Here is a 71,532-nt window from a genome sequence, read left to right as displayed (position 1 = left end):
CTTTAACGAGCACCCAAATCTGAGCACACGGGCCTACAACATTTCCGCCTCCATCGGAAATGCAGCCGCCGCAGCCGGGAAACGAACCCGTGACCTGCGGGTCAGCAGCCGAGTACCTTAGCCACTAGACCACCGCGGAGGGGCCGCAAAAGTTCAAAGAGCTCTGGAGGCGCCACGGTTCGAATCAGGGACTTCTCACATGCGAAGCAAGCGCTCTACCTCTGAGCTGCACCCCTGTTATGTCAGGAGCATTTATTTATGCGTTTGATGGTGCTCAACAGATTATTTTAACAACAAAATAAATTATTACTCGAAATAAACAAAATCATCTCATCATTGCAACGCGATGAATTTTTTGACAACAAAGTTAGAAACACATTTCTATCATAAAGGAAAGGGCACCGATGTTTTAGTAGATTATCTTGTCGCATTTCATGGTGCCGTAGTAGTACAACACAAAAAAGATAGCGCAAAAGTTCAAATTGATTGAGTTGTAGGCTTTCACGTGCCAAAACCACCATATGACTATGAGAGACGCTGTGGTGGAGGGCTCCGGAAATTTCGACCACCTGGGGTTCTTTAACGAGCACCCAAATCTGAACACACGGGCCTACAACATTTCCGCCTCCATCAGAAATGCAGCCGCCGCAGCCGGGAAACGAACCCGCGACCTGCGGGTCAGCAGCCGACTACCTTAGCCACTAGACCACCGTGGAGGGGCCGCAAAAGTTCAGAGAGCTCTGGAGGCGCCACGGTTCGAACCAGGCACTTCTCACATGCGAAGCAAGCGCTCTGCCTCTGAGCTGCACCCCTGTTATGTCAGGAGCACCTATTTATGCGTTTGATGGTGCTCAACAGATCAGTTCAACAACAAAATAAATTATTGCTCGAAATAAACAAAATCATCTCGTCATTGCAACGTGATAAAATTTTTTTTTCAAGAAAGAAACATATTTCTATCATAAAAGAAAAGGGCAGCAAAGTTTTAGTAGAATCACTCGTCGCATTTCATGGTGCCGTAGTATTACAACACATAAAAAAGATAGCGCTAAAGTCGAGAGCACTTTGGAGGTGCCGGGGTTCGAACCCGGGACTTCTCACATGCGAAGCAAGCGCTCTACCTCTGAGCTACACCCCCGTTATGTCAGGAGCACTTATGTATGCTATTGATGGTGCTCAAGAAATTATTTTAACAAAAAATAATTATTACTCGAAATAAACAAAATCATCTCGTCATTGCAACGCTATAAATTTTTGTCAACAAAGATAGAAACACATTTCTATCATAAAGGAAAGGGCACCGATGTTTTAGTAGATTATCTCGTCGCATTTTATGGTGCCGTAGTAGTACAACACAAAAAAGATAGCGCAAGAGTTCAAATTGATTGATTTGTGGTGTTTCACGTCCCAAAACCACCATATGATTATGAGAGACGCCGTATTGAAGGGCTCCGGAAATTTCGACCACCTGGGGTTCTTTAACGTGCACCCAAATCTGAGCACACGGGCCTACAACATTTCCGCCTCTAACGGAAAAGCAGCCGCCGCAGCCGGGAAACGAACCCGCGACCTGCGGGTCAGCAGCCGAGTACCTTAGCCACTAGACCACCACGGAGGGGCCGCAAAAGTTCAGAGAGCTCTGGAGGCGCCACGGTTCGAACCAGGGACTTCTCACATGCGAAGCAAGCGCTCTACCGCTCAGCTGCACCCCTGTTATGTCAGGAGCAATTTTTTATGCGTTTGATGGTGCTCAACAGATTATTTTAACAAAACGAATTATTACTCGTAATAAACAAAATCATCTCGTCATTGCAACGTGATACAATTTTTTGTTAACAAAGATAAAGCACATTTCTATCATAAAGCAAAGGGCACCGAAGTTTTAGTTGATTATCTCGTCGCATTTCATGGTGCCGTAGTAGTAAAACACAAAAAAGATAGCGCAAAAGTTCAAATTGATTGATTTGTAGGCTTTCACGTCCCAAAACCACCATATGACTATGAGAGACGCTGTAGTGGAGGGCTCCGGAAATTTCGACCACCTGGGGTTCTTTAACGTGCACCCACATCTGAGCACACGGGCCTACAACATTTCCGCCTCCATCGGAAATGCAGCCGCCGCAGCCGGGAAACGAACCCGCGACCTGCGGGTCAGCAGCCGAGTACCTTAGCCACTAGACCACCGCGGAGGGGCCGCAAAAGTTCAGAGAGCTCTGGAGGCGCCACGGTTCGAACCAGGGACTTCTCACATGCGAAGCAAGCGCTCTACCTATGAGTTGCACCTCTGTTAAGTCAGGAGCACTTATTTATGCGTTTGATGGTGCTCAACAGATTATTTTAACAACAAAATAAACTATTACTCGAAATAAACAAAATCATCTGGTCATTGCAACGTGATACAATTTTTTCGGCAACAAAGAAAGAAACATATTTCTATCATAAAAGAAAAGGGCAGCAAAGTTTTAGCAGAATCACTCGTCGCATTTCTTGGTGCCGTAGTATTACAACACATAAAAGAGATAGCGATAAAGTCGAGAGCACTTTGGAGGTGCCGGGGTTCGAACCCTAAACTTCTCACATGCGATGCAAGCGCTCTATATCTGAGCTACACCCCCTTTTTTTTCTTTATTTCCTGTTTTCGGCTCACGTAAACAATACACATATTAACTGATAATTACACAACACAATCCAAAATATTGTAAAAACCGTGGCTCAAACGATGTGGCCTCGCATCTGTTAAAATGTTTTTATCGTCGATAGTAATTCGACGCGCGGCAACCATTCTGGGGGGAATTCCCGCAACTTTTGTTCATCCACAAAATTTCTTATATACTCTTTGAAGTACTGGGTGGGTGCTCGTGCATCTACATCAAAGTGCATGGCTGCCATCCTGGATTTCCAAATGCTATGAAGAGCCATAAGCATTATCATATCATATGGGGTACCATCGTCACTTTGTATTTGCAAATAGCGGATGCCATATGCATCAATGGGGAAGTCTTTTTTGATCGTGCGCTGGAGCACGTCCCAAAGAAAGATGGCATCCCAGCAGTCAATGAATACATGCTCAATTGTCTCCTCCTTTCTGCATATTATGCAATGCGTGCCCCAAGGAACGTAGAGCACTTTTGCAGCCATCTAGGTTTTGACGGTCAGCGTACCGGTATGTAATTTAAAAAAGAAATTCTTAGCACCTGGCGATATTTTCATCGCCTTGACGCGCTTTAGTACAGTGTGGCCATGGCATACATTGTAAAGAGACCGATACGAAGGCACTGGTAAAAACACATCACATAGGTCCTTGTACAACTTTCTTCGTCGTACTTGACTCAAGTATTCAAGTGAAAACCGCACTTACAGAAACCTACAAGAAAGTACAACTTCGCGGAGAAAGCCATAAACACCACCAGGTACGCTGCAGGTTGATACAACCATGTTAGGCAAGTGTTGCCCCAGGCGAAGTTGACAGACAGTGCAAAGGAATGGGTTGTCGACGTCTCTAAAGAAACAAAATCGATTGACTACCTGTCTTAAAAACAAATGCGACAAGCCGAGTCCTCCATTTCGCACTCGAAGAAATAAATTTTTCGTAGAGGCCGTGGTCTTCGCTTCATCCACCGGTCACGGGCAGGCGGAATGCAGCGCTCTCCCGGACATCAACGAGGATTGGCACCGTGGCAGCTGGAACATGGATTCTTCAAAATGCTGCTTCAGCGACGAACTCCCGGGCATGCGCTCTTGGCCACCCCAACCAGCTGCGCAGCTCAGCACGACGTCGATTACGTCAGCGATGGAAGAGAGTATAAATCGCTTGGACCGGGCCATCTTCACCAGTGGGCACAGCGGAAGCTCTGCGAATATGTTGCTCAGAAATCCGCTCCTGTTTTTCGTACAGGTGAGAGACGATCGCAATCTTTCATGTTATCGAGACGACAATGTTTGCCTTGTGCTTCTGCCGTGCCCACGGTCTTTGCTTCTTGCGTACTGTGCCGTTTATGAATGCCTGGTTGACCTATTGTCGTCGTGTGGTGATGTTGAGCCTAATCCGGGCCCCACAACAGAAGCAATGCTGAAAACGATTATCAATGATATTCGCGAGCTGAAAGACAGTTCGAGCGCGGTCAACCAACAATTAACTAAAACGGTTGATAGGCTGACCAGTATCGAAAAAAAACTGGATGACCTTTCTCGAACTGTCGCTTCTAACACAACCAAGGTAGCTGACCTACAAAAACAAGTAGACGGGCTGACGAAAAAAATTGACGACCTTGAAAACCGCAGTCGACGAAATAACTTGCTTATTTTTGGCGTGACAGAAAAGAATGATGCTGATCAGCCTCTTGGTGAACAAGTGGCAAAGGGCATCTTGGAAGACATAATTCAGGTGCCAAATGTCGCAATCGAGCGCATTCACAGGATTGGCAAGCCAGTGGCAAACAAGTGCCGGCCAGTCATTCTGAAGCTAGTTGACGGAAGAGACAAAACTAGGATTCTAAAGAACTGCGGTAATCTAAAAGGCACAGGGTACAGCATTTCGGAGGATTTTTCGCCACGAGTTCAACAAATACGAAAAAAGCTATGGGCGAGCGCACGAGAAGAACGGAGTAGTGGAGCAAAAGTTGCTTTGATCTTTGACAAGATCAAAGTCAACGGTAAGCTTTATCGGTGGGATGACTCACTGAACTCAAGGGTTCCGGTAGCTGTGCAGTGACAGCAACACAGCAGCAATCTGGAGCATCAACGAGCGCTACCGGCTCCACTTTCTCACGCGGTCCCGTCAACATTTTCTGTAATAAACATAAACGCTCGAAGTGTCGTCAACAAATCGGTCGATCTAGAAAGCGTCCTCATTGCTTATGATCCCGACGTCACAATCCTTACTGAAACATGGCTTCCAAATGACATTACCGACTCGGCAGTAATTCCTAGCTCTCATGAAATCGTTCGTCACGACCGAGGTTCAAAGGGGGGCGGTGTAGCGATAGTGCTGAAAAAGGGCATGGATTTTAAGGTTTTGTCGCACGGGACGTGCGTCGAAATGACTTGGATAGTTCTTCGGCATAAAAACTTGAGCATGCTCATTGGCGCTGTCTACAGGCCGCCCAAATCCGATATAGCGGTACTCGAAGCTTTGCAAGATTATTTGCTCGAACAAAGCAAACGTTATACCCACATTCTTGTAGGAGGTGATTTAAATCTGCCAAAAATAAACTGGGATAACTTTTGCGTTACAACACCCTGCCAGCACTCCGAATTGCTACTTGATATAGCGTTTTCCTGTAGCATGACGCAACTTGTAAAGACTCCTACGCGTGTCACTGCAGGCACAAGTTCGATTCTGGACCTTATTTTTGTTTCCGAGTCTATTTGCAAGTTTAACAACACAATTGAAGTTGTACCAGGTATATCGGACCACGAACTAGTATTATTTAAAACCAACATGTTGTGTACTCCCTCGGCCACCCAAGTATGTAGATTCCTCAATTTTAATACTGCCTCGGACGAAAGTATTTTGGACCTCCTAGAGGAGGAGTACGACAAAATTACTAACAAACATTTTCATAATCGCTGTGACGTTAACCAGCTATGGTCGCAATTTAAGACAACCATTCACAAATGTATAAGTTCGTTCGTTCCGGAGAAAGTGAAAAAAATACACGGCCGTAGTCCTTGGATTACGCGCGACATACTCCATCTAAAACGCAAGATAAAACGCCTGTCATGCTCAAAAACACAACCACGTAGTGCTGCTCTGACGAGCCTCCGCGACGAACTGCGCAACAAGATTAAAAGCTCCAAATTTCATTTCTTCAACGTAAAAATGCACAACTTTCTCACAACCAATCCAAGAAAATTTTGGATGCACCTCTCCGACAAAAAAGTGAACGTGACGAAAATTAAAATCAAGGACGCGGACGTGACTGATGCCAGCTGCATAGCAACAGCATTTAACGACTACTTCTCTTCTGTTTTTTTGCGAACGGGTGACACCCCGCCTGATTTCCACGCAAACAATCTCGAACTGCCAGACTTGATTATAACAGATGAAGGCATCTTGTCAGCTCTACTTCATCTAGACACAAAAAAATCGGCTGGACACAAAAAAACTTCATCTAGACACAAAAAAACAAGCATGATAACACCATAGTGGTGCCACTTACAAAAACAAATTCTCGGCGATATTCCTTCTTTCCACGAACAATTTCCGACTGGAATGAACTACCTCATGATGTCACCAGCATCGCAGCGCCCGACGCATTCTTATCAGCTGCCACTGCCTGTCTGTAGTAAAAGCTGTCTGGTCGTATGTGCAGATTTCAATTCTTTTTATGATGTTTTTTCACTTCGTGTTAGGAACAAAAATTTGGATTGTATTTTTGATACCGCTCTGGTGTTGCTCCTGTAACCCGAGTATTCATGTTCCATGCAAACCTGTTATGTGGTGATTTTATTTTTGCGCCGTGAAGTATAGTGTTATAGGTGGCTGCAAGTATGAAAGTTTGTATCACTCCTGCCTTGGCCACCAAGAGGTGGCTGACAGTATGCAATAAATAAATAAAAAAAATTGGTCCGACTCGATCTTTCCCAAGACGATTCCCACACAAAGACAGCGAACACACGGTGAAATTTTTGGATGTTTACCCTTGAACAATGTAAGACTTGTAAGATATACCAAATTTTACTCACTAAGAATATGTTGCAAATTGTGGCTTTACAAAACATAGACCAATTCCAGCCATTCCACTTGTTCACTCTTTCCCGCAGGTTATCCACTTGGCTCCTCCAGTACGAGTCGCTGTCTTTGTAGCATTCGAGGGGGGCACCCAAGTATTTCACCGGTGTCGTAACAAACCTTATGCTGGCGAAACTGTCTGGGGTTTCTGCCCAGTCACCGTGCCAAAAGCCAAGGCATTTTCCCCAGTTTACAGCGCTGTCACTTGCAGCACAGAAGTTAGTAACGCATTTGAAAGCATTTGCTATGCTGTCAGAGTCCGCGCAGAAAATGGCAATATCGTCCGCATAAGCCAACAGTCGGACTTCAACCTCGTGCAGCTTAAACCCACGGACACAGTCATTCTCTATGACACTCAAACAAAAGGACTCTATGTACAAACAAAACAATAGTGGTGAGAGAGGACAACCCTGACGGACCGAACGCTTAACTGGGATGCGCTTCCCCACCACCTTGTTAACGATTAGCCGCGTTGAGCAGTCTCGGTACGCCATGACAACCCCCTCTTTGATTATTTTCCCTAAATTCACATAATCAAGGATGCACAGCAGAAATTCATGAGGCACCCAGTCAAAAGCCTTCTCGAGGTCGATTTGCAGCATTGCGACTCGCGCACCAATAGCGTCGCAACATTCGAGGATGCTCCGGGCTGCGTGTATATTCGTAAGGATAGTTCGACCTTTAATGCCGCACGTCTGATGCAGCCCCACGAGCTCCGTAATGACTGTTTGCAACCTTTTAGCTAGAATTTTCATGAATATCTTGTAATCTCCATTAGTGAGGCAGATTGGGCGGTAAGAATTTACTTTGCGCAGTGCAACGGGGTCTTCCGATTTTGGTATAGGAACAGTGTGAGATGATGAAAAGGACGGGGGTAATATTTTCAGCTCGAATGCCTCATTATAAACGTCGGCTAAGACTGGTGTTATTTCGAATTTGAAACACTTATAAAAGGCGGAAGTCAGACCATCAGGGCCAGGCGATTTCCCGGGATGCATACTTTCAATAGCACTGTTAACTTCCTCTTCCGAAATGGGTTCCTCCAATAATTCTTTTGCATTATTGTCAAGCTTTGGCATCAGTGGTAAAAAATCTTTTTTAAAACGATCGACATCAACTGAGCTGGCGGCGAATAAACCATTGAAGTGCTCAAATAAAGCACGCTCGATAACATCTGCGACATCGCTGACTTCACACTCGTGTTCCATTTCTGTTATCTGATTACGACGCGCATGCCACTTTTCTGAGCCCAACGCCCTTTTTGACGGTGCTTCTGCCGTTATCAGTCGCTCGGCTCTTGCCCGAACCATAGCACCGCGGTATCTTTCGACATCGAACCGCTCAATTTTACTTTTCAACGCGCCAATATCTTCAAGAAACATGCCGGGCATTCTTCATTCTTCGAGGAGCAATTTTTCCAGGTTTCTGCGCATGAGCTTTTCTTCTGCTCCTTTTTCTCTGCTTATAGCGCTCGAGCGTTCCAAAGCCTTCAATTTAACGACCTGCTTGAAGTTCTCCCATTTTTCTCTAAACGTCTTTTTACTGTGAACTTCCATTTTTTCAACTTCCGTCATTACTTCCTTCACAAATTTTTCATCACTCAGCAGATTCAATTTCAATTTCCATAGTTGCCACTCGAAGGCCCTTTTCGTTTCTTTCGTGCTAGTTACTACAAAGCTAACCAAGCAGTGGTCACTAAATGAAACGGCGTTAACACGATATGCTTTGCAAAGCGGTACCAATTCTACACTCACGCACGCCCTATCTAGTCGGGCATGGCTGGCTGCCTGAAAGTGGGTGTACTGCATAGTCCGGCCACCACCGAGACATTCAGCCACAGCCTCCAAACCATGTTCTCTTACTTTATCGCTTAAGACAGCCGTACTTGCATCCCTGTAATGTCGTTCGCTAGTTTTGTCTTTGGCTGAAAGGACGCAGTTGAAATCGCTAATACTGATTACGAGCCTATTACATTTGGTATACTGCTTTAGTTGTTCGAAAAATATGCGTCTTTCGTCACTGACAGTCGGTGCGTACAAGCATATTACGCGCCATTCCGATCCCGAAAACAAAAGATCGCAAACAATGAGCCGACCAGACGGACATGACGTTGAGGCTTCTACTTTAGCACCCAGATTCTGTCTGACGAACAAAACGCAACCGGAAGAAGTCCCTATGGCATGGCTAACTTTAACAGAATACCGCGGCAAGAATTGGCGCACCATGCCCCCAATTTCATCGTCGCCATGGACTTTAGTCTCTTGGACTGCCAGTATGTCAAGGTCGAGGTCAATTACTAGACGATAAAGTTGACATTGTTTTCTCCGTGAGGCCAGGCCACGCACATTTAAAGTGGCCACACGGATTGAATTTTCTATTTGCACCATTGTAACGCTACGAAAAACCCAGGGGCATGGCGCTTACCTTACAACTGCAATTCCTTCCTGAACGCCTTGTCCCAGTACAGTCCTTAAGTCGGCGAAGGCGGCGTTTCCGCCGTCTTGCGCTCCGACGAAATGTTTGGCCGTGGCCGGATGAGAAACCGCCAAGCGGGAGTCGTTTTGGCGAGTGGTTCGTCCGGCGAGGCAGCAGTGGTGCCCTTGTCTTTTTTCCCTTCGTTACGGGGACGCTTCCCCGTCACAGTGCAACTGTCGCTTTCAATCCCAGTCATCGGTTCAACATCGGAGGGGGTCTCGTCTGCTGAGCCAAGACACGTGTCGCCGGTGCTGCTTGCATCCACCTTTTCACTACTTTCGCCTACGCCTTCATATGGAAGCCCGGCGTCGGGCTTACCTGGTGCTTCACACACGCCCTCTTCTTGACGGCATGACCACCCATCTTCCACAGCAGAGCTTGGGTTAACTCCTGCTGTTTCTTCCGAGTCTGCTTTGTCCATGAGGTGCTCGAGTGCATCACTTTCCTGCGCTGGTCCAGTCACACTGGCATATGTCTTCGCGCAGTCGGTGTCTTCGTTCCGAAGCGGCGACAACGACTGCAGCGGAGTACTCGGCAGTTGCGACGTATGTGACCGGTACTCTTGCACCGTAGGCACAACGGTGCACGGCCTGGAACGACAACGAGAGTCAGCTCTCCGGCAATCTTGAGCTTGTGCGGAATGTCACCCACCTTGACGTCGGAGTGCAGCTTTAGTCCCACAGACCGCGTCGTTGAGCCCTTTTCTGTGATGCCCGGTGCTCGCCACTTCTCCCGTTTCACTTCGAATACTTTCCCATAGGGATTCAAGGCAACACGCACGTCTTCATCGGTCGCGCCGTGCAGCAGCCAGTGAAGCTTTAAGCGAACCTCGCAGTTATTTGGGTCAATGAGCAAACATGGGCGATCCTTTACCTTCACATCGATGGCGGAGAGCAACTTCCGAGCAGCCTCAGCACTCGTCAGTGTCACAGCCCATACGTGGTTCATTTGATACGCCACCAACGCCAAAACGTCGTCGAGCACACCAAGCTTGGCCAAAGTGTCCCGGTAATCTTCGACGCGGTAAGGCCGGGCTCTCGGATCACCATGCATGAAAACGGTATTCGCAGCGATGCGTCCGGAAGGCAGATTGGGCAAAATCACCTGATAATCGTCGGCGCTAGGCGCAAAAATCCTGTCACCGCGGCCCGGTCGGGCCGCTGATACCGCTCTGTCGGAGCCGGACATTCCGCGACCGTATCGCTCGAAAGCCGGAGGTGGAATCTCTGAGCTACACCCCCGTTATGTCAGGAGCACTTATGTATGCTATTGATGGTGCTCAAGAAATTATTTTAACAAAAAACTTAATTATTACTCGAAATAAAATCATCTCTCAATGCAACGCGATAAATTTTTGTCAACAATTTAGAAACACATTTCTATCATAAAGGAAAGGGCACCGATGTTTTAGTAGATTATCTCGTCGCATGTCATGGTGCCGTAGCAGTACAACACAAAAAAGATAGCGCAAAAGTTCAAATTGATTGGTTTGTGGGGTTTCACGTCCCAAAACCACCATATGATTATGAGACACGCGGTAGTGGAGGGCTCCGGAAATTTCGACCACCTGGGGTCCTTTATAGTGCACCCAAATCTGAGAACAAGGGCCTACAACATTTCCACCTCCATCGGAAATGCAGCCGCCGCAGCAGGGAAACGAACCTGCGACATGCGGGTCAGCAGCCGAGTACCTTAGCCACTAGACCACCGCGGAGGGGCCGCAAAAGTTCAGAGAGCTCTGGAGGCGCCAAGGTTCGAACCATAGACTTCTCACATGCGAAGCAAGCGCTCTACCTATGAGCTGCACCCCTGTTATGTCAGCAGCACTTATTTATGCATTTGATGGTGCACAACAGATTATTCTAACAACAAAATAAATTATTACTCGAAATAAACAAAATCATCTCGTCATTGCAACGTGATACAATTTTTTGTCAACAAAGAAAGAAAAATATTTCCATCCTAAAAGAAAAGGGCAGCAATGTTTTAGTAGAATCACTCGTCGCATTTCATGGTGCCGTAGTATTACAACACATAAAAAAGATAGCGCTAAAATCAAGAGCACCTTGGAGGTGCCGGGGTTCGAACCCAGGACTTCTCACATGCGAAGCAGGCGCTCTACCTCTGAGCTACACCCCCGTTATGTCATGAGCACTTATGTATGCTATTGATGGTGCTCAAGAAATTATTTTAACAAAAAATAATTATTACTCGAAATAAACAAAATCATCTCGTCATTGCAACGCGATAAGTTTTTTGTGAACAAAGATAGAAACACATTTCTATCATAAAGGAAAGGGCACCGATGTTTTAGTAGATTATCTCGTCGCATTTCATGGTGCCGTAGTAGTACAACACGAAAAAGATAGTGCAAAAGTTCAAATTGATTGATTTGTGGGGTTTCACGTCCCAAAACCACCATATGATTATGAGAGACGCCGAGGTGGAGGGCTCCGGAAAATTCGACCACCTGGGGTTCTTTAACGTGCACCCAAATCTGAGCACACGGGCCTACAACAATTCCGCCTCCATCGCAAATGCAGCCGCCGCAGCCGGGAAACGAACCCGCGACTGGCGGGTCAGCAGCCGAGTACTTTAGCTACTAGACCACCGCAGAGGGGCCGCAAAAGTTAAGAGAGCTCTGGAGGCGCCACGGTTCGAACCAGGCACTTCTCACATGCGAAGCAAGCGCTCTACCTCTGAGCGGCACCCCTGTTATGTCAGGAGCACTTATTTATGCGTTTGATGGTGCTCAACAGATTCTTTTAACAACAAAATAAATTATTACTCGAAATAAACAAAATCATCTCGTCATTGCAACGTGATACATTTTTTTTCCTCAACAAAAAAAGAAACATTTTTTTATCATAAAAGAAAAGGGCACCGATGTTTAGTAGATTATCTCGTCACATTTCATGGTGCCGTAGTAGTACAACACATAAAAGATAGCACAAAAGTTCAAATTGATTGATTTGTGGGGTTTCACGTCCCAAAACCACCACATGATTATGAGATACGCCATAGTGGAGGGCTCCGGAAATTTCGACCACCCGGGGTTCTTTAACGTGCACCCAAATCTGAGCATACGGGCCCACAACATTTCCGCCTCCATCGGAAATGCAGTCGCCGCAGCCGGGAAACGAACCCGCAACCTGCGGTTCAGCAGCCGAGTACCTTAGCCACTAGACCACCGTGGAAGGGCGGCAAAAGTTCAGAGAGCTCTGGAAGCGCCACGGTTCGATCCAGGGGGTTCTCACATGCGAAGCAAGCGCTCTACCTTTGAGCTGCACCCCTGTTATGTCAGGAGCACTTATTTATGCGTTTGAGGGTGCTCAACAGATTTTTTTAGAAACAAAATAAATCATTACTCGAAATAAACAAAATCATCTCGTCATTGCAACGTGATACAATTTTTTTGTCAACAAAGAAAGAAAATCTTTCTTTCATAAAAGAAAAGGGCAGCAAAGTTTTAGTAGAATCACTCGTCGCATTTCATGGTGCCGTAGTATTACAACACATAAAAAAGATAGCGCTTACGTCAAGAGCACTTTGGAGGTGCCGGGGTTTTGAACCCAGGACTTCTCACATGCGAAGCAAGCGCTCTACTTCTGAGCTACACCCCCGTTATGTCAGGAGACTTATGTATGCTATTGATGGTGCTCAAGCAATAATTTTAACAAAAAAATTAATTATTACTCGAAATAAACAAAATCATCTCGTCATTGCAACGCGATAAATTTTTTGTCAACAAAGATAGAAACACATTTTTATCATAAAGGAAAGGGCACCGATGTTTTAGTACATTATCTCGTCGCATTTCATGGTTCCGTAGTAGTACAACACAAAAAAGATAGCACAAAAGTTCAAATTAATTGATTTGTGGGGTTTCACGTCCCAAAACCACCATATGATTATGAGAGACGCCGTAGTGGAGGGCTCTGGAAATTTCGACCACCTGGGGTTCTTTAACGTGCACCCAAATCTGAGCACACGGGCCTACAAAATTTTCGCCTCCATCGGAAATGCAGCCGCCGCAGCCGGCAAACGAACCCGCGACCTGCGGGTCAGCAGCCGAGTACCTTAGCCACTAGACCACCGCGGAGGGGCCGCAAAAGTTCATAGAGCTCTCGAGGCGCCACGGTTCGAACCAGGGACTTCTCACATGCGAAGCAAGCGCTCTACCTCTGAGCTGCGCCCCTGTTTTGTCAGGAGCACTTATTTATGCGTTTGATGGTGCTCAACAGATAATTTAACAACAAAATAAATTATTACTCGAAATTTACAAAATCATCTCGTCATTGACAGTGATAAAATTTTTTTGTCAAAAAAGAAAGAAACATATTTCTATCATAAAGGAAAGGGCACCGATAATTTAGTAGATTATCTCGTCGCATTTCATGGTGCCGTAGTAGTACAACACAAAAAAGATAGCGCAAAACTTCAAATTGATTGATTTGTGGGGTTTCACGTCCCAAAACCACCATATGATTATGAGAGACGCCGTATTGGAGGGCTCCGGAAATTTCGACCACCTGGGGTTCCTTGACGTGCACCCAAATCTGAGCACACGGGCCTACAACACTTCCGCCTCCATCCGAAATGCAGCCGCCGCAGCCGGAAACGAACCCGCGACCTGCGGGTCAGCAGCCGAGCACCTTAGCCACTAGACCACCGCAGAGGGGCCGCAAAAGTTCAGAGAGCTCAGGAGGCGCCACGGTTTGAACCAAAGGACTTCTCACATGCGAAGCAAGCGCTCTACCTCTGAGCTGCACCCCTGTTATGTCAGGAGCACTTATTTATGCGTTTGATGGTACTCAACAGATTATTTTAACAACAAAATAAATTATTACTCGAAATAAACAAAATCATCTCGTCATTGCAACGTGATATAATTTTTCTGTCAACAAAAAAAGAAAAATATTTCTATCTCAAAAGAAAAGGGCAGCAATGTTTTAGTAGAATCACTCGTCACATTTAATGGTGCCGTAGTATTACAACACGTTAAAAAGACATCGCTAAAGTCGAGAGCACTTCGGAGGTGCCAGGTTTCGAACCCGGGACTTCTCACATGCGAAGCAAGCGCTCTACCTCTGAGCTACACCCCCGTTATGTTAGGAGCCCTTATGGATGCTATTATGGTGCTCAAAAAATTTGTTTAACAAAAAATAATTATTACTCGAAATAAACAAAATCATGTCGTCATTGCAAAGAGATAAATTTTTTGTCAACAAGGATAGAAACACATTTCTATCATAAAGGAAAGGGCACGGACGTTTTAGTACATTATCTCGTCGCATTTCATGGTGCCGCTGTAGTACAACACAAAAAAGATAGCACAAAAGTTCAAATTGATTGATTTGTGGGGTTTCACGTCCCAAAACCACATTATGATTATGAGAGACGCCGAAGTGGAGGGCTCCGGCAATTTCGACCACCTGGGGTTCTTTAACGTGCACCCAAATCTGAGCACATGGGCCCACAACATTTCCGCCTCCATCGGAAATGCAGCCGCCGCTGCCGGGAAACGAACCCGCGACCTGCGGGTCAGCAGCCGAGTACCTTAGCCACTAGACCACCGCGAAGGGGCGGCAAAAGTTCAGAGAGCTCTGGAGGTGCCACGGTTCGAACCAGGGGGTTCTCACATGCGAAGCAAGCACTCTACCTCTGAGCTACACCCCCGTTATGTCAGGAGCACTCATTTATGCGTTTGATGGTGCTCAACAGATTATTTTAACAACAAAATAAATCATTACTCGAAATAAACAAAATCATCTCGTCATTGCAACGTGATAAAATTTTTTTGTCAAAAAAGAAAGAAACATATTTCTATCATAAAGGAAAGGGCACCGATGTTTTAGTAGATTATCTCGTCGCATTTCATGGTGCCGTAGTAGTACAACACAAAAAAGATAGCGCAAAAGTTCAAATTGATTGATTTGTGGGGTTTCACGTCCCAAAACCACCATATGATTATGAGAGACGCCGTATTGGAGGGCTCCGGAAATTTCGACCACCTGGGGTTCTTTGACGTGCACCCAAATCTGAGCACACGGGCCCACAACATTTCCGCCTCCATCGGAAATGCAGTCGCCGCAGCCGGGAAACGAACCCGCAACCTGCGGGTCAGCAGCCGAGTACCTCAGCCACTAGACCACCGTGGAAGGGCGGCAAAAGTTCAGAGAGCTCTGGAAGCGCCACGGTTCGAACCAGGGGGTTCTCACATGCGAAGCAAGCGCTCTACCTTTAAGCTGCACCCCTGTTATGTCAGGAGCACTTATTTATGCGTTTGAGGGTGCTCAACAGATTTTTTTAGAAAAAAAAATAAATCATTACTCGAAATAAACAAAATCATCTCGTCATTGCAACGTGATACAATTTTTTTGTCAACAAAGAAAGAAAATCTTTCTATCATAAAAGAAAAGGGCAGCAAAGTTTTAGTAGAATCACTCGTCGCATTTCATGGTGCCGTAGTATTACAACACATAAAAAAGATAGCGCTTAAGTCAAGAGCACTTTGGAGGTGCCAGGGTTCGAACCCGGGATTCTCACATGCGAAGCAAGCGCTCTACCTCTGAGCTACACCCCCGTTATGTCAGGAGCTCTTATGTATGCTATTGATGGTGCTCAAGCAATAAGTTTAACAAAAAAATTAACTAATACTCGAAATAAACAAAATCATCTCGTCATTGCAACGCGATAAATTTTTTGTCAACAAAGATAGAAACACATCTTTATCATAAAGGAAAGAGCACCGATGTTTTTGTACATTATCTCGTCGCAATTCATGGTTCCGTAGTAGTACAACACAAAAACGATAGCACAAAAGTTCAAATTAATTGATTTGTGGGGTTTCACGTCCCAAAACCACCATATGATTATGAGAGACGCCGTAGTGGAGGGATCCGGAAATTTCGACCACCTGGGGTTCTTTAATGTGCACACAAATCTGAGCACACGGGCCTACGACATTTCCGCCTCCATCGGAAATGCAGCCGCCGTAGCCGGCAAACGAACCCGCGACCTGCGGGTCAGCAGCCGAGTACCTTAGCCACTAGACCACCGCGGAAGGGCCGCAAAAGTTCAGAGAGCTCTCGAGGCGCCACGGTTCGAACCAGGGACTTCTCACATGCGAAGCAAGCGCTCTACCTCTGAGCTGCGCCCCTGTTATGTCAGGAGCGCTTATTTAAGCGTTTGATGGTGCTCAACAGATAATTCTAACAACAAAATAAATTATTACTCGAAATAAACAAAATCATCTCGTCATTGCAACGTGATAAAATTTTTTTGTCAAAAAAGAAAGAAACATATTTCTATCATAAAGGAAAGGGCACTGATGTTTTAGTAGATTATCTCGTCGCATTTCATGGTGCCGTAGTAGTACAACACAAAAAAGATAGCGCAAAAGTTCAAATTGATTGATTTGTGGGGTTTCACGTCCCAAAACCACCATATGATTATGAGAGACGCCTTATTGGAGGGCTCCGGAAATTTCGACCACCTGGGGTTCTTTGACGTGCACCCAAATCTGAGCACACGGGCCCACAACATTTCCGCCTCGATCGGAAATGCAGTCGCCGCAGCCGGGAAACGAACCCGCAACCTGCGGGTCAGCAGCCGAGTACCTTAGCCACTAGACCACCGTGGAAGGGCAGCAAAAGTTCAGAGAGCTCTGGAAGCGCCACGGTTCGAACCAGGGGGTTCTCACATGCGAAGCAAGCGCTCTACCTTTGAGCTGCACCCCTGTTATGTCAGGAGCACTTATTTATGCGTTTGAGGGTGCTCAACAGATTTTTTTAGAAACAAAATAAATCATTACTCGAAATAAACAAAATCATCTCGTCATTGCAACGTGATACAATTTTTTTGTCAACAAAGAAAGAAAATCTTTCTATCATAAAAGAAAAGGGCAGCAAAGTTTTAGTAGAATCACTCGTCACATTTCATGGTGCCGTAGTATTACAACACATAAAAAAGATAGCGCTTAAGTCAAGAGCACTTTGGAGGTGCCGGGGTTTTGAACCCAGGACTTCTCACATGCGAAGCAAGCGCTCTACTTCTGATCTACACCCCCGTTATGTGAGGAGCACTTATGTATGCTATTGATGGTGCTCAAGAAATTATTTTAACAAAAAAATTAATTATTACTCGAAAAAAACAAAATCATCTCGTCATTGCAACGCGACACAATTTTTTGTCAACAAAAAAAGAAACATATTTCTATCATAAAAGAAAAGGGCAGCAAAGTTTTAGTAGAATCACTCGTCGCATTTCAAGGTGCCGTAGTATTACAACACATAAAAAAGATAGCGCTAAAGTCGAGAGCACTTTGGAGGTGCCGGGGTTCGAACCCGGGACTTCTCACATGCGAAGCAAGCGCTCTACCTCTGAGATACACCCCCGTTATGTCAGGAGCCCTTATGAATGCTATTAATGGTGCTCAAAAAATTTGTTTAACAAAAAATTAATTATTACTCGAAATAAACAAAATCATGTCGTCATTGCAAGGAGATAAATTTTTTGTCAACAAGGATAGAAACACATTTCTATCATAAAGGAAAGGGCACCGATGTTTTAGTACATTATTTCGTCGCATTTCATTGTGCCGATGTAGTACAACACAAAAAAGATAGCACAAAAGTTCAAATTGATTGATTTGTGGGGTTTCACGTCCCAAAACCACATTATGATTATGAGAGACGCCAAAGTGGAGGGCTCCAGAAATTTCGACCACCTGGGGTTCTTTAACGTGCACCCAAATATGAGCACACGGGCCTACGACATTTCCGCCTCCATCGGAAATGCAGCCGCCGTAGCCGGCAAACGAACCCGCGACCTGCGGGTCAGCAGCCGAGTACCTTAGCCACTAGACCACCGCGGAAGGGCCGCAAAAGTTCAGAGAGCTCTCGAGGCGCCACGGTTCGAACCAGGGACTTCTCACATGCGAAGCAAGCGCTCTACCTCTGAGCTGCGCCCCTGTTATGTCAGGAGCGCTTATTTAAGCGTTTGATGGTGCTCAACAGATAATTCTAACAACAAAATAAATTATTACTCGAAATAAACAAAATCATCTCGTCATTGCAACGTGATAAAATTTTTTTGTCAAAAAAGAAAGAAACATATTTCTATCATAAAGGAAAGGGCACTGATGTTTTAGTAGATTATCTCGTCGCATTTCATGGTGCCGTAGTAGTACAACACAAAAAAGATAGCGCAAAAGTTCAAATTGATTGATTTGTGGGGTTTCACGTCCCAAAACCACCATATGATTATGAGAGACGCCTTATTGGAGGGCTCCGGAAATTTCGACCACCTGGGGTTCTTTAAGGTGCACCCAAATCTGAGCACACGGGCCTACGACATTTCCGCCTCCATCGGAAATGCAGCCGCCGTAGCCGGCAAACGAACCCGTGACCTGCGGGTCAGCAGCCGAGTACCTTAGCCACTAGACCACCGCGGAAGGGCCGCAAAAGTTCAGAGAGCTCTCGAGGCGCCACGGATCGAACCAGGGACTTCTCACATGCGAAGCAAGCGCTCTACCTCTGAGCTGCGCCCCTGTTATGTCAGGAGCGCTTATTTAAGCGTTTGATGGTGCTCAACAGATAATTCTAACAACAAAATAAATTATTACTCGAAATAAACAAAATCATCTCGTCATTGCAACGTGATAAAATTTTTTTGTCAAAAAAGAAAGAAACATATTTCTATCATAAAGGAAAGGGCACCGATGTTTTAGTAGATTATCTCGTCGCATTTCATGGTGCCGTAGTAGTACAACACAAAAAAGATAGCGCAAAAGTTCAAATTGATTGATTTGTGGGGTTTCACGTCCCAAAACCACCATATGATTATGAGAGACGCCGTATTGGAGGGCTCCGGAAATTTCGACCACCTGGGGTTCTTTGACGTGCACCCAAATCTGAGCACACGGGCCTACAACATTTCCGCCTCCATCCGAAATGCAGCCGCCGCAGCCGGAAATGAATGCCGGAAACGAACCCACGACCTGCGGGTCAGCAGCCGAGTACCTTAGCCACTAGACCACCGCGGAGGGGCCGCAAAAGTTCTGAGAGCTCTGGAGGCGCCACGGTTTGAACCAAAGGACTTCTCACACGCGAAGCAAGCGCTCTACCTCTGAGCTGCACCCCTGTTATGTCAGGAGCACTTATTTATGCGTTTGATGGTACTCAACAGATTATTTTACCAACAAAATAAATTATTACTCGAAATAAACATAATCATCTCGTCATTGCAACGTGATATAATTTTTCTGTCAACAAAGAAAGAAAAATATTTCTATCATAAAAGAAAAGAGCAGCAATGTTTTAGTAGAATCACTCGTCGCATTTCATGGTGCCGTAGTATTACAACACGTTAAAAAGACAGCGCTAAAGTCGAGAGCACTTCGGAGGTGCCAGGTTTCGAACCCGGGACTTCTCACATGCGAAGCAAGCGCTCTACCTCTGAGCTACACCCCCGTTATGTCAGCAGTCCTTATGGATGGAATTGATGGTGCTCAAGAAATTATTTTAACAAAAAACTAATTATTACTCGAAATAAACAAAGTCATCTCGTCATTGCAAGGCGATAAATTTTTTTGTCAACAAGGTTAGAAACACATTTCTATCATAAAGGAAAGGGTAACGATGTTTTAGTAGATTATCTCGTCGCATTTCATGGTGCCGTAGTAGTACAACACAAAAAAGATAGCACAAAAGTTCAAATTAATTTATTTGTGGGGTTTCACGTCCCAAAACCACATTATGATTATGAGAGACGCCGAAGTGGAGGGCTCCGGAAATTTCGACCACCTGGGGTTCTTTAACGTGCACCCAAATCTGAGCACACGGTCCCACAACATTTCCGCCTCCATCGGAAAGTCAGCCGCCGCAGCTGGGAAACGAACACGCGACCTGCTGTCAGCAGCCGAGTACCTTAGCCACTAGACCACCGCGGAGGGGCGGCAAAAGTTCAGAGAGCTCTGGAGGTGCCACGGTTCGAACCAGAGGGTTCTCACATGCGAAGCAAGCGCTCTACCTTTGAGCTGCACCCCTGTTATGTCAGGAGCACTTATTTATGCGTTTGATGGTGCTCAATAGATTATTTTAGCAACAAAATAAATCATTACGCGAAATAAACAAAATCATCTCGTCATTGCAACGTGATACAATTTTTTTGTCAACAAAGAAAGAAAATCTTTCTATCATAAAAGAAAAGGGTAGCAAAGTTTTAGTAGAATCACTCGTCGCATTTCATGGTGCCGTAGTATTACAACACATAAAAAAGATAGCGCTTAAGTCAAGAGCACTTTGGAGGTGCCGGGGTTTTGAACCCAGGACTTCTCACATGCGAAGCAAGCGCTCTACTTCTGAGCTACACCCCCTTTTTTTTCTTTATTGCCTGTTTTCGGCTCACGTAAACAATACACATATTAACTGATACACAACACAATCCTAAACATTGTAAAAACCGTGGCTCAAACGATGTGGCCACGCATCTGTTAAAATGTTTTTATCGTCGATAGTAATTCGACGCGCGGCAACCATTCTGGGGGGAATTCCTCCAACTTTTGTTCATCCACAAAATTTCTTATATACTCTTTGAAGTACTGGGTGGGTGCTCGTGCATCTACATCAAAGTGCATGGCTGCCATCCTGGATTTCCAAATGCTATGAAGAGCCATAAGCATTATCATATCATATGGGGTACCATCGTCACTTTGTATTTGCAAATAGCGGATGCCATATGCATCAATGGGGAAATCTTTTTTGATCGTGCGCTGGAGCACGTCCCAAAGAAAAACAGCATCCCAGCAGTCAATGAATATATGCTCAATTGTCTCCTCCTTTCTGCATATTATGCAATGCGTGCCCCAAGGAACGTAAAACCCTTTTGCAGCCATCCAGGTTTTGACGGTCAGCGTACCGGTATGTAATTTAAAAAAGAAATTCTTAGCACCTGGCGATATTTTCATCGCCTTGACGCGCTTTAGTACAGTGTGGCCATGGCATACATTGTAAAGGAACCGATACAAAGGCACTGGTAAAAACACATCACGTAGGTCCTTGTACAACTTTCTTCGTCGGACTTGACTTAAGTATTCAAGTGAAAACCGCACTGACAGAAACCTACAAGAAAGTACAACTTCGCGGAGAAAGCCATAAACACCACCAGGTACGCTGCAGGTTGATACAACCATGTTAGGCAAGTGTTGCCCCAGGCGAAGTTGACAGACAGTGCGAAGGAATGGGTTGTCGACGTCTCTAAAGAAACAAAATCGATTGACTACCTGTCTTAAAAACAAATGCGACAAGCCGAGTCCTCCATTTCGCACTCGAAGAAATAAATTGGTCCGACTCGATCTTTCCCAAGACGATTCCCACACAAAGACAGCGAACACACGGTGAAATTTTTGGATGTTTACCCTTGAACAATGTAAGACTTGTAAGATATACCAAATTTTACTCACTAAGAATTTGTTGCAAATTGTGGCTTTAGAAAACATAGACCAATTCCAGCCATTCCACTTGTTCACTCTTTCCCGCAGGTTATCCACTTGGCTCCTCCAGTACGAGTCGCTGTCTTTGTAGCATTCGAGGGGGGCACCCAAGTATTTCACCGGTGTCGTAACAAACCTTATGCTGGCAAAACTGTCTGGGGTTTCTGCCCAGTCACCGTGCCAAAAGCCAAGGCATTTTCCCCAGTTTACAGCGCTGCCACTTGCAACACAGAAGTTAGTAACGCATTTGACAGCATCTGCTATGCTGTCAGAGTCCGCGCAAAAAATGGCAATATCGTCCGCATACGCCAACAGTCGGACTTCAACCTCGTGCAGCTTAAACCCACGAACACAGTCATTCTTTATGACACTCAAACAAAAGGACTCTATGTACAAACAAAACAATAGTGGTGAGAGAGGACAACCCTGACGGACCGAACGCTTGACTCGGATGCGCTTCCCCACCACCTTGTTAACGATTAGCCGCGTTGAGCAGTCTCGGTACGCCATGACAACCCCCTCTTTGATTATTTTCCCTAAATTCACATAATCTAGGATGCACAGCAGAATTTCATGAGGCACCCTGTCAAAAGCCTTCTCGAGGTCGATTTGCAGCATTGCGACTCGCGCACCAATAGCGTCGCAACATTCGAGGATGCTCCGGGCTGGGTGTATATTCGTGAGGATAGTTCGACCTTTAATGCCGCACGTCTGATGCGGCCCCACGAGCTCTGTAAAGACTGTTTGCAACCTTTTAGCTAAGATTTTCATGAATATTTTGTAATCTCCATTAGTGAGGCAGATTGGGCGGTAAGAATTTACTTTGCGCAGTGCAACGGGGTCTTCCGATTTCGGTATCAGAACAATGTGAGATGATGAAAAGGACGGGGGTAATATTTTCAGCTCGAATGCCTCATTATAAACGTCGGGTAAGACTAGTGTTATTTCAAACTTGAAACACTTATAAAAGGCGGAAGTCAGACCATCAGGGCCAGGCGATTTCCCGGGATGCATACTTTCAATAGCACTGTTAACTTCCTCTTCCGAAATGGGTTCCTCCAATAATTCTTTTGCATTATTGTCAAGCTTCGGCATCAGCGGTAAAAAATCTTTTTTAAAACGATCGACATCAACTGAGCTGGCGGCGAATAAACCATTGAAGTGCTCAAAGAAAGCACGCTCGATAAAATCTGCGACATCGCTGACCTCACCCTCGTGTTCAATTTCTGTTATCTGATTACGACGCGCATGCCACTTTTCTGAGCCCAACGCCCTTTTTGACGGTGCTTCTGCCGTTATCAGTCGCTCGGCTTTTGCCCGAACCATAGCACCGCGGTATCTTTCGACATCGAACCGCTCAATTTTACTTTTCAACGCGCGAATATCTTCAAGAAACATGCCGGGCAATCTACATTCTTCGAGAAGCAATTTTTCCAGGTTTCTGCGCATGAGCTTTTCTTCTGCTCCTTTTTCTCTGCTTATAGCGCTCGAGCGTTCCAAAGCCTTCAATTTAACGACCTGCTTGAAGTTCTCCCATTTTTCTCTAAACGTCTTTTTACTGCGAACTTTCATTTTTTCAACTTCCGTCATTACTTCCTCCATAAATTTTTCATCACTCAGCAGATTCGAATTCTATTTCCATAGTTGCCACTCGAAGGCCCTTTTCGTTTCTTTCGTGCTAGCTACTACGAAGCTAACCAAGCAGTGGTCACTAAATGAAACGGCGTTAACACGGTATGCCTTGCAAATCGGTACCAATTCTACACTCACGTACGCCCTATCTAGTCGGGCATGTCTGGCTGCCTTAAAGTGGGTGTACTGCATAGTCCGGCCACCACCGAGACATTCAGCCACATCCTTTAAACCATGTTCTCTTACCATATCGCTTAAGACAGCCGTACTTGCATCCCTGTAAGGTCGTTCGCTAGTTTTGTCTTTGGCTGAAAGGACGCAGTTGAAATCGCCAATAATGATTAGGAGCCTATTACATTTGGTATACTGCTTCAGTTGTTCGAAAAATATGCGTCTTTCGTCAGCGACAGTCGGTGCGTACAAGCATATTACGCGCCATTCCAATCCCGAAAACAAAAGATCACAAACAATGAGCCTACCAGACGGACATGACGTTGACGCTTCTACTTTAGCACCCAGACTCTGTGTGACGAACAAAACGCAACCAGAAGAAGTCCCTATGGCATGGCTAAATACAACAGAATACCGCGGCAAGAATTGGCGCACCATGCCCCCAGTTTCATCGTCACCATGGACTTTAGTCTCTTGGACTGCCAGTATGTCAAGGTCGAGGTCACTTCTAGCCGATAAAGTTGACATTGTTTTCTCCGTGAGGCCAGGCCACGCACATTTAAAGTGGCCACACGGATTGAATTTTCTATTTGCACCATTGTAAGGCTACGAAAAACCCAGGGGCATGGCGCTTACCTTACAACTGCAATTCCTTCCTGAACGCCTTGTCCCAGTACAGTCCTTAAGTTGGCGAAGGCGGCGTTTCCGCCGTCTTGCGCTCCGACGAAATGTTTGGCCGTGGCCGGATGGTAGGCCGCCGAGCGGGAGTCGTCTTGGCGGGTCGTTCGTCCGGCGAGGCAGCAGTGGTGCCCTTGTCTTTTTTCCCTTCGTCACGGGGACGCTTCCCCGTCACAGTGCCACTGTCGCTTTCAATCCCAGTCATCGGTTCAGCCTCGGAGGGGGTCTCGTCTGCTGAGCCAAGACACGTGTCGCCGGTGCTGCTTGCATCCACCTTTTCACTACTTTCGCCTACGCCTTCATATGGAAGCCCGGCGTCGGGCTTACCTGGTGCTTCACACACGCCCTCTTCCTGACGGCAAGACGACCCATCTTCCACAGCACAGCTCGGGTTAACTCCTGCTGTTTCTTCCGAGTCTGCTTCGTCCATGAGGTGCTCCAGTGCATCACTTTCCTGCGCTGCTCCAGTCACACTGGCATATGTCTTCGCGCAGTCGGCGTCTTCGTGGCCGAAGCGGCGACAACGACTGCAGCGGGGTACTCGGCAGTCGCGACGTATGTAACCGGTACTCTTGCACCGTAGGCACAATGGTGCACGGCCTGGAACGACAACGAGAGTCAGCTCTCCGGCAATCTTGAGCTGGTGCGGAATGTCATCCACCTTGACGTCGGAGTGCAGCTTTAGTCCCACAGACCGCGTCGTTGAGCCCTTTTCTGTGATGCCCGGAGCTCGCCACTTCTCCCGTTTCACTTCGAACACTTTCCCATAGGGTGTCAAGGCAACACGCACGTCTTCGTCGGTCACGCCGTGCAGCAACCAGTGAAGCTTCAAGCGAACCTCGCGGTTATTTGGGTCAATGAGCAAACATGGGCGATCCTTTACCTTCACATCAATGGCGGAGAGCAACTTCCGAGCCGCCTCAGCACTCGTCAGTGTCACAGCCCATACGTGGTTCATTTGATACGCCCCCAACGCCAAAAAGTCGTCGAGCGCACCAAGCTTGGCCAAAGTGTCCCTGTAGTCTTCGACGCGGTAAGGCCGGGCTCTAGGATCACCATGCATGAAAACGGTATTCGCAGCGATGCGTCCGGAAGGCAGATTGGGCAGAATCACCTGATAATCGTCGGCACTAGGCGCAAAAACCCTGTTACCGCGGCCCGATCGGGCCGCTGATACCGCTCCGTCGGAGCCGAACATTCCGCGACCGTATCGCTCGAAAGCCGGAAGTGGAATGCGCTCTGAGCTACACCCCCGTTATGTCAGGAGCACTTATGTATGCTATTGATGGTGCTCAAGAATTTATTTTAACGAAAAATTAATTATTACTCGAAATGAACAAAATCATCTCGTCATTGCAACGTGATACAATTTTTTTGTCAACAAAAAAAGAAACATATTTCTATCATAAAGGAAAGGGCACCGATGTTTTAGTACATTATCTCGTCGCATTTGATGGTTCCGTAGTAGTACAACACAAAAAAGATAGCGCAAAAATTCAAATTAATTGATTTGTGGGGTTTCACGTCCCAAAACCACCACATGATTATCAGATACGCAGTAGTGGAGGGCTCCGGAAATTTCGACCACCTGGGGTTCTTTAACGTGCACCCAAATCTAGGCACACGAGCCTACAAGACTTCCGCCTCCATCGGAAATGCAGCCGCCACAGCCGCGAAACGAACCCGCGACCTGCGGGTCAGCAGCCGAGTACCTTAGCCACTAGACCACTGCGGAGAGGCGGCAAAAGTTCAGAGAGCTCTGGAGGCGCCAGGGTTTGAACCAGGGACCTCTCCCATGCGAAGCAGGCGCTCTACCTCTGAGCTGCACCCCTGTTATGTGAGGAGCACTTATTTATGCGTTTGATGGTGCTCAACAGATTATTATAACAACAAAACAAATTATTACTCGAAATAAACAAAATCATCTCGTCATTGCAACGTGATACAAGTTTTTTATCAACAAAGAAAGAAACATATTTCTATCATAAAAGAAAAGGGCAGCAATGTTTTAGTAGAATCACTCGTCGCATTTCAAGGTGCCGTAGTATTACAACACATAAAAAAAGCGCTTAAGTCGAGACCGCTTTGGAGGTGCCGGGGTTCGAACCAGGGACTTCTCACGTGCGAAGCAAGCGCTCTACCTGTGAGCTACAGCCCCGTTATGTCAGGAGCCCTTATGTATGCTATTGATGGTGCTCAAGAAATAATTTTAACAAAAAATTAATTATTACTCGAAATAAACAAAATCATCTCGTCATTGCAACGCGATAAATTTTTTGTCAACAAAGATAGAAACACATTTCTATCATAAAGGAAAGGGCACCGATGTTTTAGTAGATTATCTCGTCGCATTGCATGGTGCTGTAGTAGTACAACACAAAAAAGAAAGCGCAGAAGTTCAAATTGATTGATTTGTTGGGTTTCACGTCCCAAAACCACCATATGATTATGAGAGACGCCGTGGTGGAGGGCTCCGGGAATTTCGACCACCTGGGGTTCTTTAACGTGCACCCAAATCTGAGCACACGAGCCTACAACATTTCCGCCTCCATCGGAAATGCAGCCGCTGCAGCCGGGAAACGAACCCGCGACCTGCGGGTCAGCAGCCGAGTACCTCAGCCACTAGACCACCGCGAAGAGGCCGGAAAAGTTCAGAGAGCTCTGGAGGCGCCACGGTTTGAACAAGGGACTTCTCACATGCGAAGCAAGCGCTCTACCTCTGAGCTGCACCCCTGTTATGTCAGGAGCACTTATTTATGCGTTTGATGGTGCTCAACAGATTATTTTAACAACAAAATAAATTATTACTCGAAATAAACAAAATCATCTCGTCATTGCAACGTGATAAAATTTTTTTGTCAACAAAGAAAGAAACATATTTCTATCATAAAAGAAAAGGGCAGCAATGTTTTAGTAGAATCACTCGTCGCATTTCATGGTGCCGTAGTATTACAACACATAGAATAGATAGCAGTAAAGTCGAGAGAACTTTGGAGGTGCCGGGGTTCGTTACCGGGACTTCTCACATGCGAAGCAAGCACTCTACCTCTGAGCTACACCCCCGTTATATCAGAAGCACTTATGTATGCTATTGATGGTGCTCAAGAAATTATTTAAAAAAATTAATTAGTACTCGAAATAAACAAACTCATCTCGTCATTGCAACGCGATAAATTTTTTGTCAACAAAGATAGAAACACATTTCTTTCATAAAGGAAAGGGCACCGATGTTTTAGTAGATTATCTCTTCGCATTTCATGGTGCCATAGTAGTACAACACAAAAAAGATAGCGAAAAAGTTCAAACTTATTGATTTGTGGTGTTTCACGTCTCAAAACCACCATATGATTATGAGAGACGCCGTAGTGGAGGGCTCCGGAAATTTCGACCACCTGGGGTTGTTTAACGTGCACCCAAATCTGAGCACACGGGCCTACAACATTTCCGCCTCCATCGGAAATGCAGCCGCCGCAGCCGGGAAACGAACCCGCGACCTGCGGGTCATCAGCCGGGTACCTTAGCCACTAGACCACCGCGGAGGGGCCGCAAAAGTTCAGAGAGCTCTGGAGGCGCCAGGGTTTGAACCAGGGACTTCTCACATGCGAAGCAGGCGCTCTACCTCTGAGCTGCACCCCTGTTATGTGAGGAGCACTTATTTATGCGTTTGATGGTGCTCAACAGATTATTATAACAAAATAAATTATTACTCGAAATAAACAAAATCATCTCGTCATTGCAACGTGATACAAGTTTTTTATCAACAAAGAAAGAGACATATTTCTATCATAAAAGAAAAGGGCAGCAATGTTTTAGTAGAATCACTTGTCGCATTTCAAGGTGCCGTAGTATTACAACACATAAAAAAAGCGCCAAAGTCGAGAGCGCTTTGGAGATGCCGGGGTTCCAACCCGGGACTTCTCACATGCGAAGCAAGCGCTCTACCTCTGAGCTACACCCCCGTTATGCCAGGAGCCCTTATGTATGCTATTGATGGTGCTCAAGAAATAATTTCAACAACAAATTAATTATTACTCAAAATAAACAAAATCATCTCGTCATTGCAACGCGATAAATTTTTTGTCAACAAAGATAGAAACACATTTCTATCATTAAGGAAAGGGCACCGATGTTTTAGTAGAATATCTCGTCGCATTTCATGGTGCCGTAGTAGTACAACACGAAAAAGATAGCGCAAAAGTTCAAATTGATTGATTTGTGGGGTTTCACGTCCCAAAACCACCATATGATTATGAGAGACGCCGAAGTGGAGGGCTCCGGAAATTTCGACCACCTGGGGTTCTTTAACGTGCACCCAATTCTGAGCACACGGGCCCACAACATTTTCGCCTCCATCGGAAATGCAGCCGCTTCAGCCGGGAAACGAACCCGCGACCTGCGGGTCAGCAGCCGAGTACCTCAGCCACTAGACCACCGCAAAGAGGCCGGAAAAGTTCAGAGAGCTCTGGAGGCGCCACGGTTTGAACCAGGGACTTCTCACATGCGAAGCAAGCGCTCTACCTCTGAGCTGCACACCTGTTATGTCAGGAGCACTTATTTATGCGTTTGATGGTACTCAACAGATTATTTTAACAGCAAAATAAACTATTACTCGAAATAAACAAAATCAGCTCGTCATTGCAACATGATACAATTTTTTTGTCATCAAAAAAAGAAACATATTTCTATCACAAAAGAAAAGGGCAGCAATGTTTTAGTAGAATCACACGTCGCATTTCATGGTGCCATAGTATTACAACACAATTAAAAGGCAGCGCTAAAGTCGCGAGCGCTTTCGACGTGCCGGGGTTTGAACCCGGGACTTCTCACATGCGAAGCATGCGCTCTACCTCTGAGCTACACCCCCGTTACGTCAGGAGCACTTATGTATGCTATTGGTGGTGCTCAAGAAATTATTTTAAGAAAAAAATTAATTATTACTCAAAATAAACAAAATCATCTCGTCATTGCAAGGTGATCAATTTTTTGTCAACAAAGATAGAAACACATTTCTATCATAAAGGAAAGGGCACCAATGTTTTAGTAGATTATCTCGTCGCATTTCATGGTGCATAGTAGTACAACACAAAAAAGATAGCGCAAAAGTTCAAATTGATTGATTTGTGGGGTTTCACGTCCCAAAACCACCATATGATTATGAGAGACGCCGAAGTGGAGGGCTCCGGAAATTTCGACCACCTGGGGTTCTTTAACGTGCACCCAAATCTGAGCACACGAGCCTACAACATTTCCGCCTCCATCGGAAATGCAGCCGCTGCAGCCGGGAAACGAACCCGCGACCTGCGGGTCAGCAGCCGAGTACCTCAGCCACTAGACCACCGCGAAGAGGCCGGAAAAGTTCAGAGAGCTCTGGAGGCGCCACGGTTTGAACAAGGGACTTCTCACATGCGAAGCAAGCGCTCTACCTCTGAGCTGCACCCCTGTTATGTCAGGAGCACTTATTTATGCGTTTGATGGTGCTCAGCAGATTATTTTAACAGCAAAATAAACTATTACTTGAAATAAACAAAATCATCTCGTCATTGCAACGTGATACAATTTTTTCGTCAACAAAGAAAGAAAAATATTTCTATCATAAAAGAAAAGGGCAGCAATGTTGTAGTTGAATCACTCGTCGCATTTCATGGTGCCGTAGTATTACAACACATTAAAAAGATAGCGCTAAAGTCGAGAGCACTTTGGAGGTGCCGGGGTTCGAACCCGCGACTTCTCACATGCGAAGCAAGCGCTATACCTCTGAATTACACCCCCATTATGTCAGGAGCACTTATGTATGCTATTGATGGTGCTCAAGAAATTATTTTAACAAAAAATAATTATTACTCGAAATAAACAAAATCATCTCGTCATTGCAACGCGATAAATTTTTTGTCAACAAAGATAGAAACACATTTCTATCATAAAGGACAGGGCACCGATGTTTTAGTACATTATCTCGTCGCATTTCATGGTGCCGTAGTAGTAGCACACGAAAAAGATAGCGCAAAAGTTCAAATTGATTGATTTGTGGAGTTTCACGTCCCAAAACCTCCATATGATTATGAGAGACGCCGAAATGGAGGGCTCCGGAAATTTCGACCACCTGGGCTTTTAACGTGCACCAAAATCTGAGCACACGGGCCTACAAAATTTCTGCCTCTATCGGAAATGCAGCCACCGCAGCCGGAAAACGAACCCGCGACCTGCGGGTCAGCAGCCGAGTACCTTAGCCACTAGACCACCGCGGAGGGGCCGCAAAAGTTCAGAGAGCTCTGAGGCGCCACGGTTCGAACCAGGGACTTTTCACATGCGAAGCAAGCGCTCTACCTCTGAGCCGCACCCCTGGTATGTCAGGAGCACTTATTTATGCGTTTGATGGTGCTCAACAGATTATTTTAACAACAAAATAAATTATTACTCGAAATAAACAAAATCATCTCGTCATTGCAACGTGATAAAATTTTTTTGTCAACAAAGAAAGAAACATATTTCTATCATAAAAGAAAAGGGCAGCAATGTTTTAGTAGAATCACTCGTCGCATTTCATGGTGCCGTAGTATTACAACACATAGAATAGATAGCAGTAAAGTCGAGAGAACTTTGGAGGTGCCGGGGTTCGTTACCGGGACTTCTCACATGCGAAGCAAGCACTCTACCTCTGAGCTACACCCCCATTATATCAGAAGCACTTATGTATGCTATTGATGGTGCTCAAGAAATTATTTAAAAAAATTATTTATTACTCGAAATAAACAAACTCATCTCGTCATTGCAACGCGATAAATTTTTTGTCAACAAAGATAGAAACACATTTCTTTCATAAAGGAAAGGGCACCGATGTTTTAGTAGATTATCTCTTCGCATTTCATGGTGCCATAGTAGTACAACACAAAAAAGATAGCGAAAAAGTTCAAACTTATTGATTTGTGGTGTTTCACGTCTCAAAACCACCATATGATTATGAGAGACGCCGTAGTGGAGGGCTCCGGAAATTTCGACCACCTGGGGTTGTTTAACGTGCACCCAAATCTGAGCACACGGGCCTACAACATTTCCGCCTCCATCGGAAATGCAGCCGCCGCAGCCGGGAAATGAACCCGCGACCTGCGGGTCATCAGCCGGGTACCTTAGCCACTAGACCACCGCGGAGGGGCCGCAAAAGTTCAGAGAGCTCTGGAGGCGCCAGGGTTTGAACCAGGGACTTCTCACATGCGAAGCAGGCGCTCTACCTCTGAGCTGCACCCCTGTTATGTGAGGAGCACTTATTTATGCGTTTGATGGTGCTCAACAGATTATTATAACAAAATAAATTATTACTCGAAATAAACAAAATCATCTCGTCATTGCAACGTTATACAAGTTTTTTATCAACAAAGAAAGAAACATATTTCTATCATAAAAGAAAAGGGCAGCAATGTTTTAGTAGAATCACTCGTCGCATTTCAAGGTGCCGTAGTATTACAACACATAAAAAAAGCGCTAAAGTCGAGAGCGCTTTGGAGATGCTGGGGTTCGAACCCGGGACTTCTCACATGCGAAGCAAGCGCTCTACCTCTGAGCAACACCCCCGTTATGCCAGGAGCCCTTATGTATGCTATTGATGGTGCTCAAGAAATAATTTTAACAACAAATTAATTATTACTCAAAATAAACAAAATCATCTCGTCATTGCAACGCGATAAATTTTTTGACAACAAAGATAGAAACACATTTCTATCATAAAGGAAAGGGCACCGTTGTTTTAGTAGAATATCTCGTCGCATTTCATGGTGCCGTAGTAGTACAACACGAAAAAGATAGCGGAAAAGTTCAAATTGATTGATTTGTGGGGTTTCACGTCCCAAAACCACCATATGATTATGAGAGACGCCGAAGTGGAGGGCTCCGGAAATTTCGACCACCTGGGGTTCTTTAACGTGCACCCAATTCTGAGCACACGGGCCCACAACATTTTCGCCTCCATCGGAAATGCAGCCGCTTCAGCCGGGAAACGAACCCGCGACCTGCGGGTCAGCAGCCGAGTACCTCAGGCACTAGACCACCGCAAAGAGGCCGGAAAAATTCAGAGAGCTCTGGAGGCGCCACGGTTTGAACCAGGGACTTCTCACATGCGAAGCAAGCGCTCTACCTCTGAGCTGCACACCTGTTATGTCAGGAGCACTTATTTATGCGTTTTATGGTGCTCAACAGATTATTTTAACAGCAAAATAAACTATTACTCGAAATAAACAAAATCAGCTCGTCATTGCAACGCGATACAATTTTTTTGTCAACAAAGAAAGAAACATATTTCTATCATAAAAGAATAGGGCAGCAATGGTTTAGTAGAATCACTCGTCGCATTTCAAGGTGCCGTAGTATTACAACACGTAAGAAAGAGGCGCTAAAATCGAGAGCACTTTCGGGGGGCCGGGGTTCGAACCCAGGACTTCTCACATGCGAAGCAAGCGCTCTACCTCTGAGCTACACCCCGTTATGTCAGGAGCTGTTATGTATGCTATTGATGGTGCTCAAGAAATTATTTTCACAAAAAAATAATTATTACTCGAAATAAGCAAAATCATCTCGTCATTGCAATGCGATAAATTTTTTGTAAACAAAGATAGAAACACATTTCCATCATAAAAGAAAGAGCACCGATGTTTTAGTAGATTATCTCGTCGCATTTCATATTGCCGTAGTAGTACAACACAAAAAAGATAGCGCAAAAGTTCAAATTGATTGATTTGTTAGGTTTCACGTCCCAAAACCACCATATGATTATGAGAGACGCCGTAGTGGAGGGCTCCGGAAATTTCGACCACCTGGGGTTCTTTAACGTGCACCCGAATCTGAGCACACGGGCCTAGAACATTTCCGCCTCCATCGGAAATGCAGCCGCCGCAGCCGGGAAACGAACCCGCAACCTGCGGGTTAGCAGCCGAGTACCTTAGCCACTATACCACCGCGGAGGGGCCGCAAAAGTTCAGAGAGCTCTGGAGGCGCCACGGTTTGAACCAGGGTCTTCTCAAATGCGAAGGAAGCGCTCTACCTCTGAGCTGCACTTCTGTTATGTCAGCAGCACTTATTTATGCGTTTGATGGTGCTCAACAGATTATTTTAACAGCAAAATAAACTATTACTCGAAATAAACAAAATCATCTCGTCATTGCAAGGTGATACAATTTTTTTGTCATCAAAAAAAGAAACATATTTCTATCACAAAAGAAAAGGGCAGCAATGTTTTAGTAGAATCACTCGTCGCATTTCATGGTGCCGTAGTATTACAACACAATTAAAAGGCAGCGCTAAAGTCGCGAGTGGTTTCGACGTGCCGGGGTTCGAACCCGGGACTTCTCACATGCGAAGCAAGCGCTCTACCTCTGTGCTACACCCCCGTTACGTCAGGAGCACTTATGTATGCTATTGGTGGTGCTCAAGAAATTATTTTAACAAAAAAATTAATTATTACTCAAAATAAACAAAATCATCTCGTCATTGCAAGGTGATCAGTTTTTTTGTCAACAAAGATAGAAACACATTTCTATCATAAAGGAAAGGGCACCGATGTTTTAGTAGATTATCTCGTCGCATTTCATGGTGCCATAGTAGTACAACACAAAAAAGATAGCGCAAAAGCTCAAATTGATTGATTTGTGAGGTTTGACGTCCCAAAACCACGATATGATTATGAGAGACGCCTAAGTGGAGGGCTCCGGAAATTTCGACCACCTGGGGTTCTTTACCGTGCACCAAAATCTGAGCACACGGGCCCACAACATTTTGGCCTCCATCGAAAATGCAGCCGCCGCAGCCGGGAAACGAACCCGCGACCTGCGGGTTAGCAGCCGAGTACCTTAGCCACTAGACCACCGCGGAGGGGCCGCAAAAGTTCAGAGAGCTCTGGCGGCGCCACGGTTCAAACCAGGGACTTCTCACATGCGAAGCAAGCGCTCTACCTCTGAGCTGCACCCCTGTTATGTCAGGAGCACTTATTTATGCGTTTGATGGTGGTCAACAGATTATTTTAACAACAAAATAAATTATTACTCGAAATAAACAAAATCATCTCGTCATTGCAACGTGATACAATTTTTTTGTCAACAAAAAAACAAACATATTTCTATCATAAAAGAAAAGGGCAGCAATGTTTTAGTAGAATCACTCGTCGCATTTCAAGGTGCCAGAGTATTACAACACATAAAAAAGTTAGCGCTAAAGTCGAGAGCAATTTGGAGGTGCCGGGGTTCGAACCCAGGACTTCTCACATGCGAAGCAAGCGCTCTACCACTGAGCTACGCCCCGTTATGTCAGGAGCAGTTATGTATGCTATTGATGGTGCTCAAGAAATTATTTTCACAAAAAAATTATTTATTACTCGAAATAAACAAAATCATCTTGTCATTGCAATGCGATAAATTTTTTGTCAACAAAGATAGAAACACATTTCTATCATAAAAGAAAGAGCACTGATGTTTTAGTAGATTATCTCGTCGCATTTCATATTCCCGTAGTAGTACAAGACAAAAAAGATAGCGCAAAAGTTCAAATTGATTGATTTGTGGGGTTTCACCACCCAAAACCCACCATATGATTATGAGAGACGCCGTGGTGGAGGGCTCCGGAAATTTCGACCACCTGGGGTTCTTTAACGTGCACCCAAATCTGAGCACATGGGCCTACAACATTTCCGCTTCCATCGGAAATGCAGCCGCCGCAGCCGGGAAACGAACCCGCGACCTACGGGTTAGCAGCCGAGTACCTTAGCCACTAGACCACCGCGGAGGGGCCGCAAAAGTTCAGAGAGCTCTGGAGGCGCCACGGTTTTAACCAGGGTCTTCTCATATGCGAAGCAAGCGCTCTACCTCTGAGCTGCACTTCTGTTATGTGAGGAGCACTTATTTATGCGTTTGATGGTGCTCAACAGATTATTTTAACAGCAAAATAAACTATGACTCGAAATAAACAAAATCATCTCGTCATTGCAACGTGATACAATTTTTTTGTCATCAAAAAAAGAAACATATTTCTATCACAAAAGAAAAGGGCAGCAATGTTTCAGTAGAATCACTCGTCGCATTTCATGGTGCCGTAGTATTACAACACAATTAAAAGGCAGCGCTAAAGTCGCGAGCGCTTTCGACGTGCCGGGGTTTGAACCCGGGACTTCTCACATGCGAAGCAAGCGCTCTACGTCTGAGCTACACCCCCGTTACTTCAGGAGCACTTATGTATGCTATTGGTGGTGCTCAAGAAATTATTTTAACAAAAAAATAATTATTACTCAAAATAAACAAAATCATCTCGTCATTGCAAGGTGATAAATTTTTTGTCAACAAAGATAGAAACACATTTCTATCATAAAGGAAAGGGCACCGATGTTTTAGTAGATTATCTCGTCGCATTTCATGGTGCCATAGTAGTACAACACAAAAAAGATAGCGCAAAAGTTCAAATTGATTGATTTGTGAGGTTTGACGTCCCAAAACCACGATATGATTATGAGAGACGCCTAAGTGGAGGGCTCCGGAAATTTCGACCACCTGGGGTTCTTTACTGTGCACCCAAATCTGAGCACACGGGCCCACAACATTTCCGCCTCCATCGGAAATGCAGCCGCCGCAGCCGGGAAACGAACCCGCGACCTGCGGGTTAGCAGCCGAGTACCTTAGCCACTAGACCACCGCGGAGGAGCCGCAAAAGTTCAGAGAGCTCTGGCGGCGCCACGGTTCAAACCAGGGACTTCTCACATGCGAAGCAAGCGCTCTACCTCTGAGCTGCACCCCTGTTATGTCAGGAGCACTTATTTATGCGTTTGATGGTGCTCAACAGATTATTTTAACAACAAAAGAAATAATTACTCGAAATAAACAAAATCATCTCGTCAATGCAACGTGATACAATTTTTTTTCATCAAAAAAAGAAACATATTTCTATCACAAAAGTAAAGGGCAGCAATGTTTTAGTAGAATCACTCGTCGCATTTCCAGGTGCCAGAGTATTACAACACATAAAAAAGATAGCGCTAAAGTCGAGAGCAATTTGGAGGTGCTGGGGTTCGAACCCAGGACTTCTCACATGCGAAGCAAGCACTCTACCTCTGAGCTACACCCCTTTATGTCAGGAGCAGTTATGTATGCTATTGATGGTGCTCAAGAAATTATTTTCACAAAAAATAATTATTACTCGAAATAAACAAAATCATCTTGTCATTGCAATGCGATAAATTTTTTGTCAACAAAGATAGAAACACAATTCTATCGTAAAAGAAAGAGCACCGATGTTTTAGTAGATTATCTCGTCGCATTTCATATTGCCGTAGTAGTACAAGACAAAAAAGATAGGGCAAAAGTTCAAATTGATTGATTTGTGGGGTTTCACGTCCCAAAACCACCATATGATTATGAGAGACGCCGTAGTGGAGGGCTCCGGAAATTTCGACCACCTGGGGTTCTTTAAGGTGCACCCCAATCTGAGCACACGGGCCTACAACATTTACGCCTCCATCGGAAATGCAGCCGCCGCAGCCGGGAAACGAACCCGCGACCTGCGGGTTAGCAGCCGATTACCTTAGCCACTAGACCACCGCGGAGGGGCCGCAAAAGTTCAGAGAGCTCTGGAGGCGCTACGGTTTGAACCAGGGACTTCTCACATGCGAAGCAAGCGCTCTACCTCTGAGCTGCACACCTGTTATGTCAGGAGCACTTATTTATGCGTTTTATGGTGCTCAACAGATTATTTTCACAGAAAAATAAACTATTACTCGAAATAAACAAAATCAGCTCGTCATTGCAACGCGATACAATTTTTTTGTCAACAAAGAAAGAAACATATTTCTATCATAAAAGAATAGGGCAGCAATGGTTTAGTAGGATCACTCGTCGCATTTCAAGGTGCCGTAGTATTACAACACGTAAGAAAGAGGCGCTAAAATCGAGAGCACTTTCGGGGGGCCGGGGTTCGAACCCAGGACTTCTCACATGCGAAGCAAGCGCTCTACCTCTGAGCTACACCCCGTTATGTCAGGAGCTGTTATGTATGCTATTGATGGTGCTCAAGAAATTATTTTCACAAAAAAATAATTATTACTCGAAATAAGCAAAATCATCTCGTCATTGCAATGCGATAAATTTTTTGTAAACAAAGATAGAAACACATTTCCATCATAAAAGAAAGAGCACCGATGTTTTAGTAGATTATCTCGTCGCATTTCATATTGCCGTAGTAGTACAACACAAAAAAGATAGCGCAAAAGTTCAAATTGATTGATTTGTGGGGTTTCACGTCCCAAAACCACCATATGATTATGAGAGACGCCGTAGTGGAGGGCTCCGGAAATTTCGACCACCTGGGGTTCTTTAACGTGCACCCGAATCTGAGCACACGGGCCTAGAACATTTCCGCCTCCATCGGAAATGCAGCCGCCGCAGCCGGGAAACGAACCCGCAACCTGCGGGTTAGCAGCCGAGTACCTTAGCCACTATACCACCGCGGAGGGGCCGCAAAAGTTCAGAGAGCTCTGGAGGCGCCACGGTTTGAACCAGGGTCTTCTCAAATGCGAAGGAAGCGCTCTACCTCTGAGCTGCACTTCTGTTATGTCAGCAGCACTTATTTATGCGTTTGATGGTGCTCAACAGATTATTTTAACAGCAAAATAAACTATTACTCGAAATAAACAAAATCATCTCGTCATTGCAAGGTGATACAATTTTTTGTCATCAAAAAAAGAAACATATTTCTATCACAAAAGAAAAGGGCAGCAATGTTTTAGTAGAATCACTCGTCGCATTTCATGGTGCCGTAGTATTACAACACAATTAAAAGGCAGCGCTGAAGTCGCGAGTGGTTTCGACGTGCCGGGGTTCGAACCCGGGACTTCTCACATGCGAAGCAAGCGCTCTACCTCTGTGCTACACCCCCGTTACGTCAGGAGCACTTATGTATGCTATTGGTGGTGCTCAAGAAATTATTTTAACAAAAAATTAATTATTACTCAAAATAAACAAAATCATCTCGTCATTGCAAGGTGATCAGTTTTTTTGTCAACAAAGATAGAAACACATTTCTATCATAAAGGAAAGGGCACCGATGTTTTAGTAGATTATCTCGTCGCATTTCATGGTGCCATAGTAGTACAACACAAAAAATATAGCGCAAAAGTTCAAATTGATTGATTTGTGAGGTTTGACGTCCCAAAACCACGATATGATTATGAGAGACGCCTAAGTGGAGGGCTCCGGAAATTTCGACCACCTGGGGTTCTTTACCGTGCACCAAAATCTGAGCACACGGGCCCACAACATTTCCGCCTCCATCGAAAATGCAGCCGCCGCAGCCGGGAAACGAACCCGCGACCTGCGGGTTAGCAGCCGAGTACCTTAGCCACTAGACCACCGCGGAGGGGCCGCAAAAGTTCAGAGAGCTCTGGCGGCGCCACGGTTCAAACCAGGGACTTCTCACATGCGAAGCAAGCGCTCTACCTCTGAGCTGCACCCCTGTTATGTCAGGAGCACTTATTTATGCGTTTGATGGTGGTCAACAGATTATTTTAACAACAAAATAAATTATTACTCGAAATAAACAAAATCATCTCGTCATTGCAACGTGATACAATTTTTTTGTCAACAAAAACACAAACATATTTCTATCATAAAAGAAAAGGGCAGCAATGTTTTAGTAGAATCACTCGTCGCATTTCAAGGTGCCAGAGTATTACAACACATAAAAAAGTTAGCGCTAAAGTCGAGAGCAATTTGGAGGTGCCGGGGTTCGAACCCAGGACTTCTCACATGCGAAGCAAGCGCTCTACCACTGAGCTACGCCCCGTTATGTCAGGAGCAGTTATGTATGCTATTGATGGTGCTCAAGAAATTATTTTCACAAAAAAATTATTTATTACTCGAAATAAACAAAATCATCTCGTCATTGCAAGGTGATCAATTTTTTGTCAACAAAGATAGAAACACATTTCTATCATAAAGGAAATGGCACCGATGTTTTAGTAGATTATCTCGTCGCATTTCATGGTGCCATAGTAGTACAACACAAAAAAGATAGCGCAAAAGTTCAAATTGATTGATTTGTGAGGTTTGACGTCCCAAAACCACGATATGATTATGAGAGACGCCTAAGTGGAGGGCTCCGGAAATTTCGACCACCTGGGGTTCTTTACTGTGCACCCAAATCTGAGCACACGGGCCCACAACATTTCCGCCTCCATCGGAAATGCAGCCGCCGCAGCCGGGAAACGAACCCGCGACCTGCGGGTTAGCAGCCGAGTACCTTAGCCACTAGACCACCGCGGAGGAGCCGCAAAAGTTCAGAAAGCTCTGGCGGCGCCACGGTTCAAACCAGGGACTTCTCACATGCGAAGCAAGCGCTCTACCTCTGAGCTGCACCCCTGTTATGTCAGGAGCACTTATTTATGCGTTTGATGGTGCTCAACAGATTATTTTAACAACAAAAGAAATAATTACTCGAAATAAACAAAATCATCTCGTCAATGCAACGTGATACAATTTTTTTTCATCAAAAAAAGAAACATATTTCTATCACAAAAGTAAAGGGCAGCAATGTTTTAGTAGAATCACTCGTCGCATTTCAAGGTGCCAGAGTATTACAACACATAAAAAAGATAGCGCTAAAGTCGAGAGCAATTTGGAGGTGCTGGGGTTCGAACCCAGGACTTCTCACATGCGAAGCAAGCACTCTACCTCTGAGCTACACCCCTTTATGTCAGGAGCAGTTATGTATGCTATTGATGGTGCTCAAGAAATTATTTTCACAAAAAATAATTATTACTCGAAATAAACAAAATCATCTTGTCATTGCAATGCGATAAATTTTTTGTCAACAAAGATAGAAACACAATTCTATCGTAAAAGAAAGAGCACCGATGTTTTAGTAGATTATCTCGTCGCATTTCATATTGCCGTAGTAGTACAAGACAAAAAAGATAGGGAAAAAGTTCAAATTGATTGATTTGTGGGGTTTCACGTCCCAAAACCACCATATGATTATGAGAGACGCCGTAGTGAAGGGCTCCGGAAATTTCGACCACCTGGGGTTCTTTAAGGTGCACCCCAATCTGAGCACACGGGCCTACAACATTTCCGCCTCCATCGGAAATGCAGCCGCCGCAGCCGGGAAACGAACCCGCGACCTGCGGGTTAGCAGCCGATTACCTTAGCCACTAGACCACCGCGGAGGGGCCGCAAAAGTTCAGAGAGCTCTGGAGGCGCTACGGTTTGAACCAGGGTCTTCTCATATGCGAAGCAAGCGCTCTAGATCTGAGCTGCACCCCTGTTATGTCAGGAGCACCTATTTATGCGTTTGATGGTGCTGAACAGATTATTTTAACAAAAAAATAAATTATTACTCGAAATGAACAAAATCATCTCGTCATTGCAACGTGATACAGTTTTTTTGTCAACAAAGAAAGAAACATATTTCTATCATAAAAGAAAAGGGCAGCAATGTTTTAGTAGAATCACTCGTCGCATTTCAAGGTGCCGTAGTATTACAACACATAGGAAAGATAGCGCTAAAGTCGAGAGCACTTTCGAGGCGCCGGGGTACGAACCCGGGACTTCTCACATGCGAAGCAAGCGCTCTACCTGTGAGCTACACCCCCGTTATGTCAGGAGCACTTATGTATGCTATTGATGGTGCTCAAGAAATTGTTTTCACAAAAAAATAATTATTACTCGAAATAAGCAAAATCATCTCGTCACTGCAACGCGATGAATTTTTTGTCAACAAAGATAGAAACACATTTCTATCATAAAGGAAAGGGCACCGAGGTTTTAGTAGATTAGCTCGTCGCATTTCATGGTGCCGTAGTAGTACAACACAAAAAAGATAGCGCAAAAGTTCAAATTGATTGATTTGTGAGGTTTCACGTCCCAAAACCACCATATGATTATGAAAGACGCCGAAGTGGAGGGCTCCGGAAATTTCGACCACCTGGGGTTCTTTAATGTGCACCCAATTCTGAGCACACGGGCCCACAACATTTCCGCCTCCATCGGAAATGCAGCCGCCGCAGCCGGGAAACGAACCCGCGACCTGCGGGTCAGCAGCCGAGTACCTTAGCCACTAGACCACCGCGGAGGGGCCGCAAAAGTTCAGAGAGCTCTGGAGGCGCCACGGTTTGAACCAGGGACTTTTCACATGCGAAGCAAGCGCTCTACCTCTGAGCTGCACCCCTGTTATGTCAGGAGCACTTATTTATGCGTTTGATGGTGCTCAACAGATTATTTTAACAGCAAAATAAATTATTACTCGAAATAAACAAAATCATTTCGTCATTGCAACGTGATACAAATTTTTCGTCAACAAAGAAAGAAAAATATTTCTATCATAAAAGAAAAGGGCAGCAATGTTTCAGTAGAATCACTCGTCGCATTTCATGGTGCCGTAGGATTACAACACATTAAAAAGATCGCGCTAAAGCCGAGAGCACATTGGAGGTGCCGGGGTTCGAACCCTGGACTCCTCACATGCGAAGCAAGCGCTATACCTCTGAGCTACACCCCCGTTATGTCAGGAGCACCTATGTATGCTATTGATGGTGCTCAAGAAATTATTTTAACGAAAAATAATTATTACTCGAAATAAACAAAATCATCTTGTCATTGCAACGCGATAAACTTTTTGTCAACAAAGATAGAAACACATTTCTATTATAAAGGAAAGGACACCGATGTTTTAGTAGATTATCTCGTCGCATTTCATGGTGCCGTAGTAGTACAACACAAAAAAGATAGCGCAAAAGTTCAAATTGATTGATTTGTGAGGTTTCACGTCCCAAAACCACCATATGATTATGAGAGACGCCGAAGTGGAGGGCTCCGGAAATTTCGACCACCTGGGGTTCTTTAACGTGCACCCAAATCTGAGCAAACGGGCCCACAACATTTCCGCCTCCATCGGAAAGGCAGCCGCCGCAGCCGGGAAACGAACCCGCGTCTGCGGGTCAGCAGCCGAGTACCTTAGCCACTAGACCACCGCGGAGAGGCCGCAAAAGTTCAGAAAACTCTGGAGGCGCCACGGTTTCAACTAGGGACTTCTCACATGCGAAGCAAGCGCTCTACCTCTGAGCTGCACCCCTGTTATGTCAGGAGCACTTATTTAGGCGTTTGATGGTGCTCAACAGATTATTTAAAAAAATAAATTATTACTCGAAATGAACAAAATCATCTCGTCATTGCAACGTGATACAATTTTTTTGTCAACAAAGAAAGAAACATATTTCTATCGTAAAAGAAAAGGGCAGCAATGTTTTAGTAGAATCACTCGTCGCATTTCAAGCTGCCGTAGTATTACAACACATAAAAAAGATAGCGCTAAAGTCGAGAGCACTTTGGAGGTGCCGATGTTCGAACCCGGGACTTCTCACATGCGAAGCAAGCGCTCTACCTCTGAGCTACACCCCCGTTATGTCAGGAGCACTTATGTATGCTATTGATGGTGCTCAAGAAATTGTTTTCACAAAAAAATTAATTACTACTCGAAATAAACAAAATCATCTCGTCATTGCAAGGCGATAAATTTTTTGTCAACAAAGATAGAAACACATTTCTATCATAAAGGAAAGAACACCGATGATTTAGTAGATTATCTCGTCGCATTTCATGGTGCCGTAGTAGTACAACACAAAAAAGATAGCGCAAAAGTTCAAATTGATTGATTTGTGAGGTTTCACGTCCCAAAACCATCATATGATTATGAGAGACGCCGAAGTGGAGGATTCCGGAAATTTCGACCACCTGGGGTTCTTTAACGTGCACCCAAATCTGAGAACACGGGCCCACAACTTTTCCGCCTCCATCGGAATTGCAGCCGCCGCAGCCGGGAAACGAACCCGCGACCTGCGGGTCAGCAGCCGAGTACCTTAGCCACTAAACCACCGCGGAGGGGCCGCAAAAATTCAGAAAGCTCTGGAGGCGCCACGGTTCGAACCAGGGACTTCTCACATGCGAAGCAAGCGCTCTACCTCTGAGCTGCACCCCTGTTATGTCAGGAGCACTTATTTATGCGTTTAATGGTGCTCAACAGATTATTTTAACAGCAAAATAAATTATTACTCGAAATAAACAAAATCATCTCGTCATTGCACTGTGATACAATTTTTTTGTCAACAAAGAAAGAATCATATTTCTATCATAAAAGAAAAGGGCAGCAATGTTTTAGTAGAATCACTCGTCACATTTCAAGGTGCAGTAGTATTACAACACATAAAAAAGATAGCGCTAAAGTCGAGAGCACTTTCGAGGTTCCGGTGTTTGAACCCCGGACTTCTCACATGCGAAGCATGCGCTCTACCTCTTAGTTACACCCCCGTTATGTCAGCAGCACTTATGTATGCTATTGATGGTGCTCAAGAAATTATTTTCACAAAAAATAATTATTACTCGAAATAAACAAAATCATCTCGTGATTGCGACGCGATAAATTTTTTGTCAACAAAGAGAGGAACACATTTCTATCATAAAGGAAAGGGCACCGATGTTTTAGTAGATTATCTCGTCGCATTTCATGGTGCCGTAGTAGTACAACACAAAAAAGATAGCGCAAAAGTTCAAATTGATTGATTTGTGGAGTTGCACGTCCCAAAACCACCTCGTGATTATGAGAGACGCCGTAGTGGAGGGTTCCGGAAATTTTGACCACCTGGGGTTGTTTAACGTGCACCCAAATCTGAGCACACGGGCCTACAGCATTTCCGCCTCTATCGGAAATGCAGCCGCCGCAGCCGCGAAACGAACCCGCAACCTGCGGGTCAGCAGCCGAGCACCTTACCCACAGACCACCGCGTAGGGGCCGCAAAAGTTCAGAGAGCTCTGGAGGCGCCACGGTTCGAACCAGGGACTTCTCACATGCGAAGCAAGCGCTCTACCTCTGAGCTGCACCCCTGTTATGTCAGGAGCACTTATGTCTGCGTTTGATGGTGCTCAACAGATTATTTTAACAACAAAATAAATTATAACACGAAATAAACAAAATCATCTCGTCATTACAACGTGATACAATTTTTTGTCAACAAAGAAAGAAACATACTTCTATTATAAAAGAAAAGGGCAGCAATGTTTTAGTAGAATCACTCGTCGCATTTCAAGCTGCCATAGTATTACAACACATTAAAAAGATAGCGATGAGTCGAGAGCACTTTGGAGGTGCCGGGGTTCAAACCCGGGACTTCTCACATGCGAAGCAAGCGCTCTACCTCTGAGCTCCACCCCCGTTATGTCAGGAGCACTTATGTATGCTATTGATGGTGCTCAAGAAATGATTTTCACAAAAAAATAAATTATTACTCGAAACAAACAAAATCATCTCGTCAATGCAACGCGATGAATTTTTAGCCAACAAAGATAGAAACACATTTCTATCATAAAGAAAAGGGTACCGATGTTTTAGTAGATTATCTCGTCGCATTTCATGGTGCCGTAGTAGTACAACACAAAAAAGATAGCGTAAAAGTTCAAATTGATTGATTTGTGGGGTTTCTCGTCCCAAAACCACCATATGATTATGAGAGACGCTTAAGTGGAGGGCTGCGGAAATTTCAACCTCCTGGAGTTCATTAACGTGCACCCAAATCTGAGCACACGGGCCCACAACATTTCCGCCTCCATTGAAAATGCAGCCGCCGCCGCCGGGAAACGAACCCGAGACCTTCGGGTCAGCAGCCGAGCACCTTAGCCACTAGACCACCGCGGAGAGGCCGCAAAAGTTCAGAAATCTCTGAAGGCGCCACGGTTCCAACCAGGGACTTCTCACATGCGAAGCAAGCGCTCTACCTCTGAGCTGCACCCCTGTTATGTCAGGAGCACTTATTTATGCGTTTGATGGTGCTCAACAGATTATTTTAACAACAAAATAAATTATTACTCGAAATAAACAAAATCATTTCGTCATTGCAACGTGATATAAATTTTTTGTCATCAAAAAAAGAAACATCTTTCTATCACAAAAGGAAAGGGCAGCAATGTTTTAGTAGAATCACTCGTCGCATTTCATGGTGCCGTAGTGGTACAACACAAAAAGATAGCGCAAAAGTTCAGATTGATTCATTTGTGGGGTTTCACGTCCCAAAACCACCATATGATTATGAGAGACGCCGTAGTGGAGGGCTCCGGAAATTTCGACCACCTGGGCTTCTTTAACGGGCACCCAAATCTGAGCACACGGGCCTACAACATTTCCGCCTCCATTGGAAATGCAGCCGCCTCAGCCGGGAAAGGAACTCGCGACCTGCGGGTCAGCAGCCGAGTACCTTAGCCACTAGAGCTCCACGGAGGGGCCGCAAAAGTTCAGAGAGCTCTGGAGGCGCCACGGTTTGAACCAGGAACTTCTCACATGCGAAGCAAGCGCTCTACCTCTGAGCTGCACCCCTGTTATGTCAGGAGCACTTATTTATGCGTTTGATGGTGCTCAACAGATTATTTTAACAGCAAAATAACTTATTACTCGAAATAAACAAAATCATCCCGTCATTGCAACGTGATACAATTTTTTTGTCAACAAAGAAAGAATCATATTTCTATCATAAAAGAAAAGGGCAGCGATGTTTTAGTAGAATCACTCGTCACATTTCAAGGTGCAGTAGTATTACAACACATAAAAAAGATAGCGCTAAAGTCGAGTGCACTTTCGAGATGCCGGTGTTTGAACCCCGGACTTCTCACATGCGAAGCATGCGCTCTACCTCTTAGCTACACCCCCGTTATGTCAGCAGCACTTATGTATGCTATTAATGGTGCTCAAGAAATTATTTTCACAAAAAATAATTATTACTCGAAATAAACAAAATCATCTCGTGATTGCAACGCGATAAATTTTTTGTCAACAAAGAGAGGAACACATTTCTATCATAAAGGAAAGGGCACCGATGTTTTAGTAGATTATCTCGTCGCATTTCATGGTGCCGTAGTAGTACAACACAAAAAAGATAGCGCAAAAGTTCAAATTGATTGATTTGTGAGGTTTCACGTCCCAAAACCACCATTAGATTATGAAAGACGCCGAAGTGGAGGGCTCCGGAAATTTCGACCACCTGGGGTTCATTAACGTGCACCCAAATCTGAGCACACGGGCCCACAACATTTCCGCCTCCATCGAAAATGCAGCCGCCGCAGCCGGGAAACGAACCCGCGACCTGCGGCTCAGCAGCCGAGTACCTTAGCCACTAGACCACCGCGGAGGGGCCGCAAAAGTTCAGAGAGCTCTGGAGGCGCCACGGTTTGAACCAGGCACTTTTCACATGCGAAGCAAGCGCTCTACCTCTGAGCTGCACCCCTCTTATGTCAGGAGCACTTATTTATGCGTTTGATGGTGCTCAACAGATTATTTTAACAGCAAAATAAATTATTACTCGAAATAAACAAAATCATCTCATCATTGCAACGTGATACAAATTTTTCGTCAACAAAGAAAGAAAAATATTTCTATCATAAAAGAAAAGGGCAGCAATGTTTCAGTAGAATCACTCGTCGCATTTCATGGTGCCGTAGGAATACAACACATTAAAAAGATCGCGCTAAAGCCGAGAGCACTTTGGAGGTGCCGGTGTTCGAACACGGGACTCCTCACATGCGAAGAAAGCGCTATACCTCTGAGCTACACCCCCGTTATGTCAGGAGCACCTATGTATGCTATTGATGGTGCTCAAGAAATTATTTTAACAAAAAAATAATTATTACTCGAAATAAACCAAATCATCTTGTCATTGCAACGCGATAAACTTTTTGTCAACAAAGATAGAAACACATTTCTATTATAAAGGAAAAGACACCGATGTTTTAGTAGATTATCTCCTCGAATTTCATGGTGCCGTAGTAGTACAACACAAAAAAGATAGCGCAAAAGTTCAAATTGATTGATTTGTGAGATTTCACGTCCCAAAACCACCATATGATTATGAGAGACGCCGAAGTGGAGGGCTCCGGAAATTTCGACCACCTGGGGTTCTTTAACGTGCACCCAAATCTGAGCAAACGGGCCCACAGCATTTCCGCCTCCATCGGAAATGCAGCCGCCGCAGCCGGGAAACGAACCCGCGACCTGCGGGTCAGCAGCCGAGTACCTTAGCCACTAGACCACGGCGGAGAGGCCGCATAAGTTCAGAAAGCTCTGGAGGTGCCACGGTTTGAACTAGGGACTTCTCACATGCGAAGCAAGCGCTCTACCTCTGAGCTGCACCTTTGTTATGTCAGGAGCACTTATTTATGCGTTTGATGGTGTCAACAGATTATTTTAACAACAAAATAAATTATTATTCGAAATAAACAAAATCATCTCGTCATTGCAACGTGATATGATTTTTTTTTGTCATCAAAAAAAGACACACATTTCTATCACAGAAGAAAAGGGCAGCAATGTTTTAGTAGAATCACTCGTCGCATTTCATGGTGCCGTAGTATTACAACACAATTGAAAGACAGCGCTAAAGTCGCGTGCACTTTGCATGTGCCAGGGTTTGAACCCGGGACTTCTCACATGCGAAGCAAGCGCTCGACCTCTGAGCTACACCCCCGTTACGTCAGGAGCACTTATGTATGCTATTGATGGTGCTCAAGAAATTATTTTCACATAAAATAATTATTACTCGAAATAAACAAAATCATCTCGTCATTGCAACGCGATGAATTTTTTGTCAACAAAGATAGAAACACATTTCTATCATAAAGGAAAGGGCACCGATGTTTTAGTAGATTAGCTCGTCGCATTTCATGGTGCTGTAGTAGTACAACACAAAAAGGATAGCGCAAAAGTTCAAAGCGATTGATTTGTGGGGTTTCACGTCTCAAAACCACCATATGATTATGAGAGACGCCGAAGTGAAGGGCTCCGGAAATTTCGACCACCTGCGGTTCTCTAACGTGCACCCAAATCTGAGCACACGGGCCTACAACATTTCCGCCTCCATCGGAAATGCAGCCGCCGCAGCCGGGAAACGAACCCGCGATGTGCGCCTCAGCAGCCGAGTACCTTAGCCACTAGACCACCGCGGAGGGGCCGCAAAAGTTCCGAGAGCTCTGGCGGCGCCACGGTTCAAACCAGGGACTTCTCACATGCGAAGCAAGCGCTCTCCCTCTGAGCTGCACCCCTGTTATGTCAGGAGCACTTATTTATGCGTTTGATGGTGCTCAACAGGTTATTTTAACAAAAAAAATAAATTATTACTCGAAATGAACAAAATCATCTCGTCATTGCAACGTGATACAATTTTTTTGTCAACAAAGAAAGAAACATATTTCTATCATAAAAGAAAAGGGCAGCAATGTTTCAGTAGAATCACTCGTCGCATTTCATGGTGCCGTAGTATTACAACACATAAAAAAGATAGCGCTAAAGTCGAGAGCACTTTGGAGGTGCCGAGGTTCGAACCCGGGACTTCTCACATGCGAAGCAAGCGCTCTACCTCTGAGCTACACCCCCGTTATGTCAGGAGCACTTATGTATGCTATTGATGGTGCTCAAGAAATTGTTTTCACAAAAAAATAATTATTACTCGAAATAAACAAAATCATCTCGTCATTGCAACGCGATGATTTTTTTGTCAACAAAGATAGAAACACATTTGTATCATAAAGGAAAGGGCACCGATGTTTTAGTAGATTATCTCCTCGAATTTCATGGTGCCGTAGTAGTACAACACAAAAAAGATAGCGCAAAAGTTTAAATTGATTGATTTGTGAGGTTTCACGTCCCAAAACCACCATATGATTATGAGAGACGCCGAAGTGGAGGGCTCCGGAAATTTCGACCACCTGGGGTTCTTTAACGTGCACCCAAATCTGAGCAAACGGGCCCACAGCATTTCCGCCTCCATCGGAAATGCAGCCGCCGCAGCCGGGAAACGAACCCGCGACCTGCGGGTCAGCAGCCGAGTACCTTAGCCACTAGACCACGGCGGAGAGGCCGCATAAGTTCAGAAAGCTCTGGAGGTGCCACGGTTTGAACTAGGGACTTCTCACATGCGAAGCAAGCGCTCTACCTCTGAGCTGCACCTTTGTTATGTCAGGAGCACTTATTTATGCGTTTGATGGTGTCAACAGATTATTTTAACAACAAAATAAATTATTATTCGAAATAAACAAAATCATCTCGTCATTGCAACGTGATATGATTTTTTTTTGTCATCAAAAAAAGACACACATTTCTATCACAGAAGAAAAGGGCAGCAATGTTTTAGTAGAATCACTCGTCGCATTTCATGGTGCCGTAGTATTACAACACAATTGAAAGACAGCGCTAAAGTCGCGTGCACTTTGCATGTGCCAGGGTTTGAACCCGGGACTTCTCACATGCGAAGCAAGCGCTCGACCTCTGAGCTACACCCCCGTTACGTCAGGAGCACTTATGTATGCTATTGATGGTGCTCAAGAAATTATTTTCACATAAAATAATTATTACTCGAAATAAACAAAATCATCTCGTCATTGCAACGCGATGAATTTTTTGTCAACAAAGATAGAAACACATTTCTATCATAAAGGAAAGGGCACCGATGTTTTAGTAGATTAGCTCGTCGCATTTCATGGTGCTGTAGTAGTACAACACAAAAAGGATAGCGCAAAAGTTCAAAGCGATTGATTTGTGGGGTTTCACGTCTCAAAACCACCATATGATTATGAGAGACGCCGAAGTGAAGGGCTCCGGAAATTTCGACCACCTGCGGTTCTCTAACGTGCACCCAAATCTGAGCACACGGGCCTACAACATTTCCGCCTCCATCGGAAATGCAGCCGCCGCAGCCGGGAAACGAACCCGCGATGTGCGCCTCAGCAGCCGAGTACCTTAGCCACTAGACCACCGCGGAGGGGCCGCAAAAGTTCCGAGAGCTCTGGCGGCGCCACGGTTCAAACCAGGGACTTCTCACATGCGAAGCAAGCGCTCTCCCTCTGAGCTGCACCCCTGTTATGTCAGGAGCACTTATTTATGCGTTTGATGGTGCTCAACAGGTTATTTTAACAAAAAAAATAAATTATTACTCGAAATGAACAAAATCATCTCGTCATTGCAACGTGATACAATTTTTTTGTCAACAAAGAAAGAAACATATTTCTATCATAAAAGAAAAGGGCAGCAATGTTTTAGTAGAATCACTCGTCGCATTTCAAGCTGCCGTAGTATTACAACACATAAAAAAGATAGCGCTAAAGTCGAGAGCACTTTGGAGGTGCCGAGGTTCGAACCCGGGACTTCTCACATGCGAAGCAAGCGCTCTACCTCTGAGCTACACCCCCGTTATGTCAGGAGCACTTATGTATGCTATTGATGGTGCTCAAGAAATTGTTTTCACAAAAAAATAATTATTACTCGAAATAAACAAAATCATCTCGTCATTGCAACGCGATGATTTTTTTGTCAACAAAGATAGAAACACATTTGTATCATAAAGGAAAGGGCACCGATGTTTTAGTAGATTATCTCGCCGCATTTCATGGTGCCGTAGTAGTACAACACAAAAAAGATAGCGCAAAAGTTTAAATTGATTGATTTGTGAGGTTTCACGTCCCAAAACCACCATATGATTATGAGAGACGCCGAAGTGGAGGGCTCCGGAAATTTCGACCACCTGGGTTTCTTTAACGTGCACCCAAATCTGAGCACACGGGCCTACAACATTTCCGCCTCCATCGGAAATGCTGCCGCCTCAGCCGGGAAACGAACTCGCGACCTGCGGGTCAGCAGCCGAGTACCTTAGCCACTAGAGCTCCACGGAGGGGCCGCAAAAGTTCAGAGAGCTCTGGAGGCGCCACGGTTTGAACCAGGGACTTCTCACATGCGAAGTAAGTGCTCTACCTCTGAGCTGCACCCCTGTTATGTCAGGAGCACTTATTTATGCGTTTGATGGTGCTCAACAGAATATTTTAACAACAAAATAAAATATTACCCGAAATAAACAAAATCATCTCGTCATTGCAACGTGATACAATTTTTTTGTCATCAAAAAAGAAACATATTTCTATCACAAAAGAAAAGGGCAGCAATGTTTTAGTAGAATCACTCGTCGCATTTCATGGTGCCGTAGTATTACAACACAATTAAAAGACAGTGCTAAAGTCGCGAGCACTTTGGAGGTGCCGGGGTTTGAACCCGGGACTTTTCACATGCGAAGCAAGCGCTCTGCCTCTGAGCTACACCCCTGTTACGTCAGGAGCACTTATGTATGCCATTGATGGTGCTTAAGAAATTATTTTAACAAAAAAATAATTATTACTCGAAATAAACAAAATCATCTCGTCATTGCAACGCGATGAATTTTTTGTCAACAAAGATAGAAACACATTTCTATCATAAAGGAAAGGGCACCGATGTTTTAGTAGATTAGCTCGTCGCATTTCATGGCGGCGTAGTAGTACAACACAAAAAAGATAGCGCAAAAGTTCAAATTGATTGATTTGTGGGGCTTCACGTCCCAAAACCACCATATGATTATGAGAGACGCCGTAGTGGAGGGCTCCGGAAATTTCGACCACATGGTGTTCTTTAACGTGCACCCAAATCTGAGCACACGGGCCTACAACATTTCCGCCTCCATCGGAAATTGAACCACCGTAGCCGGGAAACGAACCCGCGACCTGCGGGTCAGCATCCGAGTACCTTAGCCCCTAGACCACCGCGGAGGGGCCGCAAAAGTTCAGAGAGCTCTGGAGGCGCCACGGTTTGAACCGGGGACTTCTCACATGCGAAGCAAGCGCTCTACTTCTGAGCTGCACCCATGTTATGTCAGGAGCACTTATTTATGCGTTTGGTGGTGCTCAACAGATTATTTTAACAACAAAATAAATTATTATTTGAAATAAACAAAATCATCCCGTCATTGCAACGTGATACAATTTTTTGTTAACAAAGAAAGAAACATATTTCTATCATGAAAGAAAAGGGCAGCAATGTTTTAGTAGAATCACTCGTCGCATTTCATGGTGCCGTAGTATTACAACACATTAAAAGATAGCGCTAAAGTCCAGAGCACTTTGGAGGTGCCGGGGTTCGAACCCGGGACTTCTCACATGCGAAGCAAGCGCTCTACCTCTGAGCTACGCCCCAGTTAAGTCAGGAGCACATATGTATGCTATTGATGGTGCTCAAGAAATTATTTTAACAAAAAATTTAATTATTACTCGAAATAAACAAAATCATCTCGTCATTGAAACGCGATTAATTTTTTGTCAACAAAGATAGAAACACATTTCTATCATAAAGGAAAGGGCACCGATGTTTTAGTAGATTATCTCGTTGCATTGCATGGTGCCGTAGTAGTACAAAACAAAAAAGATAGCGCAAAAGTTCAAATTGATTGATTTGTGGTGTTTCACGTCCCAAAACCACCATATGATTATGAGAGACGCCATAGTGGAGTGCTCCGGAAATTGCGACCTGCTGGGGTTCTTTAACCTGCACCCAAATCTGAGCACACGGGCCTACAACATTTCCATCCATCGGCATTGCAGCCGCCACAGCCGGGAAACGAACCCGCGACCTGCGGGTCAGCAGCCGAGTACCTTAGCTACTAGACCACCGCGGAGGGGCCGCAAAAGTTCAGAGAGCTCTGGAGGCGCCACGGTTTGAACCAGGGACTTCTCACATGCGAAGCAAGCGCTCTACCTCTGAGCTGCACCCCTGTTATGTCAGGAGCACTTATATATGCGTTTGATGGTGCTCAACAGATTATTTTAACAACAAAATAAACTATTACTCGAAATAAACAAAATCATCTCGTCATTGCAACGTGATACCATTTTTTTGTTAACAAAGAAAGAAACATATTTCTATCATAAAAGAAAAGGGCAGCAATGTTTTAGTAGAATCACTCGTCGCATTTCAAGCTGCCGTAGTATTACAACACATAAAGAAGATAGCGCTAAAGTCGAGAGCACTTTGGAGGTGCCGGGGTTCGAACCCGGGACTTCTCACATGTGAAGCAAGCGCTCTACCTCTGAGCTACACCCCTGTTACGTCAGGAGCACTTATGTATGCCATTGATGGTGCTTAAGAAATTATTTTAACAAAAAAATAATTATTACTCGAAATAAACAAAATCATCTCGTCATTGCAACGCGATGAATTTTTTGTCAACAAAGATCGAAACACATTTCTATCATAAAGGAAAGGGCACCGATGTTTTAGTAGATTAGCTCGTCGCATTTCATGGTGCCGTAGTAGTACAACACAAAAAAGATAGCGCAAAAGTTCAAGTTGATTGATTTGTGAGGTTTCACGTCCCAAAACCACCATATGATTATGAGAGACGCTGAAGTGGAGGGCTCCGGAAATTTCAACCTCCTGGAGATCTTTAACGTGCACCCAAATCTGAGCACACGGGCCCACAACATTTCCGCCTCCATCGGAAATGCAGCCGCCGCCGCCGGGAAACGAACCCGAGACCTTCGGGTCAGCAGCCGAGTACCTTAGCCACTAGACCACCGCGGAGAGGCCGCAAAAGTTCAGAAATCTCTGGAGGCGCCACGGTTCCAACCAGGGACTTCTCACATGCGAACCAAGCGCTCTACCTCTGAGCTGCACCCCTGTTATGTCAGGAGCACTTATTTATGTGTTTGATGGTGCTCAACAGATTATTTTAACAACAAAATAAATTATTACTCGAAATAAACAAAATCATTTCGTCATTGCAACGTGATATAAATTTTTTGTCATCAAAAAAAGAAACATATTTCTATCACAAAAGGAAAGGGCAGCAATGTTTTAGTAGAATCACCCGTCGCATTTCATGGTGCCGTAGTATTACAACACAATTAAAAGACAGCGCTAAAGTCGCGAGCACTTTGGAGGTGCCGGGGTTTGAACCCGGGACTTCTCACATGCGAAGCAAGTGCTCTACCTCTGAGCTACACCCCCGTTATGCCAGGAGCACTTATGTATGCTATTGAGTTTGCTCAAGAAATTATTTGCACAAAAAATTAATTATTACTCGAAATAAACAAAATCATCTCGTCATTGCAACGCGATGAATTTTTTGTCAACAAAGATAGAAACACATTTCTATCATAAAGGAAAGGGCACCGATGTTTTAGTAGATTAGCTCGTCGCATTTCATGGCGGCGTAGTAGTACAACACAAAAAAGATAGCGCAAAAGTTCAAATTGATTGATTTGTGGGGCTTCACGTCCCAAAACCACCATATGATTATGAGAGACGCCGTAGTGGAGGGCTCCGGAAATTTCGACCACATGGTGTTCTTTAACGTGCACCCAAATCTGAGCACACGGGCCTACAACATTTCCGCCTCCATCGGAAATTGAACCACCGTAGCCGGGAAACGAACCCGCGACCTGCGGGTCAGCATCCGAGTACCTTAGCCCCTAGACCACCGCGGAGGGGCCGCAAAAGTTCAGAGAGCTCTGGAGGCGCCACGGTTTGAACCGGGGACTTCTCACATGCGAAGCAAGCGCTCTACTTCTGAGCTGCACCCATGTTATGTCAGGAGCACTTATTTATGCGTTTGGTGGTGCTCAACAGATTATTTTAACAACAAAATAAATTATTATTTGAAATAAACAAAATCATCCCGTCATTGCAACGTGATACAATTTTTTGTTAACAAAGAAAGAAACATATTTCTATCATGAAAGAAAAGGGCAGCAATGTTTTAGTAGAATCACTCGTCGCATTTCATGGTGCCGTAGTATTACAACACATTAAAAGATAGCGCTAAAGTCCAGAGCACTTTGGAGGTGCCGGGGTTCGAACCCGGGACTTCTCACATGCGAAGCAAGCGCTCTACCTCTGAGCTACGCCCCAGTTAAGTCAGGAGCACATATGTATGCTATTGATGGTGCTCAAGAAATTATTTTAACAAAAAATTTAATTATTACTCGAAATAAACAAAATCATCTCGTCATTGAAACGCGATTAATTTTTTGTCAACAAAGATAGAAACACATTTCTATCATAAAGGAAAGGGCACCGATGTTTTAGTAGATTATCTCGTTGCATTGCATGGTGCCGTAGTAGTACAAAACAAAAAAGATAGCGCAAAAGTTCAAATTGATTGATTTGTGGTGTTTCACGTCCCAAAACCACCATATGATTATGAGAGACGCCATAGTGGAGTGCTCCGGAAATTGCGACCTGCTGGGGTTCTTTAACCTGCACCCAAATCTGAGCACACGGGCCTACAACATTTCCATCCATCGGCATTGCAGCCGCCACAGCCGGGAAACGAACCCGCGACCTGCGGGTCAGCAGCCGAGTACCTTAGCTACTAGACCACCGCGGAGGGGCCGCAAAAGTTCAGAGAGCTCTGGAGGCGCCACGGTTTGAACCAGGGACTTCTCACATGCGAAGCAAGCGCTCTACCTCTGAGCTGCACCCCTGTTATGTCAGGAGCACTTATATATGCGTTTGATGGTGCTCAACAGATTATTTTAACAACAAAATAAACTATTACTCGAAATAAACAAAATCATCTCGTCATTGCAACGTGATACCATTTTTTTGTTAACAAAGAAAGAAACATATTTCTATCATAAAAGAAAAGGGCAGCAATGTTTTAGTAGAATCACTCGTCGCATTTCAAGCTGCCGTAGTATTACAACACATAAAGAAGATAGCGCTAAAGTCGAGAGCACTTTGGAGGTGCCGGGGTTCGAACCCGGGACTTCTCACATGTGAAGCAAGCGCTCTACCTCTGAGCTACACCCCCGTTATGTCAGGAGCACTTATGTATGCTATTGATGGTGCTCAAGAAATGATTTTCACAAAAAAATTAATTATTACTCGAAACAAACAAAATCATCTCGTCACATCAACGCGATGAATTTTTTGCCAACAAAGATAGAAACACATTTCTATCATAAAGAAAAGGGCACCGATGTTTTAGTAGATTATCTCGTCGCATTTCATGGTGCCGTAGTAGTACAACACAAAAAAGATAGCGTAAAAGTTCAAATTGATTGATTTGTGGGGTTTCACGTCCCAAAACCACCATATGATTATGAGAGACGCTGTAGTGGAGGGCTCCGGAAATTTCGACCACCTGGGTTTCTTTAACGTGCACCCAAATCTGAGCACACGGGCCTACAACATTTCTGCCTCCATCGGAAATGCAGCCGCCTCAGCCGGGAAACGAACTCGCGACCTTCGGGTCAGCAGCCGAGTACCTTAGCCACTAGAGCACCACGGAGGGGCCGCAAAAGTTCAGAGAGCTCTGGAGGCGCCACGGTTAAACCAGGGACTTCTCACATGTGAAGCAAGCGCTCTACCTCTGAGCTGCACCCCTGTTATGTCAGGAGCACTTATTTATGCGTTTGATGGTGCTCAACAGATTATTTTAACAACAAAATAAATTATTACTCGAAATAAACAAAATCATCTCGTCATTACAACGTGATACAATTTTTTTGTCAACAAAGAAAGAAACATATTTCTAATATAAAAGAAAAGGGCAGCGATGTTTTAGTAGAATCACTCGTCGCATTTCAAGCTGCCGTAGTATTACAACACATTAAAAAGATAGCGATAAGTCGAGAGCACTTTGGAGGTGCCGGGGTTCGAACCCGAGACTTCTCACATGCGAAGCAAGCGCTCTGCCTCTGAGCTACACCCCAGTTATGTCAGGAGCACTTATGCATGCTATTGATGGTGCTCAAGAAATTATTTTAACAAAAAATTTAATTATTACTCGAAATAAACAAAATCATCTCGTCATTGCAACGCGATAAATTTTTTGTCAACAAAGATAGAAACACATTTCTATCATAAAGGAAAGGGCACCGATGTTTTAGTAGATTATCTTGTCGCATTTCATGTTGCCGTAGTAGTACAACACAAAAAAGATAGCGCGAAAGTTCAAATTGATTGATTTGTGGGGTTGCACGTCACAAAACCACCTCATGATTATGAGAGACGCCGTAGTGGAGGGCTCCGGAAATTTCGACCACCTAGGGTTCTTTAACGTGAACCCAAATCTGAGCACACGGGCCTACATCATTTCCGCCTCTATCGGAAATACAGCCGCCGCAGCCGGGAAACGAACCCGGAACCTGCGGGTCAGCAGCCGAGTACCTTAGCCACTAGACCACCGCGTAGGGGCCGCAAAAGTTCAGAGAGCGCTGGATGCGCCACGGTTTGAACCAGGGACTTCTCACATGCGAAGCAAGCGCTCTGCCTCTGAGCTGCACCCCTGTTATGTCAGGAGCACTTATTTATGCGTTTGATGGTGCTCAACAAATTATTTTAACAACAAAATAAACTATTACTCGAAATAAACAAAATCATCTCGTCATTGCAACGTGATACCATTTTTTTGTTAACAAAGAAAGAAACATATTTCTATCATAAAAGAAAAGGGCAGCAATGTTTTAGTAGAATCACTCGTCGCATTTCAAGCTGCCGTAGTATTACAACACATAAAAAAGATAGCGCTAAAGTCGAGAGCACTTTGGAGGTGCCAGCGTTCGAACCCGGGACTTCTCACATGCTAAGCAAGCGCTCTACCTCTGAGCTACACCCCCGTTATGTCAGGAGCATTTATGTATGCTATTGATGGTGCTCAAGAAATTATTTTCACAAAAACTTAATTATTACTCGAAATAAACAAAATCATCTCGTCATTGCAACACGATAGATTTTTGTCAACAAAGATAGAAACACATTTCTATCATAAAGGAAAGGGCACCGGTGTTTTAGTAGATTATCTCGTCGTATTTCATGGTGCCGTAGCAGTAAAACAAAAAAAGATAGCGCAAAAGTTCAAATTGATTTATTTGTGGGGTTTCACGTCCCAAAACCACTATATGATTATGAGAGACGCCATAGTGGAGGGCTCCGGAAATTTCGACCACCTGGGGTTCTTTAACAGACACCCAAATCTGAGCACATGGGCCTACAACATTTCCGCCTCCATCGGAAATGCAGCCGCCGCAGCCGGGAAAAGAACCCGCGACCTGCGGGTCAGCAGCCGAGTGCCTTATCCACTAGACCACCACGGAGGGGCCGCAAAAGTTCAGAGAGCGCTGGATGCGCCACGGTTTGAACCAGGGACTTCTCACATGCGAAGCAAGCGCTCTGCCTCTGAGCTGCACCCCTGTTATGTCAGGAGCACTTATTTATGCGTTTGATGGTGCTCAACAGATTATTTTAACAACAAAATAAATTATTATTTGAAATGAACAAAATGATCCCGTCATTGCAACGTGATACAATTTTTTGTTAACAAAGAAACATATTTCTATCATAAAAGAAAAGGGCAGCAATGTTTTAGTAGAATCACTCGTCGCATTTCAAGCTGCCGTAGTATTACAACACATAAAGAAGATAGCGCTAAAGTCGAGAGCACTTTGGAGGTGCCGGGGTTCGAACCCGGGACTTCTCACATGTGAAGCAAGCGCTCTACCTCTGAGCTACACCCCCGTTATGTCAGGAGCACTTATGTATGCTATTGATGGTGCTCAAGAAATGATTTTCACAAAAAAATTAATTATTACTCGAAACAAACAAAATCATCTCGTCACATCAACGCGATGAATTTTTTGCCAACAAAGATAGAAACACATTTCTATCATAAAGAAAAGGGCACCGATGTTTTAGTAGATTATCTCGTCGCATTTCATGGTGCCGTAGTAGTACAACACAAAAAAGATAGCGTAAAAGTTCAAATTGATTGATTTGTGGGGTTTCACGTCCCAAAACCACCATATGATTATGAGAGACGCTGTAGTGGAGGGCTCCGGAAATTTCGACCACCTGGGTTTCTTTAACGTGCACCCAAATCTGAGCACACGGGCCTACAACATTTCTGCCTCCATCGGAAATGCAGCCGCCTCAGCCGGGAAACGAACTCGCGACCTTCGGGTCAGCAGCCGAGTACCTTAGCCACTAGAGCACCACGGAGGGGCCGCAAAAGTTCAGAGAGCTCTGGAGGCGCCACGGTTAAACCAGGGACTTCTCACATGTGAAGCAAGCGCTCTACCTCTGAGCTGCACCCCTGTTATGTCAGGAGCACTTATTTATGCGTTTGATGGTGCTCAACAGATTATTTTAACAACAAAATAAATTATTACTCGAAATAAACAAAATCATCTCGTCATTACAACGTGATACAATTTTTTTGTCAACAAAGAAAGAAACATATTTCTAATATAAAAGAAAAGGGCAGCGATGTTTTAGTAGAATCACTCGTCGCATTTCAAGCTGCCGTAGTATTACAACACATTAAAAAGATAGCGATAAGTCGAGAGCACTTTGGAGGTGCCGGGGTTCGAACCCGAGACTTCTCACATGCGAAGCAAGCGCTCTGCCTCTGAGCTACACCCCAGTTATGTCAGGAGCACTTATGCATGCTATTGATGGTGCTCAAGAAATTATTTTAACAAAAAATTTAATTATTACTCGAAATAAACAAAATCATCTCGTCATTGCAACGCGATAAATTTTTTGTCAACAAAGATAGAAACACATTTCTATCATAAAGGAAAGGGCACCGATGTTTTAGTAGATTATCTTGTCGCATTTCATGTTGCCGTAGTAGTACAACACAAAAAAGATAGCGCGAAAGTTCAAATTGATTGATTTGTGGGGTTGCACGTCACAAAACCACCTCATGATTATGAGAGACGCCGTAGTGGAGGGCTCCGGAAATTTCGACCACCTAGGGTTCTTTAACGTGAACCCAAATCTGAGCACACGGGCCTACATCATTTCCGCCTCTATCGGAAATACAGCCGCCGCAGCCGGGAAACGAACCCGGAACCTGCGGGTCAGCAGCCGAGTACCTTAGCCACTAGACCACCGCGTAGGGGCCGCAAAAGTTCAGAGAGCTCTGGAGGCGCCACGGTTCGAACCAGGGACTTCTCACATGCGAAGCAAGTGCTCTACCTCTGAGCTGCACCCCTGTTATGTCAGGAGCACTTATTTATGCGTTTGATGGTGCTCAACAAATTATTTTAACAACAAAATAAACTATTACTCGAAATAAACAAAATCATCTCGTCATTGCAACGTGATACCATTTTTTTGTTAACAAAGAAAGAAACATATTTCTATCATAAAAGAAAAGGGCAGCAATGTTTTAGTAGAATCACTCGTCGCATTTCAAGCTGCCGTAGTATTACAACACATAAAAAAGATAGCGCTAAAGTCGAGAGCACTTTGGAGGTGCCAGCGTTCGAACCCGGGACTTCTCACATGCTAAGCAAGCGCTCTACCTCTGAGCTACACCCCCGTTATGTCAGGAGCATTTATGTATGCTATTGATGGTGCTCAAGAAATTATTTTCACAAAAACTTAATTATTACTCGAAATAAACAAAATCATCTCGTCATTGCAACACGATAGATTTTTGTCAACAAAGATAGAAACACATTTCTATCATAAAGGAAAGGGCACCGGTGTTTTAGTAGATTATCTCGTCGTATTTCATGGTGCCGTAGCAGTAAAACAAAAAAAGATAGCGCAAAAGTTCAAATTGATTTATTTGTGGGGTTTCACGTCCCAAAACCACTATATGATTATGAGAGACGCCATAGTGGAGGGCTCCGGAAATTTCGACCACCTGGGGTTCTTTAACAGACACCCAAATCTGAGCACATGGGCCTACAACATTTCCGCCTCCATCGGAAATGCAGCCGCCGCAGCCGGGAAAAGAACCCGCGACCTGCGGGTCAGCAGCCGAGTGCCTTATCCACTAGACCACCACGGAGGGGCCGCAAAAGTTCAGAGAGCGCTGGATGCGCCACGGTTTGAACCAGGGACTTCTCACATGCGAAGCAAGCGCTCTGCCTCTGAGCTGCACCCCTGTTATGTCAGGAGCACTTATTTATGCGTTTGATGGTGCTCAACAGATTATTTTAACAACAAAATAAATTATTATTTGAAATGAACAAAATGATCCCGTCATTGCAACGTGATACAATTTTTTGTTAACAAAGAAACATATTTCTATCATGAAAGAAAAGGGCAGCAATGTTTCAGTAGAATCACTCGTCGCATTTCATGGTGCCGTAGTATTACAACACATTAAAAAGATAGCGCTAAAGTCCAGAGCACTTTGGAGGTGCCGGGGTTCGAACCCGGGACTTCTCACATGCGAAGCAAGCGCTCTACCTCTGAGCTACACCCCCGTTATGTCAGGAGCACTTATGTATGCTATTAATGGTGCTCAAGAAATGATTTTCACAAAAAAATTAATTATTACTCGAAATAAACAAAATCATCTCGTCATTGCAACGCGATTAATTTTTTGTCAACAAAGATAGAAACACATTTCTATCATAAAGGAAAGGGCACCGATGTTTTAGTAGATTATCTCGTTGCATTTCATGGTGCCGTAGTAGTACAAAACAAAAAAGATAGCGCAAAAGTTCAAATTGATTGATTTGTGGTGTTTCACGTCCCAAAACCACCATATGATTATGAGAGACGCCACAGTGGAGGGCTCCGGAAATTTTGACCAACTGGGGTTCTTTAACGTGCACCCAAATCTTAGCACACGGGCCTACAACATTTCCGCCTCTATCGGAAATGCAGCCGCCGCAGCCGGGAAACGAACCCGCAACCTGCGGGTCAGCAGCCGAGTACCTTAGCCACTAGACCACCGCGGAGAGGCCGCAAAAGTTCAGAAATCTCTGGAGGCGCCACGGTTCCAACCAGGGACTTCTCACATGCGAAGCAAGCGCTCTACCTCTGAGCTGCACCCCTGTTATGTCAGGAGCACTTATTTATGCGTTTGATGGTGCTCAACAGATTACTTTAAAACAAAATAAATTATTACTCGAAATAAACAAAATCATTTCGTCATTGCAACGTGATATAAATTTTTTGTCATCAAAAAAAGAAACATATTTCTATCACAAAAGGAAAGGGCAGCAATGTTTTAGTAGAATCACTCGTTGCATTTCATGGTGCCGTAGTATTACAACACAATTAAAAGACAGCGCTAAAGTCGCGAGCACTTTGGAGGTGCCGGGGTTTGAACCCGGGACTTCTCACATGCGAAGCAAGCGCTCTACCTCTGAGCTACACCCCCTTTTTTTTTTTTTTTTTTCTTTATTGCCGGCTTCGCACAAAAGAAATACAATTTACGATCACTTTTAAACAAGTTTAAAAAAACACCAGCCTGGCTTTGACTGGTTTCATTTAAAACTGCTTCATTGTAGCCAACACATTCAACAACGACACCCATTCAGGTCTTTCTTCTCTGGAAGATAACACGTCTCTTATGTATACAATACTTTCCGTGAAGTATTCATGCGCACATCGGGCATCTTTATCTACGTGTCTTACTGCCATTCTAGTTCGCCACACGCTGTGAAGCACAAGCAACATAAACATATCATAAGGCACACCATCCTCATTTTCTACTCTGAGCTACACCCCCGTTGTGCCAGGAGCACTTATGTATGCTATTTAGTTTGCTCAAGAAATGATTTTCACAAAAAATTAATTATTACTCGAAATAAACAAAATCATCTCGTCATTGCAACGCGATGAATTTTTTGTCAACAAAGATAGAAACACATTTCTATCATAAAGGAAAGGGCACCGATGTTTTAGTAGATTAGCTCGTCGCATTTCATGGCGGCGTAGTAGTACAACACAAAAAAGATAGCGCAAAAGTTCAAATTGATTGATTTGTGGGGCTTCACGTCCCAAAACCACCATATGATTATGAGAGACGCCGTAGTGGAGGGCTCTGGAAATTTCGACCACATGGTGTTCTTTAACGTGCACCCAAATCTGAGCACACGGGCCTACAACATTTCCGCCTCCATCGGAAATTGAACCACCGTAGCCGGGAAACGAACCCGCGACCTGCGGGTCAGCATCCGAGTACCTTAGCCCCTAGACCACCGCGGAGGGGCCGCAAAAGTTCAGAGAGCTCTGGAGGCGCCACAGTTTGAACCGGGGACTTCTCACATGCGAAGCAAGCGCTCTACTTCTGAGCTGCACCCCTGTTATTTCAGGAGCACTTATTTATGCGTTTGATGGTGCTCAACAGATTATTTTAACAACAAAATAAATTATTATTTGAAATAAACAAAATCATCCCGTCATTGCAACGTGATACAATTTTTTGTTAACAAAGAAAGAAACATATTTCTATCAAGAAAGAAAAGGGCAGCAATGTTTTAGTAGAATCACTCGTCGCATTTCATGGAGCCGTAGTATTACAACACATTAAAAAGATAGCGCTAAAGTCCAGAGCACTTTGGAGGTGCCGGGGTTCGAACCCGGGACTTCTCACATGCGAAGCAAGCGCTCTACCTCTGAGCTACGCCCCAGTTATGTCAGGAGCACTTATGTATGCTATTGATGGTGCTCAAGAAATTATTTTAACAAAAAATTTAATTATTACTCGAAATAAACAAAATCATCTCGTCATTGCAACGCGATTAATTTTTTGTCAACAAAGATAGAAACACATTTCTATCATAAAGGAAAGGGCACCGATGTTTTAGTAGATTATCTCGTTGCATTTCATGGTGCCGTAGTAGTACAAAACAAAAAAGATAGCGCAAAAGTTCAAATTGATTGATTTGTGGTGTTTCACGTCCTAAAACCACCATATGATTATGAGAGACGCCATAGTGGAGTGCTCCGGAAATTGCGACCCGCTGGGGTTCTTTAACCTGCACCCAAATCTGAGCACACGGGCCTACAACATTTCCATCCATCGGCATTGCAGCCGCCACAGCCGGGAAACGAACCCGCGACCTGCGGGTCAGCAGCCGAGTACCTTAGCCACTAGACCACCGCGGAGGGGCCGCAAAAGTTCAGAGAGCTCTGGGGGCGCCACGGTTTGAACCAGGGACTTCTCACAGGCGAAGCAAGCGCTCTACCTCTGAGCTGCACCCCTGTTATGTCAGGATCACTTATATATGCGTTTGATGGTGCTCAACAGATTATTTTAACAACAAAATAAACTATTACTCGAAATAAACAAAATCATCTCGTCATTGCAACGTGATACCATTTTTTTGTTAACAAAGAAAGAAACATATTTCTATCATAAAAGAAAAGGGCAGCAATGTTTTAGTAGAATCACTCGTCGCATTTCAAGCTGCCGTAGTATTACAACACATAAAAAAGATAGCGCTAAGGTCGAGAGCACTTTGGAGGTGCCAGGGTTCGAACCCGGGACTTCTCACATTTGAAGCAAGCGCTCTGCCTCTGAGCTACACCCCCGTTATGTCAGCAGCACTTATGTATGCTATTGATGGTGCTCAAGAAATTATTTTCACAAAAATATAATTATTACTCGAAATAAACAAAATCATCTCGTCATTGCAACGCGATAAATTTTTTGTCAACAAAGATAGAAACACATTTCTATCATAAAGGAAAGGGCACCGATGATTTAGTAGATTATCTTGTCGCATTTCATGTTGCCGTAGTAGTACAACACAAAAAAGATAGCGCGAAAGTTCAAATTGATTGATTTGTGGGGTTGCACGTCACAAAACCACCTCATGATTATGAGAGACGCCGTAGTGAAGGGCTCCGGAAATTTCGACCACCTAGGGTTCTTTAACGTGAACCCAAATCTGAGCACACGGGCCTACATCATTTCCGCCTTTATCGGAAATGCAGCCGCCGCAGCCGGGAAACGAACCCGGAACCTGCGGGTCAGCAGCCGAGTACCTTAGCCACTAGACCACCGCGTAGGGGCCGCAAAAGTTCAGAGAGCTCTGGAGGCGCCACGGTTCGAACCAGGGACTTCTCACATGCGAAGCAAGTGCTCTACCTCTGAGCTGCACCCCTGTTATGTCAGGAGCACTTATTTATGCGTTTGATGGTGCTCAACAGATTATTTTAACAACAAAATAAACTATTACTCGAAATAAACAAAATCATCTCGTCATTGCAACGTGATACCATTTTTTTGTTAACAAAGAAAGAAACATATTTCTATCATAAAAGAAAAGGGCAGCAATGTTTTAGTAGAATCACTCGTCGCATTTCAAGCTGCCGTAGTATTACAACACATAAAAAAGATAGCGCTAAAGTCGAGAGCACTTTGGAGGTGCCAGGGTTCGAACCCGGGACTTCTCACATGCTAAGCAAGCGCTCTACCTCTGAGGTACACCCCCGTTATGTCAGGAGCATTTATGTATGCTATTGATGGTGCTCAAGAAATTATTTTCACAAAAACTTAATTATTACTCGAAATAAACAAAATCATCTCGTCATTGCAACACGATAAATTTTTGTCAACAAAGATAGAAACACATTTCTATTATAAAGGAAAGGGCACCGATGTTTTAGTAGATTATCTCGTCGTATTTCATGGTGCCGTAGCAGTAAAACAAAAAAAAAGATAGCGCAAAAGTTCAAATTGATTTATTTGTGGGGTTTCACGTCCCAAAACCACCTTATGATTATGAGAGACGCCGTGGTGGAGGGCTCCGGAAATTTCGACCACCTGGGGTTCTTTAACAGACACCCAAATCTGAGCACATGGGCCTACAACATTTCCGCCTCCATCGGAAATGCAGCCGCCGCAGCCGGGAAACGAACCCGCGACCTGCGGGTCAGCAGCCGAGTGCCTTAGCCACTAGACCACCACGGAGGGGCCGCAAAAGTTCAGAGAGCTCTGGAGGCGCCACGGTTCGAACCAGGGACTTCTCACATGCGAAGCAAGCGCTCTACCTCTGAGCTGCACCCCTTTTTTTTTTTTTTTTTATTTATTGCCTGGCATGGACATTGTACAGGGCAATCATTGCACATACATATATTACAATACAAAGAAAAAGAAAAAGAAAAAAAAACAAGCATTGCCATCAGTCCCATTTGTACTGATGTTGTCCTCTTAAAAATACTTAAGGTTTGCCAGGGGTTCAACCCTTGACAACCATTCTGGCTCGATATCCTCTATTTTGCTACACTCAATGAATGCAGACATGCTTTGCCTGAAATAAATTACTGCTGGTTTTGCGTCCGGGTCAAAATGGTATCCGGCCATTCGTGCACGCCATATACAGTGGAGACCGGTCAACATCACTACATCGAATGGGACCCCATCATCATTTGTTACTGCGAGGTACCTTATTCCGTGTGGGTCTAGTGGAAAATCCTTCTTTATTGTCCTCTGTAATATGTCCCAAAAATGTACCCCTTCCCAACAATGCAAAAAAACATGGTCTATTGTTTCTGGTTTCTTACATATCAAGCAGTGTGACCCCCATAGTGTAAAAAAACCCCGTTCCTCTGTGAAAGTCTTTACTGATAGTGTTCCTGTGTGTAACTTGAAGAAAAAAGTTTTCACCCCTGTAGGTACCTGCATGTTTCTCACCCGCTTCAGTACGTTTTGTCCCGGTCTTCCACTGTATATGGCCCTGTACAATGGTACTGGCAAAACCATAGCACATACATCTCTGTACAATTCTTTTCTTCTAACACTTGCTAGATAATCTATCGAAAAGCGTACAGATAAAAAACGTACACTGTCTACCACTTCCTTGAGATACCCACGCAACGTCACGGGCCGGCTATCCGTAGTAACAACAAAATCTGGTAAGGCACTGCCTAACCTGAGCTGGCATACCGTACGTAAAAACGGATCCCTGACGTCACGGAAAAACAAAAATCTATTTACTACTTGTCTCACAAATAGGTGCGCCAAACCAAGACCTCCGTCCTTCACGCGCCTGAACAAGTTGGTCCGTCTGCACCTTTCCCATTTCGAGCCCCATATAAAAACTGCGAACACTCTGTGCAGCCTTTGCACGTTGATCCTTGAACAATGTAACACCTGCATCACATACCACAGTTTAGCGATAAAAAACATGTTGCACACAGTAGCCCTAGCGAAAACAGACAGGTTCATGCCTTTCCACCTGTCTGCTTTTTCCTTCGTCTCTTTTGTTTGACGCGACCAATACTCCTCGCTGCCGTTATAACATTCCAGGGGAACACCGAGGTACCTTGTCGGTGTTTCCGTCCAGTGCACATTCGCAAAAAGGTCCGGCTTTGAAGGCCACCTTCCGTGCCAAAGCCCAAGAGATTTCGCCCAGTTTACGCGGCTTCCTGTGACGCTACAAAAATGTTTCACAACACTTATCGTTTCCTCTACACTTTCTTTGTTCGTACAACACACCGCAATGTCGTCTGCATATGCCAGCAGCTTAACTTCCACTGCCGCCAAGCTGAAGCCACGAATTTTTCCATTTTCATTTATCGCTAAGCACATCGCTTCGATGTAAATACAAAACAAAAGTGGACTGAGGGGGCAGCCCTGACGCACAGAACGCATTACGTGAATGGGGGTCCCCAAAGACTTGTTAACAATTAAACGTGTTGTGCAGTTCTGGTACGCCAAGGCCACTCCCTCCTTGATGATGGAACCGACATTAATATGATCTAAGATGACAAACAAAATATCATGCGCAACACAATCAAAAGCTTTCTCCAGGTCTATCTGGAGCACAGCAACGCCAAGTGAATCTTCGTCACAACACTCTAGCACACACCGCATCTTGTGAATGTTTGAGCTAATGGTTCTGCCTTTGATTCCACAAGTTTGGTGCTCTCCAACAATTTCTTTAATGACACCTTGAAGTCGCGCTGCCAGAACCTTCATAAAAATCTTGTAGTCGACATTGGTCAGCGATATGGGCCTATACGATGTCACCAGTTTAAGTTTTTCCCCTTCGTCCGTTTTAGGAATTAATATCGTATGCGCTTTGCTGAAGGAGGGCGGCAGAGTTTTCCGTTCGTACGCCTCATTGAACAGCTCAGCTAACCCCGGGGACAGTTCTATTCTAAACGTCTTATACCATGCTGCGGTTAGGCCATCGGGTCCCGGTGACTTTCCGGGGTTCAGATGACCAATCGCGCGTTCCACTTCACCTTCCGTTATTCTGCCTTCTAAAAGCTTTTTTGTGTCGTCACTAAGCCGCGGCAAGCGCTTGAGAAACTCTTCTTTAAAACCATGTACATTCGCTTTTCGAATTGCAAAAAGTGACTGATAATACGCAACAAAGGCCCGTTCGATGCTTTCATTGTCGCTCGCGAGAGTCCCGTTGCAATAGACCTTATCGATGTGGTTTCGGCGTCCTTGCGCTTTTTCGAGACCAAGCGCCCTTTTTGTGGGCGTCTCACCCGCGGCAAGATCATTTGCGCGCGCGCGAACCCAGGCGCCTCGATAACGCTCTCTGTCATGCAGTTCTAATTTTTCCTTGACACTGCGCACCTCGTCTTTGCAAGTCCCAGGCTCCCGACTTTCTAGGGCTATCAGCTGCTGCAGTGTTTTCTTAAGACTTCTTTCTTTTATTTGCGCTTCGAATTTTAGCGTGCTCGATCTGTCAAGCGCTTTCATTTTCACCTTCTGCTTTAAACACTCCCATTTCTCTGCTACTGTTTCCGTTTTTTCCATAAGCACTTCATTAATGGTCTCGTGCACTGCTTCTAAAAATGGTTCATCTTTTAGTAACAATGCGTTCAGTTTCCATAAATCCCAGTTGAAAACCTTACGCTGTTTCTTCATGCCTATGCGACACACAACCAAACAGTGATCTGAAAACGACACTGGCTCAACCGAAAAATCGTGACACATAGGCAATACATCTAGGGATAGGTATATGCGGTCTAAACGTGCATGGCTATTGCCATGAAATCGCGTGTAGATCACTTCGCGATTTGCTGCCACACATTCATACACGTCTTCCAAGTCATTTTCGGTTATTAATTTGCCTAGCACGTCACTGCTTTTGTCACGAACGCCAGTGCTATTGACTCTATCGCGAGCCCTTAAAACACAGTTAAAATCACCTAACAAAACCACCCTCTTATTACACTTTGTCCACTGAAACAGGTTAGAAAAAAACTGAGCACGCTCTTCTACACTATTCGGTGCGTATACGCATATAACTCTGAATTCAGTGGCACCATAAACAAAGTCACAATAAACAATTCTGCCCGACTGACATGAAAAAACACTTTGCACAAGAAGGCTTTGCAATTTTTTTACAAAAAGAACACAACCCGCGGACGTTCCTATCGAGTGGCTTACGACCGCGTAATATCGGTCAGTGAAACGGCGCACCATGCTCCCGGTCTCCTCCTCTCCGTCTACCTTAGTTTCCTGGACGGCTAGGACGTCTATGTCTTGGTCTGTGAGCAACCGATAGAGCTGACTTTGCCTACGCCTAGCCGCCAACCCTCTGACGTTAAGCGTAGCTATACTGAATGGCGGAGTTAATTCCATAGTGACTTGTTCGCTAAAGGAGTAGGCCCGGAGCATGGCGCTTACCCTTCACGACCAGCCCTCGGCTAGCCGCCTCCAGGACCATCCTGCTTCCCAGCGCTGTTTTCTTTTGCCTTGTCCTCCAGTCTCCGGTCGGTAGGAACTTTCGGCTTAGGTTTGAGACTACGCCGCCTCCCTTGCGGCGCCTTCGCAGGCGGCTCCTGGCTGCTGGTGGACGACGCCCCGTCCTGCTCTACCGAGTCGTCGAGTGGACGCTTTAGCGTGGCGCTGGTCACGCACATCTCGTCGTCGCTGTCCGCCGCCGTCTCTCCCTGACCCTCCGTTGTATCAGCTGTCCCCACTGGAACCACGTCCGTCTCGACCCGCTCAGGCTCGGCCGCTGACGGGGCGCTGGCCGGTGTAGTCGAAAGCTGGCGAGTCTCCGGAAACTTGGGTGTGTCTGCCTGCGCCGCCCCTCCAGTAGTCACAGGGACCACTGGGCTTCCGACCCCTTTGGCGGCGTCCTCTGCCTCGGCCGCGTCCATGACGTGATCAGCCATCGCCTCGTTCTTCGCTGGCCCCATTGCACTGGCGTACGTTCGAACGCAATCCGCCTCGACGTGTCCGAAGCGTTTGCACCGCGAGCAACGGGGAACCTTGCACTCTCGGCGGACGTGCCCTTTGCCTTGGCAGCGCAAGCATTGCATCGGCCGACCAGGCACAACCAGCAAGGCCAGCTCTCCATCGATCCTGATCTGGTGCGGAAGGTCTTCGACCCTGACGCCGCTTTTCAGCTTCAGGAGAGCTGTTCTCGTGGTCGAACACTTGTCGGCCATGCCCGGGACACGCCACCGCTCACGGCTCACCTCCACGACCTTGCCGAAAGCCGACAGCGCCGTCCGTACTTCTTCGTCGCTCACACCGTGAAGCAGCCAGTGAATTCGTAGCCGCACCTGCTGGTCCTGTGGGTCGACGACGACGCAGCGCCGCCCCTTCACCTGCAGCTCCTTCAAGGCGAGCAGGCGTTTTGTGGGAGCGGCATCATTGAATGTCACCGCCCACAAGTGGTTAACCTGGTATGCACCGAGGCTTACCACATCCGGCAGCAGGCCCGTTGGCGTCAATGCGTCCCTGAAATCTTCGACCTTGTATGGCCTCGCTCGTACATCACCGTGTAAAAACACGGTGTTGATAACAAGTCGTCCTTTTGGCATTTGCGGCAAAATAAACTGGTATTCGCTATCTCCGTTCCTGTTTCCGCGGCTAAGATTGGCCGCTGTCGCCGCTCCGCTGGAGCTCATGATCCTGCGATCCGTTCAGCACGACTGCCGGAAGCAGAATGTCTGAGCTGCACCCCTGTTATGTCAAGAGCACTTATTTATGCGTTTGATGGTGCTCAACAGATTATTTTAACAACAAAATAAATTATTACTCGAAATAAACAAAATCATCTCGTCATTGCGACGTGATACAATTTTTTTGTTAACAAAGAAAGAAACATATTTCTATCATAAAAGAAAAGGGCAGCAATGTTTTAGTAGAATCACTTGCCGAATTTCAAGCTGCCGTAGTATTACAACACATAAAAAAGATAGCGCTAAGGTCGAGAGCACTTTGGAGGTGCCAGGGTTCGAACCCGGGACTTCTCACATTTGAAGCAAGCGCTCTGCCTCTGAGCTACACCCCCGTTATGTCAGGAGCACTTATGTATGCTATTGATGGTGCTCAAGAAATTATTTTCACAAAAATATAATTATTACTCGAAATAAACAAAATCATCTCGTCATTGCAACGCGATAAATTTTTTGTCAACAAAGATAGAAACACATTTCTATCATAAAGGAAAGGGCACCGATGTTTTAGTAGATTATCTTGTCGCATTTCATGGTGCCGTAGCAGCACAACACAAAAAAGTTAGCGCAAAAGTTCAAATTGATTGATTTGTGGGGTTGCACAGCCCAAAACCACCTCATGATTATGAGAGACGCGGTAGTGGAGGGCTCCGGAAATTTCGACCACCTGGGGTTCTTTAACGTGCACCCAAGTCTGAGCACACGGGCCTACAACATTTCCGCCTCCATCGGAAATTGAACCACCGTAGCCGGGAAACAAACCCGCGACCTGCGGGTCAGCATCCGAGTACCTTAGCCCCTAGACCACCGCGGAGGGGCCGCAAAAGTTCAGAGAGCTCTGGAGGTGCCACGGTTTGAACCG

The 71,532-nt window shown here is 45.0% G+C and overlaps 19 non-coding genes across 19 annotated transcripts; all 19 read right to left on the bottom strand.

Annotated features, from left to right (window-relative positions):
* Window positions 1–1,066: 1,066 nt before the first annotated feature.
* On the bottom strand, window positions 1,067–1,138 carry TRNAA-CGC (transfer RNA alanine (anticodon CGC)). The gene has a single exon. It is a non-coding gene; the product is annotated as a tRNA-Ala (tRNA).
* A 10,137-nt stretch (window positions 1,139–11,275) lies between these two features.
* TRNAA-CGC (transfer RNA alanine (anticodon CGC)) lies at window positions 11,276–11,347 on the bottom strand. Its single transcript has one exon. It is a non-coding gene; the product is annotated as a tRNA-Ala (tRNA).
* Window positions 11,348–14,241: 2,894 nt separating this feature from the next.
* TRNAA-CGC (transfer RNA alanine (anticodon CGC)) lies at window positions 14,242–14,313 on the bottom strand. The gene has a single exon. It is a non-coding gene; the product is annotated as a tRNA-Ala (tRNA).
* A 1,410-nt stretch (window positions 14,314–15,723) lies between these two features.
* On the bottom strand, window positions 15,724–15,794 carry TRNAA-CGC (transfer RNA alanine (anticodon CGC)). The gene has a single exon. It is a non-coding gene; the product is annotated as a tRNA-Ala (tRNA).
* Window positions 15,795–17,535: 1,741 nt separating this feature from the next.
* TRNAA-CGC (transfer RNA alanine (anticodon CGC)) lies at window positions 17,536–17,607 on the bottom strand. The gene has a single exon. It is a non-coding gene; the product is annotated as a tRNA-Ala (tRNA).
* Window positions 17,608–19,611: 2,004 nt separating this feature from the next.
* Window positions 19,612–19,683, bottom strand: TRNAA-CGC (transfer RNA alanine (anticodon CGC)). The gene has a single exon. It is a non-coding gene; the product is annotated as a tRNA-Ala (tRNA).
* Window positions 19,684–28,072: 8,389 nt separating this feature from the next.
* Window positions 28,073–28,144, bottom strand: TRNAA-CGC (transfer RNA alanine (anticodon CGC)). Its single transcript has one exon. It is a non-coding gene; the product is annotated as a tRNA-Ala (tRNA).
* Window positions 28,145–36,204: 8,060 nt separating this feature from the next.
* TRNAA-CGC (transfer RNA alanine (anticodon CGC)) lies at window positions 36,205–36,276 on the bottom strand. The gene has a single exon. It is a non-coding gene; the product is annotated as a tRNA-Ala (tRNA).
* Window positions 36,277–39,819: 3,543 nt separating this feature from the next.
* Window positions 39,820–39,891, bottom strand: TRNAA-CGC (transfer RNA alanine (anticodon CGC)). The gene has a single exon. It is a non-coding gene; the product is annotated as a tRNA-Ala (tRNA).
* Window positions 39,892–48,533: 8,642 nt separating this feature from the next.
* TRNAA-CGC (transfer RNA alanine (anticodon CGC)) lies at window positions 48,534–48,605 on the bottom strand. Its single transcript has one exon. It is a non-coding gene; the product is annotated as a tRNA-Ala (tRNA).
* A 1,739-nt stretch (window positions 48,606–50,344) lies between these two features.
* Window positions 50,345–50,416, bottom strand: TRNAA-CGC (transfer RNA alanine (anticodon CGC)). The gene has a single exon. It is a non-coding gene; the product is annotated as a tRNA-Ala (tRNA).
* A 2,639-nt stretch (window positions 50,417–53,055) lies between these two features.
* On the bottom strand, window positions 53,056–53,127 carry TRNAV-CAC (transfer RNA valine (anticodon CAC)). Its single transcript has one exon. It is a non-coding gene; the product is annotated as a tRNA-Val (tRNA).
* Window positions 53,128–53,960: 833 nt separating this feature from the next.
* On the bottom strand, window positions 53,961–54,032 carry TRNAA-CGC (transfer RNA alanine (anticodon CGC)). Its single transcript has one exon. It is a non-coding gene; the product is annotated as a tRNA-Ala (tRNA).
* Window positions 54,033–55,767: 1,735 nt separating this feature from the next.
* TRNAV-CAC (transfer RNA valine (anticodon CAC)) lies at window positions 55,768–55,839 on the bottom strand. The gene has a single exon. It is a non-coding gene; the product is annotated as a tRNA-Val (tRNA).
* A 2,636-nt stretch (window positions 55,840–58,475) lies between these two features.
* Window positions 58,476–58,547, bottom strand: TRNAV-CAC (transfer RNA valine (anticodon CAC)). The gene has a single exon. It is a non-coding gene; the product is annotated as a tRNA-Val (tRNA).
* A 2,636-nt stretch (window positions 58,548–61,183) lies between these two features.
* On the bottom strand, window positions 61,184–61,255 carry TRNAA-CGC (transfer RNA alanine (anticodon CGC)). The gene has a single exon. It is a non-coding gene; the product is annotated as a tRNA-Ala (tRNA).
* Window positions 61,256–62,088: 833 nt separating this feature from the next.
* TRNAA-CGC (transfer RNA alanine (anticodon CGC)) lies at window positions 62,089–62,160 on the bottom strand. Its single transcript has one exon. It is a non-coding gene; the product is annotated as a tRNA-Ala (tRNA).
* A 2,087-nt stretch (window positions 62,161–64,247) lies between these two features.
* TRNAL-CAA (transfer RNA leucine (anticodon CAA)) lies at window positions 64,248–64,319 on the bottom strand. Its single transcript has one exon. It is a non-coding gene; the product is annotated as a tRNA-Leu (tRNA).
* A 6,614-nt stretch (window positions 64,320–70,933) lies between these two features.
* Window positions 70,934–71,005, bottom strand: TRNAL-CAA (transfer RNA leucine (anticodon CAA)). Its single transcript has one exon. It is a non-coding gene; the product is annotated as a tRNA-Leu (tRNA).
* Between the last annotated feature and the right edge of the window lie 527 nt (window positions 71,006–71,532).

The sequence above is a fragment of the Rhipicephalus microplus genome, chromosome X (genome assembly GCF_043290135.1).
Source record: "Rhipicephalus microplus isolate Deutch F79 chromosome X, USDA_Rmic, whole genome shotgun sequence".
Classification (NCBI taxonomy): domain Eukaryota; kingdom Metazoa; phylum Arthropoda; class Arachnida; order Ixodida; family Ixodidae; genus Rhipicephalus; species Rhipicephalus microplus.
The sequence above is the reverse complement of the archived record's forward strand: the minus strand, read 5'-3'. Positions and strand labels throughout refer to the sequence as shown.